The following is a 72,089-nucleotide window of genomic DNA, read 5'->3' as shown; positions in this document are numbered from 1 at the left end:
GTAAACTGTGGAATGTTCCTGACTGTACCCTTGTCCGTACCCTTCGAGGTAAGAACAGTCTCTTATTTTCCCCTTTCTTATCCCTTTGCAATTACTCTTTGCTTGGGCTACTGTAGTCATAATAATTGTAAGTATTTCCAACCCCAATACTTCCTTATCATTCTCTTTCCCTTCTCACAGGCCACAATACCCACGTCGGGGCCATCTGTTTTCATCCTCAGGCCACTCTGACTCTGGAGGACTCTGATGTTAACATGGCCTCCTGTGCTGCCGACGGCTCCGTCAAACTCTGGAGTCTGGACAGGTCTGCTCCGATTGCTGTGTTTCTGTCTTTATTCCCGTCTGTCAAATAAGGGAGGCTACCAAATATTATTCAGGCAAAAATGGGTGAGGGGTCGACCAAGAGCAGTGTAGCTTTTTCCCCCAAATGTTCCTCGGGTATCATCATAAACAGTAGCTGAGGTTGTGGAGTGCGCTGCTGAAATGTGGCCATTTAAAAAAAAAAGAAGGGGGGAAAGCATGTTGATGTGTTGTAACCGTGGTAACCCCTCTCTTTACAGTGATGTGCCTGTCGCTGACATCGAGGGCCACTCCATGAGGGTGGCGAGAGTAGCCTGGCATCCCTCTGGAAGGTTCCTGGGCACCACCTGGTGGGTGAATTTAATCCCTAGCATTATTTAACCCGGCAACGCCAGTTGAGAACTTCTATCGTTTTTAGAACGGCCCATCCAGGCAATACAATAAAAACAAACACTTGCCTCCACCATAGATAAATTGTACTAGTGCCAGACTGGCATTGTTCAAATGGAATCTAAAGTGAGGCTTAATCCTCTCTCCCTGGCAGCTATGATAATTCGTGGAGGCTGTGGGACCTGGAAGCCCAGGAGGAGATCCTGCACCAAGAGGGACACAGTAAAGGAGTCCATGACATGCAATTCCACCCTGATGGCTCTCTGGCAGCTACTGGGTAAGATCTCACGGGATATGCTATGAAAGTCAATGTCGGTTGTCAATATTTGTTCACACTACATCATTATTGGAGAGACCGTTGAAGATATCTCTGAAACTTTATTATTATTATTGTGTTCTCTTTTGCTTGTCTCTAAACATTCTGTTGCAATGTATGTTTCCAGTAAATCTAGCACTGTTGTAGAGTAATACCCCGTTATGTCTACAACAAATCTTGGCTTCAGATAACCGGGATCTCAGTGTCCTCCCCGAAACGAAAATACTATCTAGAAAACTGCCAAAAGAACCCGTAATTTAAGTGCTGTCATGTCAAAGAGCAGATCTAGATTAGCCTAATTAAAGGGGATGGTTGCTATAGTAAAACAATGGTTGGATTCAGCAGTCTGTTTTAATGAAGGCCAGTAGATGTCCACCCAGTTATCTCAATTAGAGGTTTGGCAGAACAAGAGCCTCTGCGGCTGGCTTGGTCTGAAACATACAGGGATGTTCCCTTCATGTCCCCTAATGATAACATGCTTCCTTACACCCACACACACACTACTCTTTCAGTGCATATTTTTTCTGAACAATTTGGAGGACTGAGAAGGTTTAGCAGCTTGTTATAACTGGTTATAACCTCCTAAATGAACATAAGTCAGATGCGACAAACCGGCTACATGTGACACATTAGAGCTGGCGTTGTGTTTGTGTACAGATCCATCTTATTGTTTGTTGTAAAGCATCTTGACTGGTGCAATTCAGCACAGAATAATTTACAGTAGAAAGAATTACAGATCTCTACTTACCCCTCATCAGCAGTGCTGTTGGCTGAATCCTAGTTTGCCACAGTACACAGTATTCATCTCTTTTCTCAGGGGTCTGGATTCATTTGGCCGTATTTGGGACCTTCGGACCGGGCGCTGTGTGATGTTCCTGGAGGGCCACCTCAAAGAGATCTACAGCATCGACTTCTCTCCCAACGGGTAAATGACATGGAAGATACTGTGTTATTCATATCTTATGGATCGGGCCAGATATTCCTCAACGTATGATCTAGAACTACAGCCTGAAAAACTCCTGGCCCTACTTATTGATGATGATAAGCCGGAGTGTGTTTATAGGTCCACTAATGAAACCATCTTCTCCGTTTAGCTACCACGCAGCAACAGGAAGTGGGGATAACACCTGTAAGGTGTGGGACCTGCGTCGCAGGAAGTGCATCTACACCATCCCCTCCCATCAGAACCTGGTGTCCTCTGTCAAATTCCAGCGTGAGTTTCTCCAGGCCCCAGAGACCTCCTTTTTAATATTTAATCAAGCAATTGAGTAATCACAGGGTTCACAGTTGTCAGTCACTGTGACAGATTTTCAGGTTTAAAACGCCTACAACTGGTTAGAAAGTATGAGGAAATGAGAATGGACCTAAATATTTTCAAATAGCTGCCGTTTTTCTGGCCCGCAAATCCAATTTTGTCCAATAAATCGGACATGAAAACATCTGTGCTGCCCTATGTTGAATTGTGAAATCCTAAATGTGGTCCTCAAGCCAAAAACTTTTGAAATGGACTTTAGTTTGTCATGGGATTTTTTTTTGGGGGGGGGTTAACCCCTGTAATCAGCTCAGTCTATTTTATACACTTTTGGAGGACTGAGAAGGTTTAGCAGCTTGTTCTGTGTTGTTATAACTGGTTATAACCTCCTAAATGGAAAATAAGGCGAATGCAACAACCGGCTCTGAGACACTTAAGAACTGATGTTGTGTTTGTGAACATAATTTTGGAGTAGTAATACCACTGTTTTGAACCTTTAAAAAAAAGTCTAACTGGATTTATAAAAATAAATGGTTTGTTGCAATATTTCTGTGCTTACATTTCCCTCCATCAATCTCCCTCTCTTAGCCAATAACGGTCACTTCCTCCTGACTGGGGCCTATGACAACACAGCCAAGGTGTGGACCCACCCGGGCTGGTCCCCCCTGAAGACCCTGGCGGGCCACGAGGGAAAGGTGATGGGCGTGGACATGTCCCCTGACGGACAGCTCATCGCCACCTGCTCCTACGACCGCACCTTCAAGCTCTGGATGTCAGAATGAGGAGGGGAGGGAGGACAACCCGTAGAAATAGAATGACATTCTATGTTACATTCTATTTCTATGGCAATACCTGACTGTCATTCCATTCAAGTAGAAGAATGTGGAAACATTTTGCAGATCTTGGTAACTTCTCGATTGATGGATTAATCTGAACATCCTAAATATTTGGAATTTGTCTTATTGACACTTAGTAGATTGTTTGATTTATTATTGAACAACATTTGAGGCTATTAATGTCTACAACTTTGAAGCTGTGGGTATACTTTGTCCTTTCTCCCAGATATTTTTTGTCTGTTAATAACATTGTTTTAGGTGATTTTAAACACGAGTCATTTGGTGTCAGAAGTTGATCCAATTGCTTTTTTTTTTTTTTTTAATAAAAACCAAACTCCATAATATCTTTCATTATTTTACACTTGCACATTACAAAATGGTTATATATATTCATTAAACACACTTACAAATGGTACTATAACTCAACAAGGTGTGCATATAATGATTAAACAGTTGACTGTCCCACAAGGTACCAATAGCCCATATGTCCTGTTGCCTATTTGAAAAGAGGCAGCAGAGGATTTTTGGGGGTTGTAGGCAAGCTCAAAACTGAGGTCCTTATCAAGCATCCCTTTTTGAGCTCTGAAACATTTTTCTATGAGTCTTCAAATCAAAGTATCTTTGTAAAACGATAGACTCGATGTTGTCCCCCGCACAACTTTGTCTCCTGACCACTGTTTTTCTCAGTGTAATCACACACACAACTAGGGCCTGGTGTCTGTCCTGGTCAGGTCAAGGCAGACAGGCGTTAGGTATTTTCCACTTTGTAGTATTGGAAGCCCAGGTGTTTCTATAATCAGCTGCAGGAGGTACTGTAATGGGAATTCTTGGCCAGATGCTTTAACCAACTCCTGTCATTCATACATGCCTGAGCAACCTAGCAGCACCACCAGCAGCAGAAGGAGCACCTACAGCAGGGGCTCCTATGGAAGCGGGGCTCAGCCAATCCACCATGGTTCCAGGTGGCCTGAGGCTGCTCTATGATGGACTGCTTCCCAAAAGAGGGCTTGTGCTCCAGCTGGGTGCCTAGCTCTCTTCTTTCCTGCCGTGAGCAAGACCTCTGGTTTTCCATCTCTGCCTTGACCCCTAAGAAGGCTACTAGGTCCAGGTCCAGGGCTGTAGCGCCCCCGCGTGGGAGGGGGGTGTTCTGCCGACACTGTGGACAGGGGATCCACATCTGCTAAGAGTAGAAGAGAGGGCAGGGTAAGGGTTGTTACTTGGGATATGTCGGTGTCAAACTGAACATAACTCTTTGGTTTTCTAAGTGGTCTGACTGTTGTGCTCAATACAGTCTCTCTTTAGAAAAGTACAGTTGAAGTCGGAAGTTTACATACACCTTAGCTAAATATATTTAAACTCAGTTTTTCACAAATCCTGACATTTAATCCTAGTACAAAAATCCCTGTTTTAGGTCAGTTAGGATCACCACTTTATTTTAAGAATGTGAAATGTCAGAATAATAGTAGAGTGAGTTCAGCTTTTATTTCTTTCATCACATTCCAGGGGGGTCAGAAGTTTACATACACTCAATTAGTATTTGGAAGCATTGCCTTTATATTGTTCAACTTGGTTCAAATGATTCAGGTAGCCTTCCACAAGCTTCCCACAATAAGTTGGGTGAATTTTAGCCCATTCCTCCTGACAGAGCTGGTGTAACGGAGTCAGGTTTGTAGGCCTCCTTGCTCGCACACGCTTTTTCAGTTCTGCCAACACATTTTCTATAGGATTGAGGTCGGGGCTTTGTGATGGCCACTCCAATAGCTTGACTTTGTTGTCCTTAAGCCATTTTGCCACAACATTGGAAGTATGCTTGGGGTCATTGACCATTTGGAAGACTCATTTGAAACCAAGCTTTAACTTCCTGACTGTCTTGAGATGTTGCTTCAATATATCCACAATTTTCCTCCTTATGAAGCCATCTATTTTCGCCAGTCCCTCCTGCAGCAAAGAACCCCCACAACATGATGCTGCCACCCCCATGCTTCACGGTTGGGATGGTGTTCTTCGGCTTGCAAGCCTCCCCCTTTTTCCTCCAAACATAATGGTCATTATGGCTAAACAGTTCTATTTTTGTTTTATCAGACCAGAGAACATTTCTCCAAAAAGTACAATCTTTGTTCCCATGTGCAGTTGCAAACCGTAGTCTGGCCTTTTTATGGCGGTTTTGGAGCAATGGCTTCTTCCTTGCTGAGCAGCCTTTCAGGTTATGTCGATATAGGACTTGTTTTACTGTGGATATAGATACTTTTGTACCTCTTCCTCCAGCATCTTCACAAAGTCCTTTGCTGTTGTTCTGGGATTGAATTGCACTGTCGCACTAAAGTACGTTCATCTCTCAGAGACAGAACGAGTCTCCTTCCTGAGATGTATGACGGCTGTGTGGTCCCATGGTGTTTATACTTGCGTACTATTGTTTATACAGATGAACGTGGTAGATTCATGTGTTTGGAAATTGCTCCCAAGGATGAACCAGACATGTGGAGGTCTCCTATTTTTTTCTGAGGTCTTGGCTGATTTCTATTGATTTTCCCATGATGTCAAGCAAAGAGGCACTGAGTTTGAAGGTAGGCCTTGAAATACATCCACAGGTACACCTCCAATTGACTCAAATTATGTCAATTAGCCTATCAGAAGCTTCTAAAGCCATGACATCATTTTCTGGAATTTTCCAAGCTGTTTAAGGCACAGTCAATTTAGTGACCCACTGGAATTGTGATAAGTGAAATAATCTGTCTGTAAACCGATCGCTTTGGAAAACTTACTTGTGTCATACAAAAAGTAGATGTCCTAACCGACTTGCCAAAACTATAGTTTGTTAACAAGAACTTTGTGGAGGGGTTGAAAAATGAGTTTTAATGACTCCAACCTAAGTGTATGTAAACTTCCGACTTCAACTGTATCTTGATGCAATCCATTGCTCTGCAGCTTTGGTCATCTTCAAATTAGTTTGAGATGATGCGTATTGGCTGATCTTCAACAAATTAGTGTTCCTTTTCATGAAGAGAACAGGTGAGCTATAGTTTGACAAATTACTGCACGTTTTGGGGTAAAGGCCCAGTCTGTTTGAACTAGTCTGGAACTGGTCCAAAAATAGTGAATATCTATCAAACATCTTTTACAGTTTAACTAGCGTAGCCTAGTCCATTGAGATAGACTCACACAGAGGCAGGATCTATGGTGGGACCGGTGTCGTGACAGTCAGTCAGACCCACCTGTTCATTGAGGATGGTGTCGAGGCGTCTCAGGCAGGCCTGGCAGAAGGTGTGGCTGCAGTAGAGCTTGCGTGGCAGCCTCTCAGTCAGGTTGAAGGCACAGTAGCAGATGATACAGTCCAGTTTACGGCTGTCTCTGGATGGCTGAACTCCTCCGGCCTCCACACCACCCTCTACTGGGGGATCTTCTCGGGCCCCTAGGTCAGGGGCCTCTGCTGGGTCCTCTGGGGCAGGAAAGTCTGGGGCATCAGGAACTGGGGCTTCCTCCCCGTCCATCCTGTACAGGAGAACAGATTATGAATGGGTGCTTATTGCTATGGCCCAGAGTTTTTCCTGGTTAGGTTGGATTCTCAAGAAAAACTCAGGGCCCTTTAGTGACACTACTACTACTACTACTTTACAGTTAACATTTCAGATAATCAAACACACACGCAACCAAATTACTGAAGTAAACGGTTACAGTTGATCAATACAAAAACAGAGGAATTGAATTGCTAGTAAATTTAGACTCAAGGAAAGGATTTGAGACCCAAATGTTTGCTGTTAGCTGTGAACTTCCCATTACGATCTCTGCCCGTTCAGCCAGTTGTGGGACGATACAACAGGCTGGTTGTAAGCAGAGACACAGATATCCATTCACTGGCTGGAACTACGTCACCGAATAGGGGAGATGGTTATCCTGATGTGCTCGGTGGTTCTCCCTTTCTGCCGTGTCTGCATCGAATACTCCATTGAAATGGTCCCTACTATTTAAAGTATTTTTTAAACTCCTAGCTAACAATCTGTTGGAAATGTATTCAATACATTTGGACATCGACTCGGTGAGGGGAAAAAAAATGTGTCAGGAACATCGAATGTGTCAGTCTCACTCAGATCTTCTTCACTACCCGCTGATAGAAAACTGGCCTCAACCCAAAAGCATGGGTAACAGAACTGAAAAAAAGGGGGAAAAAACATTACATACCTTCTAGTTTGTCCTCCAAACCCCCTGAAGGTCCTTGGTAGTTCTCTGGAGTCCTGCCATGGCTTCTGTTTTCAAAGCAACCTTCCCAGGACTAGTCCAGTATAGTATTCCTTTACTCTTTCCCACTATGACAAACTAATGCTGCACTACTGATGTACATTATAGGATCAGATAGTAGAGAGAGAACCTTTATTACCTAGTCCCCGTGGATCCCGAGCACAGCCCACTGGGGGGTACGTCCTCCCTTCATCTCCCCCTGCTGCTCTGCTCTTCCACAGAAACTGCTCTCCTCTCTAATGAAGGGCAAACAATGTGAGCCTGCAGCAGGTCATCAGGCCCTTTAATATTTCAGGCCGCCCTTCCATGTGAACACCCACTCGTAGGCCTGTCAATGGAGCGTGTTACATATTAAAGAGGCCACAGAGAACAGTGGGGTTCTCCAGGGGGAGAGCGGCTCCGATGGGACGGCCCCTCTGCTTCTCTGCCCTAGCATGTATGCAATCAAGCGCACATTGGCACAGGTGTGCATGAGAACACGTGTGTGTGCTAACAACACATACTGCACTGCGAGCAAACAGGCGTAAATGTGCACACAACACACACACACACACACACACACACACACACACACACACACACACACACACACACACACACACACACACACACACACACACACACACACACACACACACACACACACACACACACACACACACACACACACACACACACACACACACACACACACACACACACACACACACACACACACACACACACACACACACACACACACACACACACACACACACACACACACACACACACACACACACACACACACACACACACACACACACACACACACACACACACACACACACACACACACACACACACACACACACACACACACACACACACACACACACACACACACACACACACACACACACACACACACACACACACACACACACACACACACACACACACACACACACACACACACACACACACACACACACACACACACACACACACACACACACACACACACACACACACACACACACACACACACACACACACACACACACACACACACACACACACACACACACACACACACACACACACACACACACACACACACACACACACACACACACACACACACACACACACACACACACACACACACACACACACACACACACACACACACACACACACACACACACACACACACACACACACACACACACACACACACACACACACACACACACACACACACACACACACACACACACACACACACACACACACACACACACACACACACACACACACACACACACACACACACACACACACACACACACACACACACACACACACACACACACACACGGTTGTGTCATTCCCCCCTTTTCCACCTCCTACTTCTTGTTGTGAGTATCCCAACAGTCTGACCAGCTGAAAGGCGAGCCAGGCTCACATTCCTGTATGGAGGGAGCAGGCAGCCGATCAGCTTACACTGGCAACAATAGACCAGCAGGAACCCTACACTCTCGATCCACCAGCACTCACAGGAGCCAGTTGCCAGCACAGTGGGTTGGCCAGCTGAGTCCATAAGAACTAGTCACCCAGGGCCATAAAGCAAAAATACTGCAGGTATCCTAAAGTAACCTTTACAATGTGACATTGCCTTGTCCAGGCTGAAAATGACCCTAGTCTCTTCTCCCAGCAAGCCACATTCAGTTCTGAAGAGACTGGATAAGCGAAAGCAATTATATGGCGATGGGCTTCATAGAACTTACACCTATCCAGTTCCTAGGGATCTGAAAACACCAGTGTCACGAACAAGGTTACCCTTCCTTAGGTTACCCTCTTGTCTATGCTGTAAACTCCCTTGTCTATGTTGTAAACTCTAGGTTTGTTCATAAACATGTACAATATAGACATGTATGTTAGTACAAAGCATTGTTTACTTGCAGGCTTGAGGAACGTTTTAAATGGTCTGTCATGAAGAAAAGAAAACGGTGCTTGATATGTTGGTGTTCAGACACTAGATGGTAGCAGAGATTAGCTAGACAGCCAGAGATATACATTTCAAGCCAACTCCACAGCATGTTCAGGGTTGTCGGCGATGAGTAAAGGATGAAATCAGCTGATTCTTATCTTAATAACCTTCAGAAGATTCCCCTGTCCCTCTGAACTTCTGTAAAGTTGCAGTTCTCACCAAGTTATCCCAGAGAGTAAATTGTAGGTAGTTTACTGTAGGTTATTGTAGTAGATTCAATTGGGATTTGTATTTATTTATAGCAGAACAGTCTTTCATACAACAGAGATATTATTAATTTCCACCATATACTGTCTCCTATGTGATGGAAATACATTGTGCTTGATTTTTAATAGATATGTTCAATTAAGCCTCTGTTCAATCCTACAAAGTAATAGCCTGATAGCACTGTTAATGTTTGATAGACAGTCACCTCCAAAATGATTGGCACCCTTGATAAAGATGAGCAAAACTGTATAAATAAATAATACAAATACTGAGCTATATTTTATGCTGAATTTTATTTTATACTAATACAATTGATAGGTGTAAAAAGTAGGTGTAAAAAGTATTGGCACCCCTGTTTTCAATACTCTAGCATCCTCCCCTTTCAAGGATAAAGGCAATGAACCTTTTTCTAAACTGTATTTTTTTCTAGATTGGAGAGGGATCTTAGTCAAGTCGTTCGTACAGAATCTTCCCAGATCCTTGATATCCTTCAGTCTGCGTTCATGGACTGCCCTCTTCAATTCAAACTACTGGTTTTCATCGTGTTACTGTTGTTTGTGAGATAGCGTTGCAAAATGTTGATTTTGTGGTCAATTAACCATTTATTTGTGGATTTTGATGTGTGTTTGGGGTTATTGTCTTGTTGAAAGAGCCACTTGGGCCAAGTTTCAGCCTCTTAGTTTCAGGAAATATTCTAAACGTGTGCAAAGCAGCTTTTGTGCTACCATTCTTGATAATTATTGACGCATTTCCAGGCTCCCTTGTCTTGCGAAAATACTATAATCATTGGTTAACAAACAGCTACGTTATTTTCTATCTGTAAATTGTAGATTTACTGTTAATCCATCCGGATTCAGACCTTAACATAGTACGGCTACGGCGCTTGTTGTAAATCACGCGTCAAACTCATTCCACTGAGGGTCGAGTGGGCGGGTTTTCGCATAATTTACTAATTAAGGTCACTAATTAGTAAGGAACTACCCTCACCTGGTCATCTAGGTCTTAATTGAAAGGAAAAACTAAAACCAGCAGACACTAGGCCCTCAATGGAATGAGTTTGACACTTGCCTTAGACGATTGAAATAATTGTGCTGCCATGTTTGTAGACTTGTCAAACGCTTCTGAAACTGTACACCATGTTATTCTGCTGAATAAACTGTCCTCGACAGGGTTGGTTACTGTTTCTTGCCAATGGTTTCATAATTATGTCAATGACAAAAATCAGGCCGTCAAGGTAGCTGTGGTCAAATCTGAGGTCATTGAGTTACATAAAGGGCTGCTCCAAGGTTCGATACTTGGCCAACTACTGTTTGCAATCTATATAAATAACATTGGTAATGCTGTAAAAATATATATCTATATTCATTTGTATGCAGATGATGCAGTGTTGTAGTCCATTGCGCCATCGTTAATCTGATCCCAGATCAATGGTTGGTTGGGCACAACTTCTCCCTCGGTCCACGTCAAACCTTACCCGTCACGATCTCCTGTACTGCACAGCTGAGGGAATGAACGGCAAACAGTCCTCACAAACGTTATTAGGAAAGAACCGACCACGGGTATTTCCAGTGCAGAATGTGTGCTAGTGTCATGGGGAGGAGTGTTTCAGTAGCTGGTGGATTGTATATTGAAACTCGTGTAGATACCAACATTTAAACAGGCTTTACATGAGCACACAAAGGACAAAATGTGAGCTAGTGCTGATTCCCTAATGTAAAACACGTTCATGTATAAATAAAAAAATCCCTATACTGAGAGATTTATACCAACATTGGGTCAGCAAAGAGGAAATGTTCAACTATCTCATTTGTTAATCATTTACCCTTACAAGACCACCCAATTCATTTATTTGCTTATTTGGATCCCAGTTAGCTTTTGCAGAAGCAGCAGCTACTCTTCCTGGGTTCCACAAAACAAAAACATACGCAAGTAAGTGACTTCTTGGTCTCAATAGCTAATAAGGCAGCAAGAGCTTCTGTTTCTGTGAATTGCCAAAAATAAAAACCCAGACTACCATTTCCCCTCTCACGTGAGGTTACTGGAGGCCGTATGTGGGAAGAACAGTCAACTGACTGGCCAAGACCAGTATGACCACCATTTTTGACCACCATTTCTTTCAAATAGGAAACCAGTTGAAATAAAAATGCAGATTTGAAGCATCACAAGTCTTAGCTGATCAGGGTGACCTATGCTGAATCGAATGCAAATGTGAATCGTGACGTCATCTTGAGTCTTACTCCTGCCACAGAATTTGACTGTTCAATCGAGCCACTGCCGATTGGCTTCGGCATCACAGAGATTCATAACATATCCTAGAGGCTGTGTGTGGGTTGCTCTACCAATTTGGTGCCTTTTGAGAAGTGTAACTTGGTAAAAAAAAAAAAAAAAACGTTTGATGTCACCTAATTTAAACCATCTGTCATAAAGAGCACATGGTCAACTTCATAAAAAACTAGTTTTCCCATTTCAAGAGGTAACATTTAAAAAATGACTTGAATAAGTGCCAATTAAGTGCCAAATAAAGTAACAGGTTGCCCATAACAGGGTTGCGATTTCATCTTAAATTAGCCATAAATCCTCTTGTGACAGAGGAAATGGAAGCGTCTTGTGTGCAACAAGGAGGGGCAATTGAATGCAAGCTTCAATTGTTTTTATTTTATTGTTAAAGGTCCAGTGCAGTCAAAACTTTATTTCCACAATATGAGGTTGGAATAATACTGTGAAGTTGTAAAATGCTGCTAATGCCCTTTTAAGTCCATGGTGACATCACAATGAGGTAAAATAGTTAATAGACCAATAAGAAATAGAGTTCCAAACCCATAGAGACCCTATATACAATTATATCTAAACCTCTCTGCCAATAACAGCAAATCTTCATTTTTTTTTCTTTGCTTACCTAGACCTCTCCCTGACAGTCCTAGCAAAATTCTTGCTTGAGAAATTGTCCTAAAAAAATGTTTTTTTTAAACGATTTTAATTGAAAACGCACACAGAAAAGTATTTCATGGTTACCCAGAAGTGATTTGATATTGACCTTGTGAAGATACCATTGGACCTTTACAGCATTTCTAGCCTGTGTATCTATGGGTAAGAGGGTTGACTTGTTATGCTGGACCCGGTCGGTTTTCTACCACAAAACAACAGCAAAAAGCCCAACAAAAAAAAGAGTAGAATCAGCTCACCTGCTTTTACACCAGTTGACTATTACATTTTCAATGTTCGTTTTGAAAATAATATTTAAAAATGAATAGTTTCACCATATTAAAATTAGAGTTCAGTTTGCGTAACTGGGTTGACTCTAAAATGAGGGACAGACATAAATGAAACACTAATCACAAATAATACTCTTCAGAAATGACTTTGTCAAAGCAACAAAATAACTCGAGCTTTACAATGATGTTGAAAATGTAAAACATTTGGGGGTTAAGTGGGTTAAAATCTTCCTAGAAGTCACAGATGGTGCACGGAGAGACATGTCTAAATGCTGAATTTTGGCACTTTAGCAAGTCTTTATTCATATTGAAAATCAGATTTATTGAATTCTCCATGTGGTCTATATTAATATAACAGATTTCAAAAATTCAATATTGGTGCACAATTTCTACTTAAAATATCAAAGGGACGCAAAAGGCACTCATTTCGTGGAACTACCCAGTTACATTGACAGACCTATCCTCTGCACTTTTACATTAAATGTTGGCAAATGTTATCTTTCTGGGTTGTTGTATGTGTACAAGCAAAACAGACTTCCCTTACAGGGACAATAACATTGTATATTATTGTCTTGTTGTGTGATTACTGTGAAATGAAGAGATCTATAATGTATGAGGTTGTGCAAGTCATGAGAAGTACATTGCATTTGGTGGATGTTTTCTGGTGTGTTATTATTTTCTAGCTTTGACCAAACTCTGTTTATACTGTCAACCATCTGTGGGAAGTAGAACAAATACACTTGCCTAACCCTTTTTTTCTCTCTCTCTCTCTGTGTTGCCATGGATACAAATGGTTTTCACTAGCACTTAAAGAACCTATTAATCTTGGTGCCACTGGTAGCTACAGTGCCTGATCTAACAGCATGTACACATAAACATAGAGGACACTGTGAGAGAAATGACATCTTATTATGCAAATGTATATATCTTATTTACACATTGTCAGGACAGCTCTAGGTGGCCCGCAACCGACCAATGATTGGTGTCTTTGAGTCGACTAACTCTCAGATCATCCTTCACTGACTGGGCCCTGTTTACGCCTCCAAGGTGCTCCCTCACACAGGAATACGCACTCAGAGCCTACGTAACAGAGGTTTTTCTTAAAAACTCCACTTTGCGTGTTTCACTCACCTCTTTCTTTGAAAAAGAAAAACTACGTTTGAGATGTGGCATCCACTCGCCTCTCTGCCTCTCAGAACATGGGTGGGTCCATCTGCTCCGTTCCCTGTGATCCCAAGTTTGAAGGATCCCTCGTCTACGATTTACCCAGGTCATCAGGAGTGTTCACCAAGTGAAGATTCACATCAAATTAAATCAAACTTTATTTGCCACATGCACCGAATACAACAAGTCTAGACTTTACCTTGAAATGCTTACTTACAAGCCCTTAACCAACAGTGCAGTTCAAGAAGAAGAAACTATTTACCAAGTAGGCTAAAATAAAAAAGTTATAATAAAAAGTAACACAATAAGAACAACGAGGCTATATACAGGGGGCACCGGTACCAATATCCCCGTCGCCAAATGTGGTGGCTAATTTCTTTATTATCAAATGAGGAGAGACAAACTTATCACACAAGTCAGTTATACTTAAACTAAATATTTATTCACTTGTTAATAAGGGAGCAGGTCAATACAACACATAAAGTGAATCGATTGAGCGCTCTACGTTAATGATGGCTGGTCGACGAATTGAGAGGCCCGAGACAAAGGTACAAAGGTCTTTTATAGCCAAGATGCACCCCCTTCAGGCTACATGACAAACAACAGATGTATGGAGTGGGTCACAAGGTTAAGATTAGTATGAAAGATACTGTCTGCTGTGAATTATAAGTATCTCATTGTGTAGAGACCAGGGTCTGGCCCTGGGGTCATCTCTCCCTGGTACCTTATAGAAAAGAAACATTAACTCATGCTCTGGAATGCGGTATCACCCAAAGACATCGTAAATCTTCCAAAGGCCCATCCTCAGTAGAACACACACAGATGAGCGTTTTAACAACCCCTTATTCCATAAAACAACCATTTGATGCAATAACAGCATTGTAACATCATCTTGTAATTTCTCACACAACACTGGCGTAGCTAGCTCGTTGCAGCTGCAACATTTTCTCTCAGCCTCATGGCAAAATGTGTAGTTAGATTAGCAGGAAATGAGCTCTAAAACAGCAACATTTTCTCTCAGATGAATGGCGAAATAGGTTTCGCCTTGCGAAACTGTGCTACGCCACTGATAGAGAACAGAACATTCAATGTTGACCAGACTGAGGGCAGGGGCCTATGGGCAAAGAGCAGGTAGGGCCAGTTATTCCAGTAAGTATCTTGGTGGAGAGACTTGTAAGGCATGCATGTCATAGAAAACAGACACACCAGTGGCCTATCCGGTTCCACTAGCCGGGACCGGGATGTAGATACAGCCATATATAGTATATCCTACTCCAGAACACTTACGTATTAGTCAGGAATCACAACCTCTGATGGAATGTTTGAGCCGGATCAGGTGCATTAATTGTTCTGACACAAGCTTCCGAGCAATGCACTCAAACCTGTTATTGGTACTCTGACAGCTCACTGAAATGAGTTGAGGACCATTAAGGACAGGAATGCATTCTTGTACTCCCACAGACACAGTAGTAAAATGGTCTGTGGCTAACAAGTGGCATAGTTACTGGGTGAACGAAAATGGGGTAGTAAAACTTCATGAATTCAACAAGTCGTGTATTTCAGTCTCCACATAAGTGCAGCATGACATAATGATCATAATTATAATCACCAATAGTGTGAATGAATGGCAGTGGAAGTGCTAGATTCATCTGTAGCTTATTTTGTCTGAGGAGCTGAAAAAAGTCAACGTTTACCCACTGCCTTTATTTACAAGTGTCTACATGCACAAGTGTCTACCTGCTATTTTGAAAACACGAAGCCTCAACTTCCTGCTCTGAGAAGCACAGCAAGTTCAACCTAGACTGGTTCTGTCGCTGCCGTCACCATCCTGTGACTGTTACACCTCAACCTCGTCATGGGTAGAAAGAAGACCGGGGTAACCTTTAACCTATCGGTGTTTGACTGCATCACACACCGGCATGAAAAAGGCCAATATTTGGGTCAAACAATAATTCTATTGGGTCACCTGACCAGGAAAAGCTCTAAAAACTCCTATTAACAACAACACTAATGCAGTTATGTACACTGAACAAATATAGAAACACACCATGCAACAATTCCAAAGATGTTCCTGAGTTACATTTCATATGAGGAAATCAGTCAAATTAAATTCATTAATTAGGCCCTAATCTATGGATTTCACATGACTGGGAATACAGATATACATACATCTGTTGGTCAGAGATACCTTAAAAAAAAAAAGAGGGGCTTGGATCAGAAAACAAGTCCGTATCTGGTGTGACCACCATTTGCCTAATGCTGCAAGACACACCTCCTTCGCATAAAGTTGATCAGACTGTTGACTGTGGCCTGTGGAATGTTGTCCCACTCCTCAACGGCTGCAAAGCTGCCGGATATTGGCGGAAACTGGACCACGCTGTTGAGCACACCGATTCAGAGCATCCCAAACATTTTCAAATGGGTGACAGGCCATGGAAGAATGAGGACATTTTCAGCTTCCTGGAATTGTGTACAGGTCCTTGCGACATGGCCGTGCATTATCATGCTGAAACATGAGGTGATGACGGTAGATGATTGGCACAACAATGGGCCTCAGGATATCGTCATAGTTTCATCAGCTGTCCGGTTGGCTGGTCTCAGACCATCCCGCAGGTGAACAAGCCGGATGTGGAGGTCCTGAGCTGGAGTGGTTACATGCGGTCTGCGGTTGCGAGACCGGGTGGATGTACTGTCAAATTCTCTAAAACTACTTATGGTAGAGAAATTAACATGGCAACAGCTCTGGTGGATATTCCTGCAGTCAGCATGCCAATTGCATGCTCTATCAAAATGTGAGATATCTGTGGCATCTATGTTGTGTGACAAAACTGCACATTTTAGAGTGACCTTTTACTGTTCCCAGCACAAGGTGCTCCTGTGTAATGATCATGCTGTTTAAATCAGCTTCTTGATATGCCACACCTGTCAAGTGGATGCATTATCTTGGCAAGGAGAGATGCTCACTAACAGGGATGTAAACATATTTGTGCACATTTTAGAGCAATGAGGAGCTTTTTGTGCATATGGAACATTTCTGTGATCTTTTATTTCAGCTCATGGAACATGGGACCAATACTTTACATGTTGTGTTTATGTTTCTGTTCAGTGTAGTTTATACCACAGTCCCAATTATCATTCGCATATGCTTTATTTAAAACATTTTATTCCACTTTATCATTATACAAACTCAATCATACATAGTGTCAAACTTTTCTATACATTCCTTTAACCCTGGGTCCTAGTAACCTTTGCTGAGTAGTTGTAGTCCACTGCTGACTGGATAACAAACAAAAAAACAGTTCATGCATTGAAGTTCTAACTCCTACACATGTCATGTAATCCTGTTGGGGGATTAGGGGCTTGAACTAAGAGGGGCTTTTATACATGAGACCAGTTCATGAGGTGACCCTAATAAGCTGTACAAGTTCACCCTCCCAAAAAAATTCGATCAAATTTCTAAAAACGAACAATGCAGAGTAGAGTTTCAGTAATAGTTTCACAAAGCTAAACTATGGGACGTACAGTGGTTGTGTGACTCATACAAACAAGACAGCATGAGCATGGCCATATCGCATTTCAATTCTCATCCAGTCAGGCCTCGCTTTCAACTCTTTATGGTCAGGGGGGACAGTGAGGTACTGTTTACCACACACACAGAGCAAAATTACTGGGGTTTGAGCTGCGGCTGCGGGGGCCTGTGGCCTGGTTTCCTGGGACCCAGTTGCACAAAGGCAGCATTGTAAACCAGCCCAGCAGATGGATCAGCAGGACGGAGTGGTGTGTTATGGTGTGGTATGGGAAGACTGGACTCAGTAAGGCCCATAGAAACGAACCCAGCCTCTGAGCTAGCTGCCCCTCCTCTAGATCCACCTCTCTGGTTCGGTCAGGTCTGTCCATGACAAATCAAAAAAGGCCTAGCATGTCATATTTTGTGACGGGTTGGTTTGACAGAGGAAGTAAAAGGTTGTTGCATATTAATTCCTTGACATGTGTACTGTAGCATTTGACTTACTCTCTACCACTCCCTGAACACTGGCTAGTTGCATCATCCACCCAAGTGGCCTTTTTTGACGTCATTTCAAACACTGACAGATAAACAAATCTAATAAGGCATGAAGACATTAGGGTATAAATATTTAACAAAAAAACCCATAGCTAAATATAGCACAGTCTTGTCGACTAGAAGAAAAACAAGCAAGCATACAAAGTTGTAAGTGAAAGGCTTATGTAAAACACTTCTGTTTCAAAGGAAGATTCTGCCATAGTGGCTGAGTGCATCTTGCATCCAATCTCAATAAGAATCCCTTTGGAAATTGCATAACATTTAAATGATACCACTGATGAATCCTTCAAAACTATACGTTTCACCAGTAATGGCTTTGGCTTTTAATCCAGCTGGTAACACCAGGTTCGACAGTGTCTTCCGACAGTGTCCCTTGATTGTCTTAGTTCATATACCCTGAACCTTTGTAGCCGGGTGTTGTTTGACAGTTTCCTGATCTGGGTGGAAGTTGCCAGTTCACTTCCTTCGGCAGCGCAGGCAGCAGGCCCGAGAGCGACCCACCTCCTCTTCCTTGTCTTCCTGCACTGTGTAGGAGGACTGGCCGTTGTAGCGCGAGGGGTTTGAGGCGTCACCATCCCCATCCTTGGTAACGTCTGAGGGGGCTTGCGACTCCTCATTGGGTTTGAAGGCACCGTACGGGTTGAGGGAAGAGTTGCGGTTGCTGTAGGTACTTTCCAGGGCCATGGGGTTGATGATGATCGTGCTGTCCTCTGCAGAACGTAGCTTGGCCCGAGGGATGGTCACTTCTCCATAAGAGCTGCCCAGAGACAGATTCATGATGGCTGGTTAAAGGCGGCTGAGAGGACGAAACACAGGTAGATAGGGTCTGTGACTGTCAATGTCAGATCTCAGACACGGTATATTGAGGCTCTTTTCTGAACATTAAGCTTTGCTGTCACCAGTTGTTCTGGTTTCCTCTGGTGACTTGAACTGGCCTTCCAAGAATAGTCCTGTAAAAGACAGATTGAAAAAACAACTGTATAGTTATAAAGAGAATTCTGAAACTACAAAAGCTCTGGTTTTGTTCTGCTTGACATTTGAGAAATTTGGGGAAGAGGAGTATCACAGAATAAAATAAAAAACATTTTCAGTCCCTCTGCTTCATAATGTTCCTGTATATTCCTGATCCAAACAAAGCTCACTGTAGGATCATTCTCACGTGAGGGTTTATCCATTAACTCATCTTACTGCTAGAATTGTTCTTTCCCATTCCCAAATCATTTTCATGATCCTATGTCACGTTGACACTGAAACGTCTTTTATACAGAACTTTTAACAAGCACCGATTGTAACAAGCACCGATTGTTCACGCTTACCTCTTCAACTTGTGTAGTTCCGCAGTAGTCAAGTGTTGTATTACATCCAATGTCAATTCCCCAGGTCTTTAGATGGGTCATACAATCCAGTCAGCACTTAAAAGTTTTAATGGTTGTCTCTTGAAGACCCTTCTAGGTGCACTTCCTCTGTGTCTCTATACAGGAAAAGGGAGCCACACCTGTAGCGGTGTGTGTCAGAGTGAAGACTGAGATGGCCCACACACGTGCTCCGGTGAGGTAGAGTGCTGTTGGTGTACCTGGGAACCACCTGACCCCACCCCTATGAGAACAGAGCAGACGCCTGAAACCCTGAGAGGGTGTGGTGACGACTGGCAAGCCGCAGTCCTGGAATGTCATTCCTCTCGCTGCTCAACACAGGTGCATTTGTCACGGTGACCAGGTCACTCCTCTCCCTTTGTCTCTCACAGTATCTGTAGCCTGCTGCTAAGTTACACCGCCCATTGAAATGTAACTGGTAAATGAAGTGTGACCACTCACAGCTATAGTCACACAGGCACAGTGTGTCATATTGACATGACCGTCTTGTTTGTTGTATTTGATACTTTTTGAGTTGCAGAAAGTGGTCTACAGAGACCACTCTAATTTAAACCATGATACTACAGGATTACTGACATAGCTACAGTACCTGTATGGGTTTTGTTGAATTTAGGTTCAGTCCAGTGTTACATTTACCTGGTTCCATATGAAACACAATTCAAGTGGCTATTTATTCTGCTTTCACCCAGAGACTTTACATTTGTATGCTCAGCATGTTTGTGAAATGAGTCAAAGTGAACAAGCGCATGCAGACAAATGGACACACAAATGCAAACAAACACACACACACAGTCTTGTATAACTAACCTTGTGGGGACACACAAATGCAAACAAACAAACACACGCACACACAAAGTCTTGTATAACTAACCTTGTGGGGACACACAATTCAGTCCCATTCAAAATCCTATTTTCCCCTAACCCTAGCTCCTGACCCTAATTTTAACCTTAAATCTCCTAGAAATAGTATTTGACCTTGTGGGGACTGACAAAATGTCCCCAGTTGGTTCTTATAGTTAAACACAACCGCAGTCATTCTCTCTCACACACATACGTTCAAGCACACACACACACGTACAAGCATGCACACACACACACATACGTACGTACAAGCATGCACACACACACACACGTCATGATTTTGTAAGATAACAATTCTATGGCCCTTTGTTTCCCTCAAGTGGTTTTACTGGTCAATGCGTTTCACTTTACAGCAACTAAGGTTTGGGTACTTTTTTTGTACATTTATGCTATTGAGTATATTAGTCTACATACAGTTGAAGTCAGAAGTTTCCACACACTTAGGTTGGAGTCATTAAAACTAGTTTTTCAACCACTCCACAAATGTATTGTTAACAAACTATAGTTTTGGCAAGTCAGTTAGGACATCTACTTTGTGCATGACAAGTATTTTTTCCAACAATTGTTTACAGACAAGATTGTTCCAGTGGGTCAGAAGTTTACATACACTGAATTGACTGTGCTTTTAAACAACTTGGAAAATTCTAGAACATGATGTCACGGCTTTAGAAGCTTCTGATAGACATAATTTGAGTCAATTGGAGGCGAGTATAAACACCATGGGACCACGCAGCCGTCATACCGCTCAGGAAGGAGACGCGTTCTGTCTCCTAGAAATGAACGTACTTTGGTGCGAAAAGTGTAAATCAATCCCAGAACAGCAAAGGACCTTGGGAAGATGCTGGAAGAAACAGGTACAAAAGTATCTATATCCACAGTAAAACAAGTCCTATATCGACATGACCTGAATGTCCGCTCAGCAAGGAAGAAGCCACTGCTCCAAAACCACCATAAAAAAGCCAGACTATGGTTGGCAACTGCACATGGGGACAAAGATCATACTTTTTTTGGGAGAAATGCCCTCTGGTCTGATGAAACAAAAATAGAACTGTTTGGCCATAACGACCATCATTATGTTTGGAGGAAAAAGGGAGAGGCTTGCAACTCCATCCCAACCGTGAAGCACGGGGTGGCAGCATCATGTTGTGGGGTGCTTTGCTGCAGGAGGGACTGGTGCACTTCACAAAATAGATAGCATCATGAGGATGGATTATGTGGATATATTGAAGCAACATCTCAAGACCTCAGTCAGAAAGTTTAAGCTTGGTCGCAAATGGGTCTTCCAAATGAACAATGACCCCAAGCATACTTCCAAAGTTGTGGCAAAATTGCTTAAGGACAACAAAGTCAAGGTATTGGAGTGGCCATCACAAAGACCTGACCTCAATCCTATAGAAAGTGTGGGCAGAACTGAAAAAGCGTGTGCGAGCGAGGAGGCCTACAAACCTGACTCAGTCACACCAGCTCTGTCAGGAGGAATGGGCCAAAATTCACCCAACTTATTGTGGGAAGCTTCTGGAAGGCTAGCCGTTTGACCCAAGTTGAACAATTTAAAAGGTAAGGCTAGCAAATACTAATTGAGTGTAAACTTCTGACCCACTGGGAATGTGATGAAAGAAATAAAAGCTGAAATAAATCTCTACTATTATTCTGACATTTCACATTCTTAAAATAAAGTGGTGATCCTAACTGACCTAAGACAGGGAATTTTTACTAGGATTAATTGTCAGGAATTGTGAAAAACTGAGTTGAAATGTATTTGGTTAAGGTGTATGTAAACTTCTGACTTCAACTCTATATTTCAGTTTTTCACTTTCAGAATTAGCCTCAATTCTGGGAGTTACACTACAAGTATGTGGACACCTGCTCGTTGAACATCTCATTCCAAAATCATAGGCATTAATATGGAGTTGGTCTCCCCCTTTGCTGCTATAACAGTCTCCAATTTTCTGGGACGGCTTTCCAGTAGATGTTGGAACATGGCTGCGGGGACTTGCTTCCATTCAGCCACAAGAGCATTAGTGAGGTAGGGCACTGATTTTCGGCGATTAGGCTTGGCTCTCAGTAGGCGTTCCAATTCATCCAAAAGGTGTTCAATGGGGTTGAGGTCAGGGATCTGTGCAGGCCAGTCAAGTTCTTCCACACCAATCTTGACAAACCATTTCTGTAAGGACCTCGCTTTGTGCACAGGGGCAAAGTCATGCTGAAACAGGAAATGGCCTTCCCCAAACTTTTTCCACAAAGTTGGAAGCACAATCGTATAGAATGTAATTGTCTGCTGTTAGCATTACGATTTCCCTTCACTGGAACTAAGGGGCCTAACCTGAAACATGAAAAACCTGCCCCAGACCATTATTCCTCCTCCACCAAACTTTACAGTTGGCCCTATGAATTTGTGCAGGTAGCGTTCTCCTGGAATCCGCCAAACCCAGATTTGTCTGTCGGAATGCCAGATGGTGATTGATCACTCCAGAGAACGCGTTTCCACTGCTCCAGCGGTGGCGAGCTTCACACCACTCCAGCCGACACTTGATCTTAGGCTTATGCTCGGCCATGGAAACCCATTTCATGAAGATCCTGACAAACAGTTTCTTTACGTGCTACAGCACTTTGCGTTCCCGTTCTGTGAGCTTGTGTGGCCTACCACTTCACAGCTGAGCAGTTGTTGCTCCTAGATGTTTCCACTTCACAATAACAGCCCTTGCAGTTGACCGGGGCAGCTCTAGCAGGGCAGAAATTTGAAGAACAGACTTGTTGGAAAGGTGCGATCCTATGACGGTGCAATGTTGAAATTCACTGAACTCTTCAGTAAGGCCATTATACTGCCCAATGTGTGTCTATGGAAATTGCATGGCTGTGTGCTCGATTATGTGTGGCTGAAAATAGACGAAGCTACTCATTTGAAGGACTTGAACCGGGTGTTTTTACACTTGGTTACTTTTAGCAAGTTTGTGAATTTTTTTTGTGCAGTGTGTGTGACCACTCCAAAGGAACTCAGACCCCTCAAAAGAGCACCCGAAGGGAATCGAAATGAGACCATCTTGAGGTGATCGGAGTTCAGTTTGCTTGAATTCTGGTTCCCTTTATTAGCGCAATGTGAACAAAGCTCCCAATGTTCTCGTGATTATTCCCGCACCATACACTAGACTACTGCAACACCGTTTCCCCTGACATAAACCCTCACATTGGTGCCACAAGAGAGAAGATATGCAGGTTCGCGGAAAAAACGTGTGCCGCTTTGGGATATTGATTAGCAATTGATGCACAGAAATTAAAGTGTTTTTAATTCAGATTATTTTTTTGCAATATGTGATCTAAAGGCTAAGAGTGTCCTAGGCAGTTTATTCAATTGTGGGGTTTGAATAGTGTGAGAAGAAAACATTGGGTAAGAATCATATCGTAGAGCTAGAATTGACTTTGTAGCCTTAACGGGGAAGTAGCCTACACTGGGGTGTACAACGTTCAATTACATCACTTAATCTGCAGTTACTCTGCTATTTATTATTTTACCAATATTATTTACATGTTAACAGTATCTTATTACAATTATTATGTGTCTCACATTTTAGGTAAATGCAATCAATTAGCTTCCAAACTGTAAGTATCAAGTATCAAGCTGTCCAATAACGCAATCTGATGGAATGGCTCATCTTGCACTTTGTAAAAACCCAGAGTGCATTGAGTGAATATTGGAAAAATATCCATCAACATTAGGATAGGAGAATTTGATCCTAAATCTGTGGTTTAGGGTAACTTCTATCTCAAGCTAATTTACATAGCAGACCATTGCTCCCATGAACCAATTGCTGTCCTTTGGGACATGTTCCCTTGTGCTCCAATCAAATCACTCCTCTAACATTAAAATTGAGCAGGGGTTAGCTCCAGAGATCAACACCAATCCTATAATGTGTAAAGTACATATTTTCTTGCCAAACATTTTTTTTTTTTAAGAATACGGCAAAATTTATTAGACATGTTTTCCTGCATCTAAAAAAAACAATGTGAGATTAAAGTCTATGCAGTGTTGAATGAGTCACATGATTCAAGTATATTACAATGTACATATAAAAACAAGTGTGCAGCAGGCAGTGACCCTGGCGTTTGGTTTCTGTATGCGACACCATTTGTGGAACGACGACGTAGCTAAGGGGTTTGTCACCGGCATCTCCCCGGTCCATCACGTCTGACCACCGCTCGGCGTACGCTAGATGTCAGAATTCCTTGACATAAGGGTCAGAGTCAGAAGAGGCTGCGACCCCCCCCCAAAACAGAGTAATAGTTCAGCAGCAGAAACACAAAAAGCACCAGGAAGTCTACATTTGTTCAAAGCAATTTTTTTGTGTGTGAATACATCGAAAAACAACCCCCAAAAAACACTTAGTATTTTTGGCACTACTAGAAAATCTAAAACAAACACAGGAAAAAGATAGCTTTAAATAGCTCAGCCCTGGGTATCTGAAGGGTGTCACAATCGTTAGTATCGATATCAGCATAAGTTTTAGTCTTAAAAAAAGGTTTAGCCCAACTTATTTGAATATTATCACTGGCAGATAACTTCCAGTTTAACAACTTATTCCAATTCAACTGAACAGAAGACAAAAAGTAATAGTTGCCAGTACCAGCTTGCACATTCTCTCCCATGATCCTACCACCAGTGCTGCACTTCGGGTTTGTTTAGTAACGATAGTCAGAAGGCTGTATATCAGCATAGAATTAAAATGGCTCCATTCAGAGGAACACATCAGGATTTAGTCCATTGTTGAATTGGGTTAGATTAACACACGTCATCGTAAATCATCGCCACAGAAATCACTGAAGTCATCATCACATGTTAATGTCTACTCTAAAATGTGACACGCCCCTTCTTGCAGTCATTTACGGTTCGGGTTACAGGAGAAATAATTGGCAGCAGGCAGCGCTACTAGCTACCTCTAATGGTGATGAATAATGCATGGCTGTGATGGCAGAGGTCGTACACCATGGGCTTAATACAACAGGGAGTTTTCATTAGGGCACACCATAGCAAACATTTTTTTCTCTTCATCACACTGAAAATAAGAGGTTCCTATTGGACCAAGTCCAGGTACTCCTGGCTGGTTTCAGACAGTTTACTTCCTGCAGGTGCCTAATGAATACAACCCAGACACATTTGACTGGGAGGAATCGTGCCAGTCTTTACCTACATGACAGGAAGGGGGATGAGTCCACATAATCACCCCAACACAAGCACCTTCTCTGGGGATGACAGAAGAGGGAGAGCCAGCAGCGCGGACGGAGAGTGTATGAGAGACAGAAGGAGAGGAGGAAGGCGTTCAGTATCAGAGTGAAGGAGGGAGGGAAAGAGAAGGAGGGTAGCTCTGTATATAGTCTCTGGTACATTCCTTCTTCGTGGTGTGTTTACTGTAGGTGTGTATACTATATAGGGAAGCCTGCCCACATGATAGTGGCTTAGTGTGGCAGGGGTTACCTGTGTGTGTGGATGTGTCTCGCTGCTCGCTAGCCTAGTCCCAGATCTGTTTGTGACGTATGGCCAACGGACAAAGGGAGTTGGGCTACACGGCACTAAGCAGATGTTTAAAATCAGTGCTGCTCGTGTCTGAAACCTCAGAGGAACTCCCCATTGACGAGGAGACCCCTGACAAAAGGCAATATGGGTCAAATGTATCAAAATAAAATAAAAGATGCTAATAAAATTTAAAAGCTATGTTATTCTTATGGAACTAAAAAGTAACTAATTGCTGTAAACTATCTTGCTTTTGCTGGTTGTAATCAATGGTCAAAATAAGTAAATAGTTATTTGAAACTAGTCGATGGAACAGATCCTCTTGTTAGTAAAGCAAGAGTGGTGGCTTGTGAGTTTTTGCTGTGAGTCAGTCAGTGCATCGTATGGTAGCTGAACATCTCTCAATTTCAATGTACAGTACATGTACTGAATGTCAGTGTATGAATGAGTGTGTGCGCACGCAAGTCCTCTTGGATCTGTACAAGCACGTTAGCGTGTCCATCAGTTTCTTATAGTTTAGTCCGTCTCCCCCAGAAAGCGTCTGTCTCGGTTCAGCCATCTTGGCTCACATAGTCCCCAGGGGTTCTCCGTAGCGGATCTTCTGGCCGGCCTTCAGGTTGAAGGTGAAGTCGTGCGGAGCCTCGAAGAGCAGGACGATGGTGGAGCCCAGGTTGAACTCTCCCAGGTGCTCCCCTTTCCTCATGCTCACGCCCTCCTGGTTGTTGTTAGACAAGTAGCTGAAGTCGTTGTATGAGCCTTTGCTGTAGCGCGGGCTGTTGGTCCGAAGCTCCTGGGGGGGAAAAGTGGGGCCAGTTTAGTAAATATATAATAATGATCATATATTGGTTATAGAGCATAGCTTTATACCCCCACATAAACTCAGTGTCCATCCATGTGATATGGACAAAAAACAAAAAAATGGGGAATTGGAGGACAATAGCTGAATTGGACTAATTCCCATTAGACAATAAGCAGCGCAGCTGAATGAGGTCATGTCCTCCTGTTGTGTTGACTACGCCCAGGTGGAAACAGCTTGTATCGCTGGCCCCCTCACTCATCTCCCCAGTCTTTCTCGCCTCCTTTATCCTCCCTTCCCACCTGTTGAATTGACAAGGAAAACTGTAGGGCCTAATCTCATGACAACTGAATCTGGAATCCTATGACTGGGACCCAAAAACAAAGGAGTTTTTCCTGGTCAGGTCACAATGTCACATGGTGAGGAGAAACTCCTGTATCCATCTACTTCAGATGAAAACAGGAGACGGCAGGCTGCGCCAGCGAGCAGAACATCCCCTTATTGGTCTGCTCTCTGTTGACTGACCCAGGGAGGCAGCCCAGTGGCAAGCGTTGATCCAGAGGACCAAACACATTAGCCTGTCTGCCCCCGAAGCCGAGATCCTATTGACCTACAGTAAGGAAGTGAGAGATGGTGGGCTTTTAAAACGTCCACGTCATCCTAAGCCTCTGCTCTAATCAATGGGAGATCAGTCAGTTTGAACACAGTGAGTGTGGAGATTAAATAGGCCTACCAGTGTGTGTGTGTGTGTGTGTCAGCAGCTTAGGGAAATGGCCTGACGTACAGGTAAGTGAGACAGGAAGCAGAGGGAGCTTAATGGAGTGATAATAAGTGTAACATGGCTCAGAGAGACAAGGGGTCAGAAACCCCGAGTCAGGCTGGTCCACTTTCAGCTTCGTCACACTGACTTTGTACTGTTACGTCCTAATAGGTTAAGCAGGTGACCCTTATCTGTCCTCACAATATCAGAGAAAGAGATCGCCATCAGTAACACATCGAACGCCAGTTTAAAAATGTGTACGTCAACAGTATAGAATTGCGGTGTAAATACATGTTTAAGGAACAATAGTGGGAACACTAACTTTGATCCTCCCATTCAGAACCTCCTCCATGTATGGACAATGCCACGGTCCCTAAATACTATGACGTGGAGTGACATCGATGCTGCACTATGCACCAGCCCGAACAAAATGGATGAATGAGTGGTTATATACTATGACAGCACCAGAACAGGTTCAGACTGGTGAAACATCCAACTTAAGTGGGTTTTATCTCCATCCAACCTTGTCAAAGTAGATGCGTATGGAGCCCACATTGGTGGCTCCTACAGCGGTGAGGGAGAAGAAGCCGTGTGTCCACTCTCCGCTCAGCACCACTCTCTCGTTATGGCAGAACAGTTCTTTGATCCAGCGAGCCACGCCAGGGTTCACTGACATCAGAGAGCCTGGGAGGGACACAGACGGAGCAGGAAGTAAATACACAGGTACACCGACAGATACAAAACCTAATACAAACACTGCAAGCAGCACTATACACCAGTTTATTAGGTACACCCTGTTTACGAAAATGGTTTGCGCCTACAGGCCGTGAATCACGTGGTTGTGGTTTGCTATATAAAGCAGGCAGTCAGGCATCGAGGCATTCAGTTACTGTTCGATTGAACATTATAAAACGTCAAAATTAGTGACCTAAGCGACTCAGGGCGGTATGGTTGTTGGTGTCAGGCGCGCCGGTTCCAGTATCTCGGAAATGGCCAGCCTCCTGGGCTTTTCACTCAACACAGTGTTTAGGGTTTACCGAGAATGGTGAGACAAACAAAACATCCTGTCAGCGGCAGTCCTGTGGGCGAAAACGGCTCGTTGATGAGAGGTCGAAGGAGAAGGCCAAAAATCGTGCCAGCTAACAGATAAATAAATACATTTGATTTGATTTAACAGATGGGCCACAAAGAGGCAAATAACAGCGCAGTACAACAGTTGTTTGCAGAATGGCATCTCTTATTCCAGTAGATGACCACACCGGGTTCCACTCCTATCAGCTAAAAACACAAAGAAGCGGCTCCAGTGGGCACGCCATCACAAACAGGAGGAGTGGAAAAACATTGCCTGGTCTTTCAACTCATGAGTCGCATCTTTCCACAGGGGGCAAACCATTTGGATGCTACAGAAGTTTTTCGAGAAGACCGATTTTCAGGATGCCTCATGATCTGACAAAACACCACTCTAGCTCGCATCTGCAGGAGGGCGATATTGGCAGATTGAGACACAGCCCATGCAAAAAACTACATCTTAAAACCTCCTCAGGATCGGTGTCCCCCCCGCGGGACGGTTGAGCTAACATAGGCTAATGCATGAGGTTGTAAGAAACAAAAAATTATTCCCCAGGACAGAAAGATTAACAAGCTAACTACACTGTCCAATTTACAGTAGCTATTACAGTGAAATAATACATTGCTATTATTTGAGGAGAGTGCACAATTATGAACTTAAAAATGTATGAATTAACCAATTATGCACATTTGGGCAGTCTTGATACAACATTTTGAACGGATACGCAATGGTTCATTGGATCAGTCTTACACTTTGCACATACAAAGCTGTCATTTAGTGGCCAAAGTCTAATTGCGCCTGGGCTGGAATAATACATTATGGCCTCTGCTGCATTTCAAAGATGGTACAAAAAAAATTACAAAAATCTTTTACCAGATCTAATGTGTTATATTCTCCAACATTCATTTTACATTTCCACAAACTTCAAAGTGTTTCCTTTCAAATGGTATCAGAATATGCATATCCTCACTTCAGGTCCTGAGCTGCAGGCAGTTAGATTTGGGTGTCATTTTAGGCAAAAATCCAAAAAAGGGGCAGATCCTTAGAGGTTTTAAATAGACGGATTTTTATGTTTTTTATTATTATGTTAGATTTATGCGTGGCCACGGAAATTGTAGGAGAAGAGCTAAAAAAATAACCACCAGTCAGGAGGATACAGAGGTATGATTAGATATGCAGAAAAACCTACATATATAATTTTTTAAACATAGAATGAAGCGTAATGATTATTGCTCTAGATTGCAGGAAGCCGTTTCGGGTTTTCGAAAAAAGAAGAAAAAAATAAATCCAATTAACCAGCCCCAGCCATCCTCACATACTTTGTGCCTCCACATGTTTTGGGGTGTATGACGCCCCTGATTATGATGTGTGTGTCCTGAACGTCCTGGGATTGTCCTAGCATAGCGGAGTAATTCTGGGGTTTATATAGGGGAATTTCAATGTCAAATGTATGAGCTGGACAGTCCTAACAGCGCACTGACCAGGGAAGTGTCTTCTGTGGGCCACCCTCCAGTCTGTGGGGGAGTGGAAGCAGTGGTAGTCTCCTGGAGCCAGGTACACCACACAGTGGAACAGCTCATTCCCCTCTTTAGTCACCAGCAGGTCCTGGAATGAGCTGGGGTCCTCTTCATCTGGGGAACCCGCACATAATTATGGTCAGCAGACAGGGTGGTAAGGTGCGTCATACAAACCAATCCTAAATCCCTAGCTTCTAAACAAAACAGGATGAGATGTATCTAATTCTGATAGGATGTATAAAAATTATTAGTGGGTATATCAGGTCTACAACACCAGTTATACTGTATTTACCCGCCCAACCCTTTGGGATCAACAAGTCTGAAGGGGATGAAGGTTTAAATTAGGATTAGGTATTACATCCCATTAGACCGGGGTGGGGGTGAAGGGAAGAGCTTCTCACTTGATGGCTTGATGGTGCAGTTGATGGCCTCAGCCCAGGTGTGGGGTCCCAGGAAGGTCTCCAAAGAGTAGGTGACACCTTTGACTTGCTCCACCTCACAGTTCCGCACACGCCCAAAGTGCAGGATCTTCCCATCTGCTGGGCTGATCTGGAAGAAAAAAGAAAAAAAAAGACTGACATTTACGGCTTAAGCCAGGGATCTACTCCTCTATGTCTAGAATATACAGTACCTTCCTCTGTGTCTAGAATATACAGTACCTTCCTCTGTGTCTAGAATATACAGTACCTTCCTCTGTGTCTAGAATCTTCCTCTGTGTCTAGAATAGAATATACAGTACCTTCCTCTGTGTCTAGAATATACAGTACCTTCCTCTGTGTCTAGAATATACAGTACCTTCCTCTGTGTCTAGAATATACAGTACCTTCCTCTGTGTCTAGAATATACAGTACCTTCCTCTGTGTCTAGAATATACAGTACCTTCCTCTGTGTCTAGAATATACAGTACCTTCCTCTGTGTCTAGAATATACAGTACCTTCCTCTGTGTCTAGAATATACAGTACCTTCCTCTGTGTCTAGAATATACAGTACCTTCCTCTGTGTCTAGAATATACAGTACCTTCCTCTGTGTCTAGAATATACAGTACCTTCCTCTATGTCTAGAATATACAGTACCTTCCTCTATGTCTAGAATATACAGTACCTTCCTCTATGTCTAGAATATACAGTACCTTCCTCTATGTCTAGAATATACAGTACCTTCCTCTATGTCTAGAATATACAGTACCTTCCTCTAAGTCTAGAATATACAGTACCTGTCTAGAATATACAGTACCTTCCTCTGTGTCTAGAATATACAGTACTAGAATATACAGTACCTTCCTCTGTGTCTAGAATATACAGTACCTTCCTCTGTGTCTAGAATATACAGTACCTTCCTCTGTGTCTAGAATATACAGTACCTTCCTCTATGTGTGTCTAGAATATACAGTACCTTCCTCTGTGTCTAGAATATACAGTACCTTCCTCTGTGTCTAAAATATACAGTACCTTCCTCTATGTCTAGAATATACAGTACCTTCCTCTATGTCTAGAATATACAGTACCTTCCTCTATGTCTAGAATATACAGTACCTTCCTCTATGTCTAGAATATACAGTACCTTCCTCTATGTCTAGAATATACAGTACCTTCCTCTATGTCTAGAATATACAGTACCTTCCTCTATGTCTAGAATTCAGTACCTTCCTCTATGTCTAGAATATACAGTACCTTCCTCTATGTCTAGAATATACAGTACCTTCCTCTATGTCTAGAATATACAGTACCTTCCTCTATGTCTAGAATATACAGTACCTTCCTCTGTGTCTAGAATATACAGTACCTTCCTCTGTGTCTAGAATATACAGTACCTTCCTCTGTGTCTAGAATATACAGTACCTTCCTCTGTGTCTAGAATATACAGTACCTTCCTCTGTGTCTAGAATATACAGTACCTTCCTCTGTGTCTAGAATATACAGTACCTTCCTCTGTGTCTAGAATATACAGTACCTTCCTCTGTGTCTAGAATATACAGTACCTTCCTCTGTGTCTAGAATATACAGTACCTTCCTCTATGTCTAGAATATACAGTACCTTCCTCTGTGTCTAGAATATACAGTACCTTCCTCTGTGTCTAGAATATACAGTACCTTCCTCTGTGTCTAGAATATACAGTACCTTCCTCTATGTCTAGAATATACAGTACCTTCCTCTATGTCTAGAATATACAGTACCTTCAGAAAGTACTCCTACCCCTGGACTTATTTCACATTTTGTTGAGTAACCGCTTGAATTCAAAATGGATTAAATATCGCTTCTCACTCATCTACACACACACCTCATAATGACAAAGTGGAAACATGTTTTGAGAAATGTTCGCAAATGTATTGAAAATGAAATACAGAGATCTCATTTACATAAGTATTCACACCCTGGCATCAATACATATTAGAATCACCTTTGGCAGCAATTAATTAAAGCTGTGCACATTTCTGGGTAAGTCTCTAAAAACATTGCTCAAATGGAGTGTACAATATTAGCACATTTTAAATTCTTCAACCTCGGTCAAGTTGGTTGTTGATTATTGCGAGACAGCCATTTAAGTCTTGGCATAGATTCTCAAGCCGATTTAAGTCAAAACTGTAACTAAGCCACTCAGGAACATTCAACGTCATCTTGATAAGCTCGTCAGCTGTATATTTGGCCTTGTGTTTTAGGTTATAATCCTGCTGAAAGGTGAATGGGTCTACCAGTGTCTGTTGGAAAACAGACAACCAGGTTTTCCTCTATGACTGTGCCTGAGCTTAGCTCTATTCCATTTATTTTTATAAAAATACAAACAGCTTTGTCCTTGGACAAGCATACCTATAACATGATGCAGCCACCACCATACTTGAAAATATGAAGAACGGTACTCAGTGATGTGTTGGATTTGCCCCAAACATAAAGCTTTGTATTCAGGACATGAAGTTAATTTCTTTACTACATTGTTTGCAGTTTTACTTTAGTACCTTATTGCAAAAAGGATGCATGTTTACACTCGGTCATTTAGGTTAGTATTGTGGAGTAACCACAATGTTGTTGTGCCATCAGTTTTCTATCATAGCCATTAAACTAACTGTTTTAAAACCACCATTGGCCTCATGGTGAAATCCCTAAACAGTTTCCTTCCTCTCCGGCAACTGAGTTAGGAAGGACGCCTGTATCTTTGTAGTGACTGGTTGTATTGATACACTATCCAAAGTGTAATGAATAACTTCACCATACTCAAAGGGATATTGAATGTCTGTTGATTTTTTTTACCAATCTACAAAATAGGTGTCCTCCATTGGAAAAACTCCCTGTAAAACGCCATGTAGACAAATCTGTGTTTGAAATGTACTGCTCAAGTGAGGGACCTTACAGATTACCTCATCTCTGTACCCCACATATCGGTTATCATAAAAAAATGATACTTATTGCACATACGGAGTCCATGCAACTTGTGACCTAAGCACATTTTTTACTCCTGAACTTAGACTTTCCATAACAAAGTTGAATATTACTGACAAGACCATTCAGCTTTTAATTTTTTATTAATTTGTTAACATTTCTAAAAACCTAATTCCACTTCCACATTATGGGGTATTGTGTGTAGGCCAGTAACACAAAATAAAAATTAAATCCATTTTAAATTCAGGCTGTAATACCATTTTTTGGGGAGAAAGTCAGGGGGTGTGAATACGCCACCTTTACGCCACCTTTCACACCAAGACGTTTGTCAGTCAACTTTACCGCCAAATGTTTCCGCATTTTCTTTATACATCTGCCGGTAACAAAGCCTGTACTTTTACTTCCAGAAACCGACCTAGTCACGATTGCGGTAGCGTATTTAAAAGTCCTGTTGGGAGTTCGAAAAAGAAAGTGCGAGAATGTGATCACGTCCAACGTGGATCAGTAAAGAATCTCTGATATCATCCTACAGAGGTTAATCCAGGGCAGAACATTTCCTAACCTGGATATAGCAGATAATGCTTCTATAGCAAAAAATAAATGTGAAATAAAATGTTATGACAGCGGTTCCACACATTCTAAATATTTTCTATTTTATTCTGTTATATTCCATTATATTAAATCTTACTATAAAATATAGGCCCTGTGTGTTGACTGTGATCAGGGCAGGGGAAAGTAGGAAAAGTGTGTCCCTTGTCTGTTTAATTAACAAAATAAGAACTATTGATTTAATTTGCCTTGCACAGCTATGGGTTGAACAGACCACTAACATTACACTCAAAATATGCTATTCTATTGAAAATAACATGTTATTAGTCTCGTCTTAGGACCTGTATAAACACATTTCTACATTTGTCTATCCACCTCATAATTACCAGAACATCTGACAATGTTGTGAGTAGCCAACTTTTTATTCACCGTAAAAGTAAATTACAAATCATTATTTACAACTATAAACTGGGTGGTTCGAGCCCTGAATGCTGATTGGCTGACAGCCGTGGTATATCAGACCGTATACCACAGGTATGACGAAACGTATTTTTACTGCTCTAATTACATTGGTAACCAGTTTGTAACAGCAATAAAGCACCTCGGGGTTTGTGGTATATGGCCAATACGCCACGGCTAAGGGTTGTATATAAACACTCATTTTGTACAGCGTCACATCCATAACGGCCAATTTTCCTCTAAAGTACGACAATTTTTATATTTTCATCATTGTTGTTGTTTTTGTGTGTAGCCATGCCTTACTATCAAAGTGGCTATTAATATTTAACCCTAAGACTGAGATTCAGACCTCCGAAAAATGCCTGTCCAAGTCTACACGATGTGTTTACAATACTGCGTCGCTAATAAGGCATTATTTGTTCCACCGAATGGGAGCATTTGAAATAAGATCAAGCTCAAACGAGAAGGATAATTTTTTTTTTTTTTTTTTAAATATGCATTCATTATCAATATTCTTAGCAATGATTTAGAAATCCATGTAAGTATTAGCTAGGTAGCCACTTGTTCTCAAATTGAAATCCAACTTCAGTTCATAGAAATAAAGCTAGATAACAAACCCCAGGCTAACGTAATAAGCAGCTAGCTAGCTTCATCTGGCTAGTGCGGCTTGACCGGACCGGGTTATGTGTTGTGGAGCTAGCCACAATAAGGAATAGCCACAATAAGGAATAGCCACAATAGTGGAATTCGTGGTTCGCCTTCAAACAATCCGCAAAAAAAGTCCCTCTATGAGTGGTGCAAATGGTTACAATTAGCGAAACCATGCCATATTTAGACTAGATAATGTTAAAAACAACATTGGAGTGTAGAGCAATGAAATTAGGTATCAGTCTACTTGGTGACACCCACAGAACATAACTGAAGAGTTCACACAAATATTAGCATCTTAGCTCCTATTGCGGGAGTTTGACTGTGGGAAGTGAAATGGGGTATCAGTCTCCTCAGTACCCAAGTCCTCCACGGAGTTCAGACTCCAAAACATCCACGTTGTATTGTTTTTCTTCTGGAATAGTGTTCAAACCAAATAGCAGGTTGACTGGTATAATAGACGTTGCTTATTTCACAGTGGTTTTAGAGTCACGCACTAAGAGCTACGATGCTAATGTTCTGGATGTCACGGAGCACACTGATACCCCATTGATCCACAATCCATAGGCTGTACAGTGAAATAAGTACGCGCCCCCAATGCAATTCTCAAGTCAAACAATGTGATTTTGGTCAAATTAACAAAGTCTCTGATGAATTTATACAACATTCGAACATCGTTGAGCCTGATCTATTACATTATGGCATGATTACACTATTTGTATCACTTTCAATTAGAGACATATTTTGAAGGTGAACCGCAAATTCCACTGTTGTCTCTACTCCTTATTGTGGCCAGCTTCACATAGGTGGGTCTAAAACCTACACTGGAGTTGCTTACCAAGAAGTCAGGGAAAGTTCCTGAGTGGCTGAGTTACAGTTTTGACTTAAATCTACTTGAAAATCAAATGGCAAGACCTGAAAATGGTTTTCTAGCAATGATCAACAACGACGACATAGCTTGAAGAATTCTGAACGTGCAAATGTTGCACAATCCAGGTGTGGTAAAGCTCTTAGAGACTCACCCAGCAAGACATGCAGCTGTAGTCGCTGCCAAAGGTGCTTCTACAAAGTACTTATTCAGGGGTTGAATACTTATGTAAATTAGACATCTCTGCATTTAATTTTCAATACATTTGCTAACATGTTTTCACACTGTCATTATGGGGTAGTGTGTGTAGATGAGTGAGAGAATTTAGTTAAAAATCCATTTTGAATTCAGGCTGTAACACAAAATGTGGAATACGTCAAGAGGTATGAATACTTTGAAGGCACAGTACACACGGACGCATATACACACACACTCACCACGCAGTGCGAGTTGCACACGGGCCGGACAGCCGGTTTGAGTTTCCGTCTAAAGAACTCTCCCAGGTTCCTGTACTGAATTAGGTCTTCCACAGCCGCCTCCTGCATGTTGACGCCAAACGTCCAGATATACAGACTGTAGACTGGCTTTCTCAGCCAGGTGGGTAGTTCCACCTGGTTCAGGCGACCCCAGGCCCGAGACAGCAGCCGTGTTGGGATGGTCTTGTACAGAGCAACCTGGGCCAGGGAGGGAGAGATTGGGTTAGCCTACACATAGTTAAACGGCATGCTCTCACATTGGCTGCACCCTGGCTTATCCCAGATCGGTTTGTGCTGTCTGGCCAACTCTCTATGCTCATTGTTACACCAAACAACCATAGGAGTTGGCAAGACTACACAAACAGATGAGACAGGGCTACTACTTCTCTACTGGGTGAACTGTAACGGGAGAAGCTAGAACCATGGCAGACGAGGCTATAACGTTGACTAGATCACTAAGCTTAAGGCAAGGCGCCATCTCAACTCTGAAAAGAGCATTTAAAGTCAACTGCATCAAGGCCATATGCAGGATAGGTAGCAAGCGAGAGTTGACCGTGTTTTAACACGGCTGAATAGATTGACATTTTGCACTCCTGAAGTACGGTCTTCGTTTACAGGTGCATTGTAGAAGCCAAACGTGAACAATCAGAACTAAACTTGGGTAACTTTAAGAAGAATACTTTAAGGACAGCTTTTTTCCATCTTCATAACATTGCAAAAATCAGAAACTTTCTGTCCAAAAATGATACATTTTTCTGCATCTATGCTTTTGTCACTTCTAGATTAGACTACTGCAATGCTCTACTTTCCGGCTAAAGCACTAAATTAACTTCAGTTAGTGTTAAACACAGTTGCTAGAATCTTGACAAGAACCCAAAAAATGTGATCATATTACTCCAGTGCTAGTCTCTCCACACTGGCTTCCTGTTAAGGCTAGGGCTGATTAAGGTTTTACTGCTAACCTACAAAGCGTTACATGGGCTTGCTCCTACCCATCTTTCCGATTGGGTCCTGTAGTACATACCTACACGTACGCGACGGTCACAAGACGCAGGCCTCCTTACTGTCCCTAGAATTTCTAAGGAAACAGCTGGAGGCAGGGCTTTCTCCTATAGAGCTCATTTTTTATGGAATGGTCTGCCTATCCATGTGAGAGATCAACCTTTATGTCTTTATTGAAGACTCATCTCTTCAGTAGGGCCTATGATTGAGGGTAGTCTGGCCCAGGGGTGTGAAGGTGAACGGAAAGGCACCGGAGCGACGAACCGCCCATGCCATCTCTGCCTGGCCGGTTCCCCTCTCCACTGTGATTATCTGCCTCTAACCCTATTAAGGGGGCTGAGTCACTGGCTTACTGGTGCCCTCCCATGCCGTCCCTAGGAGTGGTGCGTCACTTGAGTGGGTTGAGTCACTGATGTGATCTTCCTGTCCAGGTTGGCACCCCCTCGGGTTCGTGCCGCGGGGGAGGTCTTCGTGGGCTTACTCAACCTTGTCTCAGGGTATTAGGTTGGTGGTTCAAGATATCCCTCTGGTGGTGTGGGGGCTGTGCCTTGGCAAAGTGGTTGGGGTTATATCCGGCCTCTTTGGCCCTGTCCAGGGGTATCGTCGGACAGGGACACAGTGTCTCCCGACCCCTCCTGTCTCAGCCTATTTATGCTGCAATAGTTTGTGTGTCGGGGGGCTATAGTCAGTCTGTTATATCTGGAGTATTTCTCATGATTTATCCTGTGACCTTTGTGAATTTAAGTATGCTCCCTCTCACTCTTTCCTCCCTATCACTCTCTTTCCTCCCTCTCAGAGGACCACGCCTCAGGACTAACTGGCCTAATGACTCCTTGCTGTCCCCAGTCCACCTGGTCATGCTTCTGCTCCAGTTTCAACTGTTCTGGAAGTGGCTATGGAACCCTGACCTACTCACGTCCAGTGCTACCTTGTCCTTGACCTGCTGTTTTGGACTCTCTACCACACCTGCGGTCTCTAACTCTGAATGATCGGCTATGAAAAGCCAACTGACATTTACACCTGTTGCACCCTCTACAACCACTGTGATTACCATTATTATCTGACCCTGATGGTCATCTGTGAAGGTTTGAACATCTTGGCCATGTTCTGTTATAATCTCCACCGGGCACAGGCAGAAGAGGACTGGCCACCCCTCATAGCCTGGTTCCTCTAAGGTTTCTTCCTACGTTTCAGCCTTTCTAGGGAGTTTTTCCTAACCACCGTGCTTCTACATCCTGCATTGCTTGGTGTTTGGGGTTTTAGGCTGGGTTTCTGTACAGCACTTTGTGACATCGGCTGATGTAAAAAGGGCTTCATAAATAAATTATTGAATTCTAATTGGTTAACTGTGCACTTTAGGGATCAGCCGCCTGGGGATCTTCCCCACCCCTTATCCCTGCCGAACAGCTGAAGCCCTTAATGATATTCCATCTCAAATCCAGCGCGGCTACGAATGGACCGTCGGCACAGTAAAAAAATACATTGAAATAGCCATTTCTTTACGTGGTCTCAGATGTGAGGTCAGGGTAATACACGTAGAAATCAGATTTAAAATAGACCTGCAATAGAATAGGAGTTTAACAGGTAGGTAGGAGGGTCTCAAAAAGCCATGTGACCCCAGGATTACAAACCTTAAAGCTGATCAGAGTTCAGACTGTAAAACAGAAATACAGTGGAGAAATACTGGAGCTTATTTTGGTGCTTAACATTGCCAATAGAAATATAATGTATAGATCAAACTGACAAACCGATTCAATGTGCACAATAGAGAGAAGCATGTCTGTCTACAACATTTCAATGCAAATTCTCTGGAACTTTGCGCACCCTCCTGAATTTAAGCCAAACCGGTGCTGCATGCGGAGTCTGGAACCGCCCACATAACTCACTAGGCAGTAAGGTCCTGTAGCTCCAGAGATGATCACAGAGCTTGTCCAAACTGCAGGAAATAGATCAGCTGAGGATATGGGTGGCAGATAAGTTCTCTCCCCATGATTAAGTATCCACTTTGATTAATAGGTCAAGGGAGGCGGAATAGATCAACATTTCATTAATAACATTCAATGCTTATTGGCTGATGGTCAGGTGGGAAACAGCATCCATTGAAACTTAGGCCACTCACTCGCCCCTTTGCCGCGACAGTGTGACCGAGCACAGCAGGAGAAGAAAACAAAGCATTCCTCCCGTTATTGTGTGGATCCCACAAAGGGCCTTTGATAGGCGTTACTATAGAGCCTGGGCCGAGATCAGAGCTCTGCAGGTCCATATGGGTCCGGCCATCTGTGACGGGGGGCACCTCACACATCAGTGGCTCTCTAACAGAGCACTTCTAGCCAAGAAAACCTGGTGCCACGACGCAGGGGAATCAAACTGTTTGGTAGGAACTGTAATGAACACAGGGGTTTATTAAAGTGGATTTAAAGTGCTTTTTCAAGTGTTCCAGCTGCGATTTACTTTGTTTGGGAGGAACTGGTGTCCTAACTCAACTAGTATTATAGGACTTGGTACCTCTGGATGCTGAGATTGACACTCTCTCACACACACACACAGGAGAAAAACGCTGTAGTAGCGCGTTAGTAGGGAAGTACTCACCCTGCTTGTTGGTCTCCAGCCGACCTTGGCCAGGGGCTTGAGTGCACCGAAGGTCAGGAAGTAGTAGAGGAAGCTGAGCGGCCATGAGCGCAGCCGCAAGACGGGCCGGGACATGCAGCTCAACTGGCCAAGACGACGCCGCAAGGCCAACTGAGGGAACTGCAACCTGCGCAACCATACAAAGCCCTGGGTTGACACAGGTATGGCAGTGTACACACAAACAGAGTCTCCGACTCACAAAACACAGGCAGGGCAGAGACTCACATTCACAGACGCCCACAAAGTCTCTCACCCACACACACCCACAAAGCACATGAAAAATGACAGAATGCAATGAAAAATGACAGAATGCACACGCGTGTCCACGCAAAGACGTGGGTAAATACACGTATAACGGAAACTAAAACGACAACAAAGCACAAACAGAAATAGTTGACAGATGATGCCCTCTTACGTTACACTGTTCAAACACAGCACATTCCTATCGGCAAATAGGCTACTGAGACGTCACACGTTCTGACTGCACAACCTACCCCAAATCTCCTCAACCACGCAGATGATAGTCTTCCACGGTCTCTCATCTAAACCCCCACGTGGTTAGTTTCCAAAAAAATTAATATTTCATACAGAATCCACTCTACTCTTCAGGCTGCTTTTAGTCAAGTCAAATGTCTCTCCTTAAAATATCCTCATTCTAACTCCCATCCATCCAGATCTCTCAATATGCCATGTAAAAATATGCATCACTTTATTCGCTTAGCCTTAAGCGATAAACGCGGAGAGGGATTTTAAATGACAAACTCTGTGCTCGAAGTGTGTGGGTGGTAAACACACAGCTAAAAATGCATAGAAAACAGCATATCCACCCAACAGTCAAATCCATAATCTGTCCATGACCATGCCTGGCCGCACTGCATACGTCTATTAAAATAGGCTTCAGTGGTGCTCGTGTTGTCCTGACTCTGTACAATGGGAACAACTAGGGCAGCAGTGGTGCAGCGGTGGACTGGACTCTAAGGGGGAGACCAATGTTCTCAACAAGGGACATCCAACACACACAAAATGTACAACACCAAAGGCTTTTAGATGGGATATGGGGGGGGGGGGGGTATAGCTAGTTCTCAGCCAAGTGACACATGGGGGTGCTGCAGCCGTAGCTCTGCAAAATCCAGACTTGTGAAAAGAAAGTGAGCGAGTCCAGAGAGAAGAGGTGGTATAACACAGGCTAGCTGTATAGCCTCAGTGGGGCTATCTATAGGCCTAAAGAGGACCCGTCTCCACTAATCAGGATCAAGGCAAAGTGTGAGGCCATGCCATGCATGGTTTAGCCACTGACACCCTAACGGTCAGTCAGCAGCACCTTAACGCCACAATCACTGGCATACAGTAGGTTGCATGGGTCGTCTCCTGTGGCGTCTATATTAATCCCTGTGTTATTATAGACCCGTTTGGCCTCTGCGTTGAATCGGATCAATTGAATGGTGCTTCACAGGCTGGTGTTGATGCCCCCTTTGTGAAACTGCTGCTAGTGCTGAGTGATCGTCTCCCAGCCGTTCAGACAACACTGCCCATATTGTTCCACTATCTGAATACACATGTATCGGAGGATGGCCTATAGACCTGGAGCAGCATGTGGAGCTGTGAGGTTCAGTGGGTCCGCACAGAGAAGCCGCACACCCCACCACATTTTACTGTGTAATTTCTCAAGGGTTTGATGACCACAGCACGGCAGTCATGAAAGAAAAGGCTATCGTTAAACACATCTGAATGATCCACAGCGATTTAAGATCGCCCCATTCTGGAAAACTGGAATGAAATTCCTGATTCATCAGGGAAAATCTCATCTCTGATTACTTTGGCTCCATGGTAGCTGGATACGGGGTTACTTCCACTGAGGCACACTGCTGTATGGTGCCTAGTGTACTGGAGATAGCGACTGCTCTCCTCATAGTCACCGCTGGCTGGCCTAGTTTGGACTGCAGAGCGTTAGACTGGGCCACTCATCCTCTCTAAGCTCTAAAAACAGGAAAGCAAGGTTTACTACAGAGCCTGGCTGGGTACACAGCCTATAATTAGGTTCTAGCTAATGGCGCCAATATAGATTTAGGGCAATTCCACAATAACGGAATTGCACGGAGACTCAGATTTCTCACTTTAAAAAAATGTATGCCAAACAAATACCATTGATTTTTAAAAAGTTTCACAAAACCATACAACTCTATGCACAATGACTACTTTTAACAATTTATACAACATTTTACAAAAACATTTTTAAAAAACTTAAAAAATTATATGTCCACGGTTTCCAATAACTGCTCCAAATTAACATTCAAAAGATAAAATGACAAAAGAATGGGGTGTCAGCTATGACATGACACATTGAATTCAATGAACTACAGTTGATTTTACCTTTGTTTAACTAGGCAAGTCAGTTAAGAACAAATTCTTATTTTGAACTACAGTGAACTACAGTAAGTGAAGAGGATTTACACCCGGCAACAGAAATGGCTCCCTGATCTGTACTACACAGAAATGCATAATTATGGATAGGAATTTAACTCTTTATAGAGATGTATACTAAATAGGGACAAAAGAAAGGTAGAAATGTGCAATATCCATTGCATATTAAGATATTATTCCACACACTGGCTTTTATTTTAATGAGCCCCCCCCCCCCCCCCCCCCAGACACCGACCTACATGTTTCACAAGTTAAACATCTAAGTACATCAGAGTATAGTTCAGTACAACTCTAGTGTGCTCTACTGAACTTTTAAATACAGTATTGTACTCTACGCTGCTTTTCCTTACTGTATTGTACTGTCCAAACTTGTGAACCAAACTGTGGTGTGACTATGATTTTCCATTGTAGCCAATTCAATTCAATTGCAAATCCGTTACCGTTTTTTCTGAAATTCCTTGAAGATTTGGTCATGGAATTTAGAGTTCACTTAATTCATCAACAAAATTGATATCAGTAAAAACACCAAGTAATTGACAGAACTTCCTTCACTTGTTACTTCTGTATACTTCTGGAAACGTTCATTATCCTCCCACATGAGGAAGAGAAATTAGAAAATATCTTAAAGACACACTACACACACAAACGTATGTGGACACCCCTTAAAATGTGTGGATTCAGCTACACTCGTTGCTGACAGGTGTATAAAAATTGAGCACACCGCCATGCAATCTCCATAAACAAACATTGTCAGTAGAACAGCCTTACTGAAAAGCTCACTGACATTAAAGCGTGGCACTGTAACAGTTCTGCCCTGGTCAACTGTAACTGTTGTTATTGTGAAGTGGAAATGTCTAGGAGTAACAACGGCTCAGCAACGAGGTGGTAGGCCACACAAGTTCACAGAACGGGGCTGCCGAATGCTGAAGCGTGTAGAAAAAGTCTGTCCTCGGTTGCAAGACACTACCGAATTCCAAACTGCCTCTGGAAGCACTGTTCGTCGGGAGCTTCATGAAATGGGTTTCCATGGCCGAGCAGCCGAACAAAAGCCTAAGATCCCCATGCGCAATGCCAAGCGTCCGCTGGGGTGGTGTAAAACTCGCCGCCATTGAACTCTTGAACAGTGGAAACACGTTCTCTGGAGTTATGAATCACGCTTCACCATCAGCCGTATTCATTGATCTGGCCAAGGCTTTCGACTCTGTCAATCACCACATCCTCATCGGCAGACTCGACAGCCTTGGTTTCTCAAATGATTGCCTCGCCTGGTTCACCAACTACTTCTCTGATAGAGTTCAGTGTGTCAAATCGGAGGGTCTGCTGTCTGGACCTCTGGCAGTCTCTATGGGGGTGCCACAGGGTTCAATTCTTGGACCGAATCTCTTCTCTGTATACATCAATGAGGTCGCTCTTGCTGCTGGTGAGTCTCTGATCCACCTCTACGCAGACACCATTCTGTATACTTCCGGCCCTTCTTTGGACACTGTGTTAACAACCCTCCAGGCAAGCTTCAATGCCATACAACTCTCCTTCCGTGGCCTCCAATTGCTCTTAAATACAAGTAAAACTAAATGCATGCTCTTCAACCGATCGCTACCTGCACCTACCCGCCTGTCCAACATCACTACTCTGGACGGCTCTGACTTAGAATACGTGGACAACTACAAATACTTAGGTGTCTGGTTAGACTGTAAACTCTCCTTCCAGACCCATATCAAACATCTCCAATCCAAAGTTAAATCTAGAATTGGCTTCCTATTTCGCAACAAAGCATCCTCACTCATGCTGCCAAACATACCCTTGTAAAACTGACCATCCTACCAATCCTCGACTTTGGCAATGTCATTTACAAAATAGCCTCCAATACCCTACTCAACAAATTGGATGCAGTCTATCACAGTGCAATCCGTTTTGTCACCAAAGCCCCATATACTACCCACCATTGCGACCTGTATGCTCTCGTTGGCTGGCCCTCGCTTCATACTCGTCGCCAAACCCACTGGCTCCATGTCATCTACAAGACCCTGCTAGGTAAAGTCCCCCCTTATCTCAGCTCGCTGGTCACCATAGCATCTCCCACCTGTAGCACACGCTCCAGCAGGTATATCTCTCTAGTCACCCCCAAAACCAATTCTTTCTTTGGCCGCCTCTCCTTCCAGTTCTCTGCTGCCAATGACTGGAACGAACTACAAAAATCTCTGAAACTGGAAACACTTATCTCCCTCACTAGCTTTAAGCACCAACTGTCAGAGCAGCTCACAGATTACTGCACCTGTACATAGCCCACCTATAATTTAGCCCAAACAACTACCTCTTTCCCAACTGTATTTAATTAATTAATTTATTTTGCTCCTTTGCACCCCATTATTTTTATTTCTACTTTGCACATTCTTCCATTGCAAAACTACCATTCCAGTGTTTTACTTGCTATATTGTATTTACTTTGCCACCATGGCCTTTTTTGCCTTTACCTCCCTTCTCACCTCATTTGCTCACATTGTATATAGACTTGTTTATACTGTATTATTGACTGTATGTTTGTTTTTACTCCATGTGTAACTCTGTGTCGTTGTATGTGTCGAACTGCTTTGCTTTATCTTGGCCAGGTCGCAATTGTAAATGAGAACTTGTTCTCAACTTGCCTACCTGGTTAAATAAAGGTAAAATAAAAATAAAATAAATCGGGCTGTCAGACGGACGAATCTGGGTTTGGCGAATGCCAGGTGAACGCTACCTGCCCGAATGCACAGTGCCAACTGTAAAGTTTGGTGGATGAGGAATAATGGTCTGGGGCTGTTTTTCCACAGTTAGGGTTAGGGCCCTTAGTTCCAGTGAAGGGAAATCTTAATGCTACAGCATACAATGACATTCTGGACAATTCTGTGCTTCCAACTTTGTGGCAACAGTTTGGGGAAGGCCTTTTCTGTTTCAGCATGACAATGCCCTTGTGAACAAAGCGAGGACAAAAATATAAATGGTTTGATGAGATCGGTGTGGAAGAACTAGACTGGCCTACACAAAGCCCTTACCTCAATCCCATTGAACACCTTTGGGATGAATTGGAACGCCAACTGCGAACCAGGCCTAATCCCTAACATCAGTGCCTGACCTCACTAATGCTCGTGGCTGAATGGAAGCAAGTCCCTGCAACAGTGCTCCATCATCTAGTGGAAAACCTTCCCAGAAGAGTGGAGGCTGTTCTAGGAGCAAAGGGGGGACCGACTCCATATTAAATGCCCATGATTAACATCTACTAAAAAGTCTTAAGGTTTCTAAAGACACTTTTCCATCTGTTTGACCAGAAATCAAAGCCTTTACTTAATCCTAATATTTATGATGGAAAATAGTTTTAAAATAAATAAATAATAATAATAATAATAACTAAAAAAATCTTACATTTGACACCTAATCTGACATGCTCCTATGAACTTTAAGTTGGTACTCGTGGGTCCTTTTCCATGGAAATTACCCTGAAAGTCGTTAATTTGATGTAATTTAATCTAAATTCTCATACAAGTCAACCAGTGCAGTATCATTTAATTATTATTTACCGTAGCCTGTCATGCACCTTGGTTTCAGCAATCGCAAAGTATAGCTTAAATATCCCAGCCAACCACATAAACGCAACAAAAGTAACAAAAAGCCAACACATAAAGAATACACTTCTGTAATTGTTTTATTTCCTGGCTATCCAGTCTCCTTCCACCACACAAAACGCAGGCTCCAACAGCACCCCCCCCCCCTCTTCAATGCAGGCACATATTAGCCAATCACTGGCTGCATAGCATTCTCTCTCTCCTGCTTCGCTCTATCTACATCAACAGAGTCTCTCAGCCGCCACACAGATCTCTAAAACTCCATCTATCCCTCACTTCTTTCAGACCCACTTCAGAGGTTGGCTGGGTAAGGCTGGCCTTGGCCTGGCCCAGATACATTGTTCCTCCTTAGACTGGCCTGCCTGGATGGGGCTTAAGGGCATTACGCTGCAATTAGGCCAAACAGAGGCTTTGTGCTGCCTGGAACAGAGAGAGCGAAAGAGAAAGAGAGAGAGAAAGAGAGCGAGAGAAAGATCGAGAAAGACGGGGCTTTGGGAGAGCGGACCGACTGTGGCCACTCAATATTCAGGCCCTCGGCTCATGGTCGTCGCTCTTCTCATGTAGCAGCTCAACACGCGAAGTGCACACAACCCCCCACTGACAAACCATAACTGCTAGAGCTTCAATCTCACAGCAGAACATTACATTAATCATCCCCTCTATGCTCGCTCTGGTCATCCCTCTCACTCGCCTTTAATCCATCTTTCACATACTGTAAACAATCACTTTATAGGCTGAAAACCATTCGTTCCCTCTCCGTGTCAGTCCTGTCTTTGTCATGTCGTGTCTAACAAGCATATTATACACATGCTAAGGCATCCTGTGGTCATTCATCTCTTGTTCTCGCTCTCATTCTCTCCCGCTCTCAGCATACCTGAATCGGTTCCTGTGGCTGAGTGCTTGGGCCCCGTGGCCTGAGACGTTGCCGTCGTTGCCTCCCCCCTGCTCCCCGGCAGCTCCTGTGGAGCTGATCGTCCGGAGCCGGCGCACATCAACCCTAACTCTGTGGAGATTGTAGCAAGACGGAGGGCTATGCAAAGACCTGCAGCATCTCACCATTTCCCTGAGCTCTGCGCTGCCGCCCGCTGAAGGCTCCTATTCTGACACATGATCACTGAAGGCGTGGGGGGTGGATTACAGACGCTTCTCTCTCGCGCTCACTGGGGCTGCCGCTCTAGCTCGGTGTGCGCACTTCTGTTCTCTTGCTGGAGCTCGTTCAATCGCTCTGCTACTCTCAAGCCCAGCCCCCTTCTCTGGTAGGACGGATGTGACGTGGTGGAGGGGGGTAATCCGTTCGCTCCTCTTCTCTCTCAGGGATCCAAGGGCCTCTAGAAGTGATTTTGTACTACAGACATCTTCTGGGTGGGCTGACTGTTTCACGGCTGACCTGAGAGGAACTGCAGCAGACTGGTGACGGTGGGAGACTGGAGGAGGACTGGTCTGCCTGGGGGAGGGGCAGCTTGATGATAGGAGGGAAATGCGACAAGTTTGGTTTGCGATTCCTATGGTTGTTAATGTAAAGAATATTTGCTGGTCCGTGGTGTGTAATGAGGAGCAACCAGACGCTGCACTTGACACATTCATGACATTGCTTATCCCAGTTACTAATAAGCATGCACCCTTTAAGAAAATGACTAGAAACTGTTAAATCCCCAAGGATTGATAAGGAATTGAAAAACTATGGTTGAGAGTAAAGGTCGACCGATTAATCGGAATGGCCGATTAATTAGGGCCGATTTCAAGTTTTCATAACAATCGGAAAATCGTTATTTTTGGACACCGGTTTGGCTGATTTAGAAAAAACATGTATTTTTAAATGTATTTTTTACACCTTTATTTAATCTTTATTTAACTAGGTAATTCAGTTAAGAACACATTCTTATTTTCAATGACGGCCTAGGAACGGTGGGTTAACTGCCTCGTTCAGGGGCAGAACGACAGATTTTCACCTTGTCAGCTCGAGGGATTCAAACGTGCAAACTTTACAGTTAACTAGTGCAAAGCTCTAACCACCTGCCTCTCATTGCACTCCATGAGGAGCCTGCCTGTTACACGAATGCAGTAGAAGCCAAGGTAAGTTGCTAGCTAGCATTAAACTTAAAAAACAATCAATCATAATCACTAGTTAACTACACATGGTTGATGATATTACTAGTTTATCTAGCGTGTCCTGCATTGCATATAATCGATGCGGTGCGTATCGTTGCTCCAATGTGTACCTAACCATAAACATCAATGCCTTTAAAATCAATACACAGAATTATATATTTTTAAACCTGCATATTTAGCTAAAAGAAATCCAGGTTAGCAGGCAATATTAACCAAGTGAAATTGTGACTTTTCTTGCGTTCATTGCACGCAGAGTCAGTGTATATGCAATAGTTTGGGCCGCCTAATTTGCCAGAATTTTACATAATTATGACATAACATTGAAGGTTGTGCAATGTAACAGGAATATTTAGACTTATGGATGCCACCCGTTAGATAAAATACGGAACGGTTCCGTAATACAGTTTCCGGATTCTACCATATTAATGACGCAAGGCTCATATTTCTGTGTGTTATCATGTTATAACTAAGTATGATTTGATAGAGCAGTCTGACTGAGCGATGGTAGGCACCAGCAGGCTCGTAAGCATTCATTCAAACAGCACTTTTGTGCATTTGCCAGCAGCTGTTTATGACTTCAAGCCTATCAACTCCCGAGATTAGGCTTGTGTAACCGATGTGAAATGGCTAGCTAGTTAGCGGACGTAACTCGCTTCAAACGTAACTCGCTTTGAAGACTTGGAATGGTTGTTCCCCTTGCTCTGCAAGGGTAACGCTGCTTCTAGGCAGGCAGTTGTCGTTGTGTTCCTGGTTCGAGCCCAGGTAGGAGCGAGGAGAGGGACGGAAGCTACACTGTTACACTGTCAATACTAAAGTGCCTATAAGAACATCCAATAGTCAAAGGTTAATGAAATACAAATGGTATAGAGATAAATAGTCCTATAATTCCTATAATAACTACAACCTAAAACTTCTTACCTGGGAATATTGAAGACTCATGTTAAAAGGAACCACCAGTTTTCATATGTTCTCATGTTCTGAGCAAGGAACTTTAGCTTTCTTACATGGCACATATTGCACTTTTACCTTCTTCTCCAACACTTTGTTTTGCATTATTTAAACCAAATTGAACATGCTTCATTATTTATTTGAGGCTAAATTGACTTTATTGATGTATTATATTAAGTTAAAATAAGTGTTCATTCAGTATTGTTTTAATTGTCATTATTACAAATACATTTTCATAAATCGGTCGACCTCTAGTTGAGAGGAATGTGGCAAAAGAGATGGCAAATAGGTCTGGATGTACAACCGATTGGCAAACGTCACATGATTTCTCAATTTGCAGTATTAAACTGAATTTAAAAAAGTAGTTAATACACTATTAAAGACAGATGCATGCCTAAGAACAATATTAAAAAGATTTGGAGCACCCCCCAAAAAAACGTTGTCTATCAACAATGACAAGCCACCGGGGTCTGACAACTTGGATGGAAAATTTGTGAGAATGTAAGCGGACAATATTGCCACTCCTTTTTGCCAAATCTTCAATTTAAGCCTACTGGAGAGTGTGCATCCTCAGGTCTGGAAGGAAGCAAAAGTCATTAACTTACCTAGTAAAGGATAGTAAAGTCCCCTTCACCGGCTCAAATAGCCGACCAATCAGCCTGTTACCAACCCTTAGGAAAGTTTTGGAAAAAATTGTGTTTGACCAGATACAATGCTATTTTACTGTAAACAAATTGACAACAGACTTTCAGCACGCTTATAGGGAAGGACATTCAACAAGCACAGCACTTACACAAATGACTGATGACTGGCTGAGAGAAATTGATAAAAAGATTGTGGGGGCTGTTTTGTAAGACTTCAGTGTCGCTATAGACATTATCGATCATAGTCTGCTGCTGGAAAAACTTGTGTTATGGCTTTACACCCCCTGCTATATTGTAGATAAAGAGTTACCTGCCTAACAGAACACAGAGGGTGTTCTTTAGTGGAAGACTCTCCAACATAATCCAGGTAGAATCAGGAATTCCCCAGGGCAGCTGTTTAGGTCCTTTACTTTGTTCAATCTTTACTAATGACATGCCACTGGCTTTGAGTAAAGCCAGAGTGTCTATGTATGCGGATGACTCAACACTATACACGTCAGCTACCACAGCAACTGAAATGACTGCAACACTTAACAAAGAGCTGCAGTTAGTTTCAGAATGGGTGGCAAGGAATACATTTGTCCTAAATATTTCAAAAACACAAAATGTGTATTTGGGACAAATCCTTCACTAAACTACAACTAAATCTTGTAATGAATAAGGTGGAAATTGAGCAAGTTGAGGAGACTAAATTGCTTGAAGTAACCCTGGATTGTAAACTGTCATGGTCAAAACATTGATAAAACCGCAGCTAGGATGGGGAGAAGTCTGTCCATAGTGCTACTCCAACTTCTGAACAACATTATGAACAGGGCAGGTCCTACAGGCTCTAGTTAACGCACCTGGACTACTGTTCAGTCGTTTGGTCAGGTGCCACAAAGAGGGACTTTGCCATTGGCTCAGAACAGGGCAGCACGGCTGGCCCTTGGATGTACACCGACAGCGAACATTAATATGCATGTCAATCTCTCCTGGCTCAAAGTGGAGGAGAGATTGACTTCATCACTACTTGTATTTGTGTGAGGTATTGACACGTTGAATGCACCGAGCTGTCTGTTTGAACTCCTGGCACACAGACACCCATGCATACCCCACGTCTCTTCACAGTCCCAAAGTCCAGAACAGACTACGGAAGGCGCACAGCACTACATAGAGCCATGACTACGTAAATCACGCAAGCAGTAAAATTAGATTTTAAAAAAATAATTCCACCTTATGGAACAGCGGGGAATGTGAAGCAACACAGACACATGCATAAAAACACAATAACATGCGTACTACACACACACACACACACACTAGTACACATGAATTTTGTGTTGTGAATAAGTGGTAGTAGATTAGGGGCCTGAGGGCACACAGTGTGTTGTGAAATCTGTTATACAATTTTTTTAAACCCATTACAATACATTCATAACTGCCTTAATTTTGCTGGACCACAGCAACAAGCTGTGGCATTAGCAGCAGCTAATGGGTTCCATAATAAATACAAACGAACCCATCAGCTATAGTGTTCACGGACCCCGTTATAGAATCCTGGCAGCTCCCCTATACTGCTGATCTATATGGTATTTGGCCTGATTTAGGGAGCCTGGAGTCCACTGCTTCCCACCTTATCCTATCATTAGCTCAGCAAAGCTCAGTGTGTGGGGGGGTAAATCTATTTACTATCTGCTGTTTTGTCAGTTAATCATTTCAGAAAGTTAAGCATCATAATTAGAGATTGTTGCCTGACTGGTCATTTTTTAAGTAAGATTTTAAAAGGCTACTCAAGATGCAGTTCCAGTGTTTCCCCTATATTCCTTTAGCAGCGGTAGCCCACCGCTGCCAAATTGTTGCCACTGCTGCAATTACTGCTGTAATTTAAATAAGATTCAGTACCAGTCAAAAGTTGACAGCTACTCATTCAAGGGTTTCTTTATTTACCATTTTCTACATTGTAGAATGAAAGTGAAGACATCAAAACTATGAAATAACACATAGAATCATGTAGTAACTGAAAGTGTTAAATCAAAATCTATTTTACATTCTTCAAAGTAGCCACCCTTTGCCTTGATGACAGCTTTGCACACTCTTGGCATTCTCTAAACCAGCTTCATGAGGTAGTCACCTGGAATGCATTTCAGTTAACAGTATTTCAACATCTGGACGAGAAGCTTGCCCAAAGTTAACTGCCTGTTACTCAGGCCCAGAAGCTAGGATATGCATATAATTGGTAGATTTGAATAGAAAACTAAAGTTTCCAAAATAGTTAAAATAATGTCTGACTATAACAGAACTGATATGGCATGCGAAAACCTGAGGAAAATCCATCCAGGAAGTGGGATTCTTTTGATGTGGGTACTTTTCAATTGAATGCCTATAGAGTTTCTAATGGGTTAGGACCCAGATTGCAGTTCCTATGGAATCCACTAGTCCGGTACTATTAGGATGTATTCGTCTGCATGTTGAGACAGCCTTTGAGCCTGTGGATTACTGAACGAAACACGCCAACAAAACATTTTTTGGGATATAAAGAGGGACTTTATCGAACGAAACCAACATTTATTGTGTAGCTGGTACTCTTTGTGACTGCAACCATATGAAGATCTAAGGTAAGTGATTAATTTTATCACTATTTCTGACTTTTATAATTCCTTTACTTGGTTGTAAAATGTTCGTATGCGGGGCGCTGTCCTCAGATAATCGCATGGTATGCTTTCGCCGTAAAGCCTTTTTGAAATCTGACAAAGCGGCTGGATTAACAAGAAGTTCATCTTTAAAATCGATGAAAAACACTGGTATTTTTTAATGAATGTATATGACAATTTCTGTATTTTAAATTTCTTTCCTTAATGTGTTTGAGTCAATCAGTTGCGTTTACAGAAGATAACAAATATGGCTAAAATACCATATTATGGCAAGAGCAAATCAAATAAGCAGAGAGAATGACAGTCCATCATTACTTTAAGACATGAAGGTCAGTCAATGCTGAACATTTCAAGAACTTTGAAAGTTATTTCAAGTGCAGTCGCAAAAGCCATCAAGCTCTATGGTGAAGCTGGCTCTCATGAGAACCGCCACAGGAAAGGAAGACCGAGAGTTACCTCTGCTGCAGCTCAAATAAATGCTTCAGAGTTCAAGTAACAGACAACTGTTCAGAGAAGACTGGTGAAATAGCAAAGAAACCACTACTAAAGGACACCAATAAGAAGAGACTTGCTTGGGCCAAGAAACACGAGCAATGGACATTAGAACGGTGGAAATCTATCCTTTGGCCTGAGTCGTCCAAATTTGAGATTTTTGGTTGCAACGGCAGTGTCTTTGTGAGACGCAGAGTAGGTAAACGGATGATCTCCGCATGCGAGGTTCCCACCGTGAAGCATGGAGGAGGAGGTGTGATGTCTCTGTGAGACACAGAGTAGGTAAACGGATGATCTCCTCATGAGAGGTTCCCACCGTGAAGCATGGAGGTGGTGGTGTGATGTCTCTGAGACACAGAGTAGGTAAACGGATGATCTCCTCATGCGAGGTTCCCACCGTGAAGCATGGAGGTGTGATGTCTCTGTGAGACACAGAGTAGGTAAACGGATGATCTCCTCATGCGAGGTTCCCACCGTGAAGCATGGAGGTGGTGGTGTGATGGTGTGAGGGGGGGGGTTGCTGGGGACACTAAGTGATTTATTTAGAATTCAATGCACACTTAACCAGCATAGCTACCACATCAATCTGCAGCGATACACCATGCCATTTGGTTTGCGCTTAGTAGGACAATAATTTGTTTTTCAACAGGACAACGACTCAACATACCTCCAGGCTGTGTAAGGGCTATTTGACCAAGAATGAGAGTAATGGAGTGTTGCATCAGATGACCTGGCCTCCTCAATCACCGGACCTCAACCCAATTGAGATGGTTTGGGATGAGTTGGACTTTTAGCGTGAAGGAAAAGCAGCCAACAAGTGCTTAGCATATGTGGGAACCCCAAGAATGCTGGAAAAGCATTTCTCATGAAGCCGTTTGAGAGAATGCAAAGAGTGTGCAAAGCTGTCAAGGCAAAGGGCGGATACGTGGAAGAATCTTTCATATATTCTGATTTGTTTAACACTTGGTTACTACATGATTCCATATGTGCCATTTCATAGTTGAGGTCTTCACTATTATTCTACAACGTAGAAAAACCCTTGAATAGGTGTCCAAACGCGTGTATACAGTTGAAGTCGGAAGTTTCCATACACTTAGGTTGGAGTCATTAAAACTCGTTTTTCAACCACGCCACAAATTTCTTGTTCACAAACTATAGTTTTGGCAAGTCAGTTAGGACATCTACTTTGTGCATGACAAGTAATTTTTCCAACAATTGTTTACAGACAGATTATTTCACTGCATCACAATTCCACAATTCTAGGCCGTCATTGAAAATAAGAATTTGTTCTTAACTGACTTGCCTAGTTAAATAAAGGTAAAATAAAATCAATTTAAAAAATCAGTCAAAGCTTGGTCACAAATGGGTCTTCCAGATGGTCAATGACCCCAAGCATACATCAAAGTTGTGGCAAAATGGCTTAAGGACAACAAAGTCAAGGTATTGGAGTGGCCATCACAAAGCCCTGACCTCAATCCTATAGAACATTTGTGGGCAGAAATGAAAAAGCGTGTGCGAGCGAGGAGGCCTACAAACCTGACTCAGTTACACCAGCTCTGTCAGGAGGAATGGGCCAAAATTCACCCAACTTATTGTGGGAAGCTTGTGGAAGGCTACCCGAAATGTTTGACCCAAGTTAAACCATTTAAAAGCAATGCTACCAAACACTAATTGAGTGCATGTAAACTTCTGACCCACTGGGAATATGAAATAAATAAAAGCTGAAATAAAAATCACTATTATTCTGACATTTCACATTCTAAAAATAAAAAGTGGTGATCCAAACTGACCTAAGACAGGGAATTTTTACTAGGATTAAATGTCAGGAATTGTGAAAAGTTTAAACGTATGTAAACTTCTGACTTCAACTGTATGTATGTATGTATGTATGTATTCTTCCAAGACATGCTTTTAAATGGATAGTCATTGGCTCAATGACAGGAAGTCTATGGGAGCAGCTAGCATGTCATTGCGCTAACGCTAGTAGTCGCACACTATAGGCCTATTATACTCCCAACAGTGTGCAACTATTTTCTCACTATCGTTTATCTGGCAGTCTGATGTTGGACTTTAAGGGTCGAGTTCCTACTCTATTAGTCTCTCAACAAACCTGTCTCGGCCAAACAGAAAGGCGGTCCCTAAAAGCCACAAAAAGCAGGAAACAGGACCCACTTCCTTATCTGAAACACTGATGCTACAGACGACCGACGTACCCTGTGAGATGACTCATCTAAAACAGTTACCGTAAACACAGGAACTGTGCAGATAAAAACTTAAGTACAGATTGTTTATCCCTAAATCCACTTAGGTTTTTACTGTAACCGTTCCATATTAAAACACTGTTCGGTTTAACTAGAATACATTGAACAATTTCCATAAACAGTTATACGTATTTCAGCTAATGCATTATACCAAGTTCATCAAACAGTATTGAGCTTATTTAAAAAAAGAAGAAACTCAGAGCCTTACCTTCTCTTGGTGTTTTGTCTGAAATGTGAATAAAATTGACAAAGGCGAAGTTAGGTCTCTCACTGCGTGCTAGTTAAAAGTGAAGGCTCTACTCTCACAACAAAGTGCTGCATGCTGACTAGACAAGCCCTTTAAGAGACTAGGGTGGGTGGGCAGATATCACATTCAAGAGTGTCATTGGTGGATGACGTCATCAGAAAAAGTAGCCCGATGGGCCAGACACACAAATCTACTGTAGCTGTACAATATCTCATCATACATCAAGTTTACAGCAGAGCTAACTTAAAAGCTAGAATCCTTAATTGATACAATAAAGTGTTCTGCTATGGGTACAAGGACTGACCATCCATGATATAAAATGTATAGTTTTAAACCATGTTTGTTAACATATGTTGTTTCCAAACATTGACCTAAAACAAGCTTATATTTTGAGTTCTGATGGGGTATGACAATTGAACTAAGCTCATGAAGCATTTATAAAAGTTATATTCTTCTAGAATCAATGGGTATATCGTTAAATTTATAAGTAAAAAAAATGTAGCAACTAAGGATTCTTTAACGATTTGGGGTGATGAACTGTATTCAACTAGGTCGACATGCATCCATGAGCAGAGATAGAAAGCGCCACAATTAGCCCATTTAAATATTTGGTCATTTTATTTGGAGTAGTCTGGACTTTCCATCGGTAGATGGTTTACAGATTGTTAGTACAAACTACAACCATCTGTTGATAAGCAACTGCTTGCTAAGTTTACGGTAAAGGTTACCGATGTTGCTAGGGATGCACGATATAAACAGTGAAAATATCTGGAATCGGACGATATTAGCTAGAATGACAACATCGGTATCTACCCAATGTCTAGTTTAACGCCGATGTTAAAGCTGACGTGCATACTAGAGGTTGACCGATTAATCGGAATGGCCGATTAATTAGGGCCGATTTCAAGTTTTCATAACAATCGGAAAATCAGTATTTATGGACACCGATTTGCACATTTTATTATTATATATATATTTTTTTACACCTTAATTTAATCTTTATTTAACTAGGTAAGTCAGTTAAGAACACATTCTTATTTTCAATGACGGCCTAGGAACGGTGGGTTAACTGCCTCGTTCAGGGGCAGAAAGACAGATTTTCACATTGTCAGCTCGGGGGATCCAATCTTGCAACCTTACAGTTAACTAGTCCAACGCAATAACGACCTGCCTCTCTCTCGTTGCACTCCACAAGGAGACTGCCTGTTACGCAAATGCAGTAAGCCAAGGTAAGTTGCTAGCTAGCATTAAACTTATCTTATAAAAAACAATCAATCATAATCACTAGTTAAATACACATGGTTGATGATATGACTAGATATTATCTAGCGTGTCCTGTGTTGCATATAATCTGACTGAGCATACAAGCATACAAGTATCTAAGTATCTGACTGAGCGGTGGTAGGCAGAAGCAGGCGCGTAAACATTTATTCAAACAGCAGTTTTGTGCGTTTTGCCAGCAGCTCTTCATGTGTATAAAGCATTGCGCTGTTTATGACTTCAAATCTATCAACTCCCAAGATGAGGCTGGTGTGACCGAAGTGAAATGGCTGGCTAAGCGCTAATAGCGTTTCAAACTTCACTCGCTCTGAGCCTTGGGGTGGTTGTTTCCCTTGCTCTGCATGGGTAACGCTGCTTCGATGTGGTGGCTGTTGTTGTTGCGTTGCTGGTTCGAGCCCAGGGAGGAGCGAGGAGAGGGACGGAAGCTATACTGTTACACTGGCAATACTAAAGTGCCTATAAGAACATCCAATAGTCAAAGGTTAATGAAGTACAAATGGTATAGAGGGAAATAGTCCTATAATTCCTATAATAACTACAACCTAAAACTTCTTACCTGGGAATATTGAAGACTCATGTTAAAAGGAACCACCAGCTTTCATATGTTCTCATGTTCTGAGCAAGGAACTGAAACGTTAGCTTTCTTACATAGCACATATTGCACTTTTACATTCTTCTCCAACACTTTGTTTTTGCATTATTTAAACCAAATTGAACATGTTTCATTATTTATTTGAGGCTAAATTGATTTTATTGATGTATTATATTAAGTTAAAATAAGTGTTAATTCAGTATTGTTGTAATTGTCATTATTACAAATACATTTTTTATTTAAAAAAATATATATATATTTTTAAAAATAAAAAAATAAAATAAAAAAATCGGCTGATTAATTGGTATCGGCTTTTTTGGCCCTCCAATAATCGGTATCGGCGTTGAAAAATCATAATCGGTCGACCTCTAGTGCATACCTATATCTGGTAGGTACGTGACGTAATGACTCCATGTAAAATGTTGCGGTACACGTGCAACACAGCATTTCTAACCTAACCCACAATGTCTGCTGTGTGTATCGAGCAATCAACAAGTCGAGCAGTCATTTGAAAGAGTAACAACATTTCAGCAAGACAACTCAACGCCAAGATAACAGAATTCATTGCCCTTGAAAATCAACCGTTCTCTGTCGTGGGTGATGTTGGCTTTCGCCGACTGGTCGAGCACCGGTACACGTTGCCCTACCAGAGTTACACAGTAATAGCATCACGACATATTATGAAACGCCGTTTGGGTCTTTACGTGTCAAAAGATACATGTCAAATAACAGTTCTATTATAGAATGTTGTGTGTTCTGAATTTGCACGTGCAAGCCAAGCACCACCACTTCTATCAGTAGCACGATCAAAGCTGTACAAAAAAAAGTCTGCAAACAAGCAAACACCGACCACGAACGATGTGTTTACAATACGACCTTGGAAATAACTCATTATTTGTTCGACCGCAACTTCTGTGGTAGCTAGCTTTAGCTTGGTACCTAGCTAGCACCAATAGCCTGAAATCAATGACCAGTAGAAACGGCAGTCATTTCATTATTCTTAGTTATGAACGAGGAATCCTTGTAAGTATTAGCTAGTTAGCCACTTGTTGTTCGCCTATTGAAATTGAACTTCAGTTCATGAAAATAAATAGCTAGCCAGGTACTTAGCTTTGGCTAACAGGGTTATCGTTATAAGCAGCCAGCTAGCTTCAGCTGGCTAGTGAGGCTCGGCCAGACCGGGTTGTGTTGTGAAGCTAGTCACAATAAGGATTAGGCACAATAGTGGAATTTGCAGTTGGCCTTCAAAATAAAAGTACCTCTTTGAAAGCGATGAAGGTTACAATTGATGGAATCATGCCATATTTAGACTAGATAATGTTAAACAAAGTTGGAATGTGAACCAATGAAATGGGGTATTAGTCTACTCGGTGACACGCACAGAGCACAACTGAAGAGTTTACACAAATATTAGCATTGTAGCTATTGCGGGACTGTGAAATCAGGCAGGCTATTGTGTGTATTGACATTCATATTGCAGTGTACAGGTTTACCTAAGGATTGGGGATCAATGCAATGGGTTATCAATCTACTCAATACCCAAGATATTTTCTCCCAAAGTCATCCTCAAGAGTTATCAGACTCCAAAACATCCATGCAGTATTGTTTTCCCTCTGGAAGTGTTCAATACACAAAGGTTGACAATACATGTGGCTCAACGCAGTGGTTCCAGAGTCCAGCAATAAGAGCTACGATGCTAATATTCTCTGGGTGTCACCGAATAGACTGATACACCATGTCATTGATCCACAATCATAGTTAAGGATGTACAGTGAAATAAGTACGCCCCCAATGCAATTCTAAAGTATAATACATCCAGTGTGATTGCAGATTGTCGTCAAATTATTGTCTTATTGATTTTATAAGACATTCCAACCTCGTTTAGCATGATCTATTCAATTATGGCATAATTCTACTATTTGTATTAATTTGCATCACTGTCAATGAGGTACTTTTATTTTGAAAGCTATCCGCAAAGTCCACTATTGTGGCTAGATTCACATAGATGGACTCGCAATCACAGCCGGATGTGATACAGCCTGGATTCAAACCAGGGAGATTAGTGACACCTCTTGCACGGAGATGCAGTGCCTTAGACCACTGCGTCCATGTGTGTGTGTAACTATTTAACAGTACCAGAATGCTTAAAAGGCAACAAAAATGTTAAATATCGGTAATGACCAAAAATGCCGTATTGGTGCATCACTAGTTAGAGCTACGGATAGTAGATATAGTTGAAATCTTAGTCCATCTGTAGATGCTCTACAGACTCAGTATCAAAATAAAGGTGTTATGAAATATTTAAACGTATCCATCCACACAAATGTAAAATATGTTGCACCAATACCTCAGTGGCACTCTTTGCAGACAGATTTAGCAGTTCCTATTTGGGTAGAGACTAGAGAGTGAGACAAACAGTGAATGCTCCTATCCCTGTAACTGGCTCTGAATTGTGCATGAGTCTTTGGCTTGTCCGAGGGAAAAGTGAGGGCCCCTCTCCAGTCTGCTCATTACCATTCCAGTCACGTCTCAGCCCAAATTCACCCGGAGAAAAACTCAGGCCATTGTTAGGAGGGCATGTGCATTTGGTTCTTTGAGAAGCGTGGGCCAAACTATGTACAGTGCCTTGCGAAAGTATTCGGCCCCCTTGAACTTTGCGACCTTTTGCCACATTTCAGGCTTCAAACATAGAGATATAAAACTGTATTTTTTTTGTGAAGAATCAACAACAAGTGGGACACAATCATGAAGTGGAACGACATTTATTGATTATTTCAAACTTTTTTAACAAATCAAAAACTGAAAAATTGGGCGTGCAAAATTATTCAGCCCCTTTACTTTCAGTGCAGCAAACTCTCTCCAGAAGTTCAGTGAGGATCTCTGAATGATCCAATGTTGACCTAAATGACTAATGATGATAAATACAATACACCTGTGTGTAATCAAGTCTCCGTATAAATGCACCTGCACTGTGATAGTCTCAGAGGTCCGTTAAAAGCGCAGAGAGCATCATGAAGAACAAGGAACACCTCAGGCAGGTCCGAGATACTGTTGTGAAGAAGTTTAAAGCCGGATTTGGATACAAAAAGATTTCCCAAGCTTTAAACATCCCAAGGAGCACTGTGCAAGCGATAATATTGAAATGGAAGGAGTATCAGACCACTGCAAATCTACCAAGACCTGGCTGTCCCTCTAAACTTTCAGCTCATACAAGGAGAAGACTGATCAGAGATGCAGCCAAGAGGCCCATGATCACTCTGGATGAACTGCAGAGATCTACAGCTGAGGTGGGAGACTCTGTCCATAGGACAACAATCAGTCAGTATATTGCACAAATCTGGCCTTTATGGAAGAGTGGCGAGAAGAAAGCCATTTCTTAAAGATATCCATAAAAAGTGTCGTTTAAAGTTTGCCACAAGCCACCTGGGAGACACACCAAACATGTGGAAGAAGGTGCTCTGGTCAGATGAAACCAAAATTGAACTTTTTGGCAACAATGCAAAGCGTTATGTTTGGCGTAAAAGCAACACAGCCATCACCCTGAACACACCATCCCCACTGTCAAACATGGTGGTGGCAGCATCATGGTTTGGGCCTGCTTTTCTTCAGCAGGGACAATGTTTTAAATTGATGGGAAGATGGATGGAGCCAAATACAGGACCATTCTGGAAGAAAACCTGATGGAGTCTGCAAAAGACCTGAGACTGGGACGGAGATTTGTCTTCCAACAAGACAATGATCCAAAACATAAAGCAAAATCTACAATGGAATGGTTCAAAAATAAACATATCCAGGTGTTAGAATGGCCAAGTCAAAGTCCAGACCTGAATCCAATCGAGAATCTGTGGAAAGAACTGAAAACTACTGTTCACAAATGCTCTCCATCCAACCTCACTGAGCTCAAGCTGTTTTGCAAGGAGGAACGGGAAAAATTTTCAGTCTCTCGATGTGCAAAACTGATAGAGACATACCCGAAGCGACTTACAGCTGTAATCGCAGCAAAAGGTGGCGCTACAAAGTATTAACTTAAGGGGGCTGAATAATTTTGCACGCCCAATTTTTCAGTTTTTGATTTGTTAAAAAAGTTTGAAATATCCAATAAATGTCGTTCCACTTCATGATTGTGTCCCACTTGTTGTTGATTCTTCACAAAAAAAATACAGTTTTATATCTTTATGTTTGAAGCCTGAAATGTGGCAAAAGGTCGCAAAGTTCAAGGGGGCCGAATACTTTCGCAAGGCACTGTATTTGTTCCAATGGGTTGTGTGTGTTGACTAGGGCTGAGCGATAAACTAAAAACTACAACGGTATTCATTCACGGACCAGTTTGGATTTTTACATTACCTTAAAACGGTATTTTAAAGTTTTATTTGTCACATTAAATATTTCAGAGCTGGGCCAAATATACATCAAAATGTATCTTGTTACAAATACAAGACACCAAAGACCAACATATCAAACCAAAACACTTTTTCAAAGTATTGTATTACGATTAAATACAGATATATTGGAGGTAGTCAGTCATTTCGAAATACATTTGCAACATCAACAGTAACAAAAAAACATTTCACTTGCTATGTCGGTGATTGTTTATCTACCTTAGTCGAATGCACCGACTCAGTCGCTCTGGTTAAGTGAGTCTGATAAAATGACCATAACGTAAACAATTCCAAAGCACACTGGTTATTATTTTAGGCCTTGTTTCAGGGGTGGAGCTCATTCAAATAATACCCAGCGTGCTTTGCAAGTGTTCATTTAGCAGACACTTATCACACCATAGTGCCATGAGACTTCTGATACGAATGCAGGGTGAAATGGGGCCAGAAAATTGTGAATCGCACAAAAAAAAATTATATAGAAAACAATTTTGAAAACAAATTACAGTTATCAGAAATATCTTGTTACAAAATACATTGGATTGTAGTTCAGGCCGTAAAAATGTACATTAAAATACTAAAGTAATTTAAATACACATTTCAAAATACAAATACAGTATGAAACTGCCAACAGCTAAGGCCTGCTAGCAAACTTGCCAGCACAACAAGTCAACAACTTCAGGAAGGTACGCTTGCCAAATAGAGACCCCTGGAATTCCCTCGTGGCATGTTGTACTGAACAGTTCACAGGGGGTGGAACCGAAAGTCCATCATGTTTGCTGTTCCATGTTTATTTACAATATAGCGAGAACTTCAAATCCCCAAAACAATCGCCCATACCAGTCAATGAGCTTGCATTTCCACTGGGAACCTCACCCCACACTCTATTCATTGCAAATTCCTATTGAGCAAGTCTGCTGGCCGGGCCCCCTAAAGAGTACATTTCACAATAAGCAAAAATGTATTACAGTTTTGGTGAATAAATAATCACCCTTTTGTATCTACAGCAAATAAGACCACCAAACTGTCAGTTTACATATCACTTTTAAAAACGGCATGTTTTGTCGGGTTGAATTTTGTCAAAAGCAACTCTCTCGCTTAACAGTACAGTAGTAGGAAAGTATAAGAGACGTAAGTCCATAAATAGTGTGAACAAAGGCACTGAATCTACGGAGTGGGAAAGAGAATAGAAAATGTCCTCATACTAAAGAAATAGCATTTTATTTGGTGTATTAGGCATGTCTTGGGGTTATGATATTTGTGTGTGGACCCCAGGAAGAGTAGGTGCAGCTTTTGCAACAGCTAATGGGGATCCTAATAAAATACCAAATCTGACAGAGCTTGAGAGGATCTGCAGAGGAGGAAAGAGGGGGGGGACTCCCCAAATATAGGCGTGTCAAGCTTGTAGCGTCAAACCCGAGAAGACTTGAGGCTGTAATCGCTGCCAAAGGTGCTTCAACAAAGTACAGAGTAAAGGGTCTGAATACTTACGGAAATGTGATACATTTTTCTATATATTTTTTTTTTAAGTCTAAAAACCTGTTTATGCTTTGTCATTATGGGGTAATGTGTGTAGATTGATGAGGAAAAAAAGTAATACATTTTTTAGAAAAGGCTGTAACGTAACAACGTGGAAAAAGTCTAGGGGTCTGAACACATTGTGTGGAATCGTGACAAATCGCAATACGTATCGGCACCCAAGAGGTTCCTGGCAATTCCCAAACCTACCTTTCAGGCTATCACTTGACCTCAACTGTACACATTGCTTTATGCCTACACACACACACTTGCAAATACAATACTGCAACCTGGGCTTTACCCGTGATTATTTGTGCAAGAAGTGGCATCTATATTGCTTCATGTATAGGCTACATTATTGCTGCATCTTGTCTCTACAGCGCTGTGATCCTCTTGACATTCATGTTGGTAAATGCCCTGAAGGCTTTAAAAATGGACCGTTATAGAAATAGATAGGTGATTTTCAAGTCTGACTTGTACAGTATCTAACGCACTCATGGTAAGATGATAACACTACAGAAAGAGGGAAAAGGTCCCTGAAACGGCATGAAAAACAGGCTTATAACCATTGATTAGCCCATCCGATGTTACGGAAGTTATCTGCAATGACATCACCTATGGTGCCACTTGGCGCTCTCCCATGTTAAATAGCCTAAGCAAACAAACAATAAGCTTTGTGAAGCCTGTTGTGATTATTCCTATGGCACACAGACAAAGGGCCTGTTTTGATTACTCCTATATGACATCAACACTATGGACACTAAGAAAACGGTGACCCTCCTCACTCGTCACTAATCTAACAGTAAAATCTCACAGAATGAGCCTCAGTATCACTTCTGGATCAGGTTCGCTAATCCAGCTGTTCCAAACCAACTTGATTAAGTCAAAAACGTGTAGGGCATTAGAGGCCCGAAGTGAGGAACAAATAGGCCTAGTTCTGCACTCAGAAAAACAGAACTAATACAGAATTTAAACTGATGAAGCCAACATAACTGGCATAATTCAAAGCAATGTTGTGATCTCAGAAAACAACATTTTGCCTACATTGGCTAGAGCATAGGTGCAACAGAACTGAAAATGTCTTCATGTGAAAGCAATGCATTTCGCAACAGCTGCTCATCTTGAACATGAGGGTAGGTACTTTCCAACTATTGGGGAAGGAACAGCGTTATGGCAACACAAACATATTCCCTGTGGATCCACAAAACACAGACAACGCAAAACAGAGAAACAGAACACAGACAATGCCAGCAAGCAGGAAGAAAAGAAAGAGCAGCATCGAGGAAGATCACAAATGGACAGCATCCGACAGACAAACACGTAGGAGCTCAATCACACATAACGCACACATCCTTTGAGTCTTAGCAATGTACACACTTCTCAGCATCCAGAGGTGTCAACTTGAGGTTGAGCGTTGGTCTTACACGGAGGGACTGAAAAACCACGGTGCTCAATCATACCGGGTGTGGATTTTCCTGGCTGGCGAGTTGTAATTCAAGTGAGCTACTCAATTCCAACCAGTAAACAGTGCGCTGAATTAGTGTTGACAGCAAGCATAAGACAAGTGATATTTTTCTGCACAATATCCATACCTGGGACCATGAGCAGGTCCAAAGATACAGTACAATAGATTGACACTTGAATTTACCCTACCTGGGTGTCATTGGCGATGCGTGGAGGCACCTCCACGCCAATCTTCGTTAACTGGCGGTCCTTGTAGCGACTGTACTGGTCGTATCCCATGTAGCCTCCGCCGGTGGCGATGAGGAGGGGAAAGGGCCTGACGCGAGCCTGAAGGCCTAGAGAGGCTGCATTGAACTGCCCTCGCCCTGAATATACACAGAGGTTTATATTAGGAACAGTTTAAGCATTTCCCCATAACAAGTATTGCATATAAAGTACCAGTCAAAAGTTTGTACCCCTACTCATTACAGGTTCATTATTTTTACTATTTTGCACACTGTAGAATAATAGACGACATCAAAACTATGCAATAACACATATAGAATCATGTAGTAACCAAAAAAGTGGTAAACAAATACAAAATATATTGTATATTAAAGATTCTTCAAAGTAGCCACCCTTTGCCTTCATGAAAGCTTTGCACACTCTTGGCATTCTCTCAACCAGCTTCATGAGGTAGTCACCTGGCATGCATTTCAATGAACTTCTTATGGCTTGGGGGCGCTATTGTCATGTCCGGATGAAAAGTGTGCCCAAAGTAAACTGCCTGCTACTCAGGCCCAGAAGCTAAGATATGGATTACTCAAATCGATGGCACCAACTATACAGACTTTTTGGGATATAAAAAAGGATTTTACCTAACAAAACTACACTAAATGTTATCTCTGGGACTCTGGATGACAAATCAGAGGAAGATTATCAAAAAGTAAGTGAATATTTAATCTTTGTGTGAATGTATGAAACCTGTGCAGGTGGAAAAAATATTTTTATGTGGGACGCCATCCTCAAACAATCGCATGGCATGTTTTTGCTGTAACAGCTACTGTAAATTGTACAGTGCAGTTAGATGAACTTCTTACGGCTGAAATCCCGTTAACGGGATCGATTTGACAACAGCCAGTGAAAGTACAGGGCGCCAAATTCAAACAGAAATCTCATAATTAAAATTCCTCAAACATACAAGTATTATGCACCATTTTAAAGATAAACTTGTTGTTAAACCCCCCCACAGTGTCCGATTTCAAAAAGGCTTTACAGCGAAAGCACACCATATGATTATGTTAGGTCAGCACCTAGTCACAGAAAAACACAGCCATTTTTCCAGCCAAAGAGAGGAGTCACAAAATGCAGAAAGAGATAAAATGAATCACTAACCTTTGATGTTCTTCATCAGATGACACTCATAGAACTTCATGTTACACAATACATGTATGTTTTGTTCGATAAAGTTCCTATTTATATCCACAAATCTCAGTTTACATTGGCACGTTATGTTCAGTAGTGTTTTGCTTCCAAAACATCCAGTGATTTTGCAGAGAGCCACATCAATTTACAGAAATACTCATCATAAATGTTAATGACAATACAAGTGTTATACATGGAATTAAAGACATACTTTTCCTTAATGCAACTGCTGTGTCAGATTTAAAAAAGCTTTACGGGAAAAGCACAGCATGCAATAATGTCAGTTACAGCGCTCAGAGACCAAAACAAGCCATACAGATACCCGCCATGTTGGAGTCAACAGAATTCAGAAATAGCATTATAAATATTCACTTACCTTTGATGATCTTCATCGGAATGCACTCCCAGGAATCCCAGTTCCACAATAAATGTTTGTTTTGTTCGATAAAGTCCACCATTTATGTCCAAATACCTCCTTTTTGTTCACACGTTTAGTTCACAAATCCAAATTGATGAGGCACAGGCAATTATTTCAGATGACAGTTCCATTACAGTTCGTAGAAACATGTCAAACGATGTATAGAATCAATCTTTAGGATGTTTTTATCATAAATCTTCAATAATATTCCAACCGGACAATTCCTTTGTCTTTAGAAAGGAAAAGGAACGCAGCTAACTCACGGGTGTGCGTGAGACTGAGCTCATGGCATTCTGCCAGACACCTGACTCAAACAGCTCTTATTCTCTCCCCCTTCACAGTAGAAGCCTGAAACAAGGTTCTAAAGACTGTTGACATCTAATGGAAGTCTTAGGAAGTGCAATCGGACCAAATTTGACACTGTATATTGGATAGGCAAAGACTTGAAAACTACAAACCTCAGATTTCCCACTTTCTGGTTTGATTTATTTCTCAGGTTTTTGCCTGCCATATGAGTTATGTTATACTCACAGATATAATTCAAACAGTTTTAGAAAATTCAGAGTGTTTTCTATCCAAATCTACTATAATATGCATATATTAGCTTCTGGGCCTGAGTAGCAGGCAGTTTACTCTGAGCACCTTATTCATCCAAGCTACTCAATACTGCCCCCCAGCCATAAGAAGTTAACAGGATTTTAAGCTTTCAGCCAATATAAGACATTTATATGTACCTAAATGTTTAACCACTATAATAACTATTCAAATGTTTGAATTATGCACCCTCCAATTTGACAGGAAATTGTACCGCCAGCGGTACACTGATTCCCAAACAGGTTAAAAGAACGTTTGTAAGCGATACAGCAGGGTAGAGGGTAGTAAAGCTAGTGTTTTCACCTAGTGTGCTCATCTTATTAGCACAGAGACTAATGCGAAGGTAGCCTAAGAGTGTGTCAACAGCCTCAGTCATCAATATGTGGGTTGTAAAAACCTGGGTCTGGTCTGGGACTGAGGATGTTATTGTGAAACTCACCACTGGATAATGAACACCATGGCCACTGCTGAAACTGCCGGGCTCTTTGTGCTCTGAGGAGGAGCCAGTCACTGCACAGACAGACAGAGAAGCAGCACATATTGTAAATGTACCCAATGAGATTTACTCAAATGTAGTTTTCTCCTACTTGTCTGCGTCAAACTTATTGGCATTATGATACAATACACAAACCATTGCAAACTATACCAATAACTGAGGAGTGGCTGTTTGACAGCCAGATGAAGTCAAAAAGGAACTCACAAAAACAGCAACCCTCCTGTTCGGGTTGGACATGTCTGTAAGGCTATTAATACTAAGGCATGTTCCAGAAACTGTCACTGACAATTTGACAGACAATGCAGAATCATAAAGTAGGTCGGTGTGGTATACTTAAGCAATAAGGCACGAGGGGGTGTGCCCGGATACAGCCCTTAGCTGTGGTATACTGGCTATATACTACAAACCTGAGGTGCCCCATTGGCGTTATAAAACGGGTTACTAACGTAATTATAACATTTGTTTTAATGTTTGTCATACCAGTGGTATACGACACATTTTAGCCAATCAGCATTCAGGGCTCGAACCACCTAGCTTATATAAAAGTCTATAATATACTATATTGCTGAAAAGTAGATTTGTTGACACGAGTAACAAGATATTGGCATCATACGGTAAGCGCTTGCTAGTTAGCTTACACTAGCTGGCTAGCTAATGTTAGCTGCAAGAATTTATGAAATTAGCAAACCAGAATTCATTTTTCTCCCACCAAGACAGCTACGGTGTCTTTGCGACTCTTCCAATAGTGTGTAGCTAGCACACATTGAAATAGCAATTGACCTATTACCTGCCAAATCTCCCTGCATTCAGTGGCAGCTGACAAGAACACACCTTTCCTAAGGACGCTGCCATCTTGTGAGTGTGTAGAACGCTAGAGTTCTTCTTTAAAGTGTTAAGGCAGACATTATGGTGTATTGCCGCCACCTACTGTACGGAGTCTTTAAATGTTATTATTTTTAAATATGACTCCCCAAACGAACGCTATGTGTGCATGCTGCCACCTACTGTTTTGGTTGTATATCATCCCAAATAATTAAAATAAAACTAAACAAAATAAACTCAATGTACTCCTTTATTCAGATTCAACTGTGGACGCCCATCCCTACAGGAAGAGCATCTTCGGACATGCTTTGCAATGCTTCAACAGTGAAGTCCTGGTCCTTGTGTAATGTGATATTGTACCCCCTAGCCCAATTGTCCTTTGTATATTATTTATATATACACACACACACTTGTGTTCCCACATGTACTTCCTGTATTGATTTGTTGTTAATTATAAAACGGGAGAAAAAAAAGTGAAGTCCTGGAATCTCCAACTTTTCAGCCGCAGATACTGTATCGTTACAATGTCCAGTTTCTTTGACTTTTTGTTCAGTACAATTTATCATATGTGCAATAAACACCATTTTTAAAAAATCCACATTCACCATCAGCTCCCCTCAACTGTTGAACAACACTGAATCTACGGTCTAGACAGATGGGTATACAGAGAAGATTTACTTGGGTCCTAACTGTTGAACACTGAATCTACGGTCTACCGCGCATCCACCGCCATATTTTCAGCTCCCTTCGCTCCTTCAACTATTTCACGTGCGTCAGTGTAGGAGCCCTGCTGTGTAGCCCTGGCCACTTTACACGCGTTTACCCCAAACGGGCACTCCGGGGAATTGGGAATGTGTTTTCCGTCACAATTACACCATCGAACACCCTCAGATTCTTCAACATTCCTCCGGCACACACTTGATACATGTCCATACCTTTCACAATTCCGGCAAAACAACGGATTGGACACAAAAGCTCTCGCCGCATATCTAACACATCCCATCTTCACATGTGAATGGGGATACTCTTCGTCAAACATCAATAATATCGACGGGCTTTTTAATTTCTTCAAATCCACTTCAAAATTCCAGCGTGCTTCAACTACTCCTGGTATGCTCTTTATAAACCACGAGGCCTCCACATCCAACGCGTCGCCTAGAAGGCTAGCGTTAACAACCAATCACAACTCGGTTTTGAGGTACGCTGCTGCTTCTTCTTCTTCGGGATTTATCGGCGGTTGGCATCCACGTATGGTGCTTTACCGAGACATACTGTACTGGAGTGTGGGCCAGAGACAGGGAGAAACTAAATCCTACCTACCAGCCCATTGCTCTTAAACAAAGATAACATATTTGAGACTATATCTAATGATGTTCTACTCAGTATACTCACATACTAGATATCAGCCTCTCTCTTTCCCTCTGATAATGCCCTCCACACTGTAGTAATACATGCTCCATGGTCTCTGTTTCCTGGCAATAGTCAGATTTTCCTGTTGGATGCTTTCCCATCACAATTAAAGTCTTATTCAACCGGCCGTGTCCCACCCTTAATCTTGTAAAAAATATCCTCTTCTCTTCTGTCCCTTCCTGCTGTCCTCCCCTCCCTGACGTTCCTCTGTACTTGAAATAAATGCCTGTCCTTATGTAACAGTATAACTTTAGACCGTCCCCTCGCCCATACCCGGGCGCGAACCAGGGACTCTCTGCACACATCAACAACAGTCACCCACGAAGCATCGTTACCCATCACTCCACAAAAGCTGCAGCCCTTGCAGAGCAAGGGGAACTACTACTTCAAGGTCTCAGAGCAAGTGACGTCACCGATTGAAACGCTATTTAGCACGCACCACCGCTAACTAAGCTAGCCGCTTCACATCCGCTACACTTAGTATCTCTATTCCACTGCTCCTGCCATCTCTGCACCATCACTGTCCATATCAGGCTTTTAGCCTCTGCCTTGCTTATCACTTCCACATGGGGTAGGACCCAAGTAAATCTTCTCTGTATACCCATCTGTCTAATCCTGCCATGGATTTGTTGCACCTCAAAGCAGGTTGTGGCTGCTATGTGAGCTAAAGGACTGGAGACTCAACATTACACATGAATCAGAGCAAATAACTACTCTGTCTGGCTTGACTTCCTCCACCCACTGCAAGGCCAACAGTAGCTCCACCTGACTGCCACTCCACATTCTTGCACTACAAATGATGACCCAGTACGTCCTGTCCTTGGATCTTTTGAACCATCTGTGTAAATGGCCACAAAATCCTGGTACACATTATCCAGACATCTCTTAAACAAGTCAGATGGATCAACACCATCCCTATCTTTTTGTAGTCTCTCCAACACTTCTAGATCAACTACTAGGCGAGAGTAGCCATAGCTACTGTTGGACTAAACTCCCTTTCATACAGTCCCATCTCCTTCGCCTGGGTATTACCCACCCACCAAAAGCTTGTGTTCTGTCTTCGCTCATGTTAACCAGCATGCCTGTAGAATACCTTTTGCCGGATGACACACCCCATGTCCCTGTAGGTTGACCCAATAATTCATTTCCAGCTACTGTCTCCTAATCTGCAATGGCATATCCCCCATCTCCACCAATCGTGCAGCCACTGGGGACGTCCAAAATGCCCCACTACATATTCTGAGTCCTTTTAGCCTTTCCAATGATGTCTGGGCTGCTGAACCATACGCTATACTACCATAGTCTATTACAGATGAGGTCCGGGCTGCCGAACCATACTCTATACTGCTATAGTCTATTACAGATCAGATCAATGCAACATACATGGTCCTCAATGAGGAACACCCAGCACCCAACTCCTTCCCCGTCAGACCAGATCAATGCAACATACATGGTCCTCAATGAGGAACACCCAGCCCCCCACTCCTTCCCCGTCAGACCAGATCAATGCAACATACATGGTCCTCAATGAGGAACACCCAGCACCCCACTCCTTCCCCATCAGACAGCACATCACATTTAGCACCTTCTTACACTTTCCCAGCCCTCTCTCAATGTGTTCTGCTCAGGTCAGCCTAGTGTCAAAGTACACCCCAAGGAACCTGAAGGCCCCCACCCTCTCCAAGTTACTCCCATATAACCTCATCTCCCACCTTCTTCCTGGTAAAGAACACTGTCTGAGTTTTCTCTACAGAGAACCTGAATCCCCACATTAATGCCCACCGCTCTTCCTCATCAATCGCTTCCTGTACCTTCCTGACTATGTATGGCACATGTCTTCCCCTCTTCCATGAGGCCCCATCTTCTGTAAATAACGACCTCCCAATATCCGGCCGTACCTGAGAGTAAACATCATTGATCATGATTGATCTTCCTCCTACCCTCATTATATCAGCATGAATAACGACCCTTCCTTCCACATCATATCATAGACCTTCTCCACGTCAAAAAAGACAGCTGCAACAGTTTCCTGGTTCACCTGAGCCTTCCTGACCTCTGCTTCTAAGCAGAGCACTGGGTCCATAGTTCCCCTACCATTCCTGAACGCACTCTGATGTGGCGATACTAGGCCCCTGCTCTTCAGGAAGTAAATTAGCCTCTCCGTAATCATACGTTCCATAATCTTACATTCATGCGATGTTAAAGCTATTGGCCGATAGCTTGTTGGCCCCGTTGGGTCCTTCCCTGGCTTCCGGATTGGTACCACTACTGCCTCCTTCCATCCAGTACCTCATCACTAAGACTGGCCAACATAACAAAGCACACCTCATCTTTCCCAGGTGAGGTTAACCCAGCCTTACCTATTGCCCTTTTCACCTCTGCCATGGTAAATGGTGCATTCAACACATCACTGACATCCTCCATCCTATCCAGCACTCCAGGATGCTCCTCTCTTGTTCTCTCTCTCCCCATCTG

The 72,089-nt window shown here is 42.4% G+C and overlaps 4 protein-coding genes and 2 non-coding genes across 11 annotated transcripts in view; 3 read left to right on the top strand and 3 right to left on the bottom strand.

Annotated features, from left to right (window-relative positions):
- prpf4 (pre-mRNA splicing tri-snRNP complex factor PRPF4) overlaps positions 1-3,407 on the top strand; it is a 5,907-nt gene extending 2,500 nt beyond the window's left edge. The window contains exons 8-14 of the mRNA XM_029689230.2: positions 1-48; positions 181-304; positions 561-650; positions 845-967; positions 1,824-1,931; positions 2,101-2,219; positions 2,847-3,407. The exon at positions 1-48 is cut by the window's left edge and continues 11 nt beyond it. Coding sequence (XP_029545090.1) covers positions 1-48; positions 181-304; positions 561-650; positions 845-967; positions 1,824-1,931; positions 2,101-2,219; positions 2,847-3,040 — 806 coding nt within the window. The 3' untranslated portion in view covers positions 3,041-3,407. The remainder of the gene's footprint in view (positions 49-180; positions 305-560; positions 651-844; positions 968-1,823; positions 1,932-2,100; positions 2,220-2,846) is intronic.
- Positions 1,541-1,666, top strand: LOC115101519 (small nucleolar RNA SNORA47). The gene has a single exon (XR_003859323.2). It is a non-coding gene; the product is annotated as a small nucleolar RNA SNORA47 (small nucleolar RNA).
- LOC115101518 (small nucleolar RNA SNORA47) lies at positions 2,590-2,723 on the top strand. The gene has a single exon (XR_003859322.2). It is a non-coding gene; the product is annotated as a small nucleolar RNA SNORA47 (small nucleolar RNA).
- rnf224 (ring finger protein 224) lies at positions 3,335-7,747 on the bottom strand. Of its 2 annotated transcripts, none has more exons than XM_029689231.2 (3): positions 7,271-7,747; positions 6,307-6,583; positions 3,335-4,274 (listed from the first exon to the last, which is right to left on the bottom strand). In XM_029689231.2, exons 2-3 carry the CDS (start codon positions 6,580-6,582, stop codon positions 3,972-3,974), a joined length of 579 nt encoding a protein of 192 aa, XP_029545091.1. In that variant the 5' UTR covers position 6,583; positions 7,271-7,747; the 3' UTR covers positions 3,335-3,971. The 2 variants fall into 2 exon arrangements, with proteins under 2 accessions (XP_029545091.1, XP_029545092.1); XM_029689232.2 differs by having other exon boundaries at positions 3,335-4,271.
- A 9,343-nt stretch (positions 7,748-17,090) lies between these two features.
- On the bottom strand, positions 17,091-19,672 carry si:ch211-202f5.3 (uncharacterized). The gene is made up of 2 exons (XM_065004567.1): positions 19,325-19,672; positions 17,091-18,958 (listed from the first exon to the last, which is right to left on the bottom strand). Exon 2 carries the CDS (start codon positions 18,783-18,785, stop codon positions 18,465-18,467), a length of 321 nt encoding a protein of 106 aa, XP_064860639.1. The 5' UTR covers positions 18,786-18,958; positions 19,325-19,672; the 3' UTR covers positions 17,091-18,464.
- A 4,480-nt stretch (positions 19,673-24,152) lies between these two features.
- Positions 24,153-69,347, bottom strand: LOC115147163 (phosphatidylserine decarboxylase proenzyme, mitochondrial-like). Of its 5 annotated transcripts, none has more exons than XM_029689226.2 (8): positions 69,140-69,347; positions 67,326-67,396; positions 64,660-64,835; positions 36,223-36,459; positions 30,289-30,436; positions 29,852-30,001; positions 27,825-27,985; positions 24,153-26,535 (listed from the first exon to the last, which is right to left on the bottom strand). In XM_029689226.2, exons 1-8 carry the CDS (start codon positions 69,241-69,243, stop codon positions 26,311-26,313), a joined length of 1,272 nt encoding a protein of 423 aa, XP_029545086.1. In that variant the 5' UTR covers positions 69,244-69,347; the 3' UTR covers positions 24,153-26,310. The 5 variants fall into 5 exon arrangements, with proteins under 5 accessions (XP_029545086.1, XP_029545087.1, XP_029545088.1 ...); XM_029689227.2 differs by lacking the exon at positions 69,140-69,347 and adding an exon at positions 68,170-68,253; XM_029689228.2 differs by lacking the exons at positions 67,326-67,396; positions 69,140-69,347 and adding an exon at positions 39,853-40,018 and having other exon boundaries at positions 64,660-64,752.
- Positions 69,348-72,089: the final 2,742 nt, after the last annotated feature.

This window comes from Oncorhynchus nerka, linkage group LG19 (assembly GCF_034236695.1).
Source record: "Oncorhynchus nerka isolate Pitt River linkage group LG19, Oner_Uvic_2.0, whole genome shotgun sequence".
Taxonomy (NCBI): Eukaryota; Metazoa; Chordata; class Actinopteri; order Salmoniformes; family Salmonidae; genus Oncorhynchus; species Oncorhynchus nerka.
Note: the sequence above shows the minus strand (reverse complement) of the source record. Positions and strands in the feature narration are given on the sequence as shown.

What these genes read in the sequence shown, in the direction of transcription:
- si:ch211-202f5.3 (XM_065004567.1), bottom strand. Translation starts at nt 18,785, where the DNA reads ATGAATCTGTCTCTGGGCAGCTCTTATGGAGAAGTGACCATCCCTCGG.
- LOC115147163 (XM_029689226.2), bottom strand. Translation starts at nt 69,243, where the DNA reads ATGTTTGACGAAGAGTATCCCCATTCACATGTGAAGATGGGATGTGTT. An exon ending in GCATCGCCAATGACACCCAG is followed by an intron (nt 36,460 to 64,659) that starts GTAGGGTAAATT and finishes TCCCTGGCCCAG; the next exon opens with GTTGCTCTGTACAAGACCAT. An exon ending in TGTGCAACTCGCACTGCGTG is followed by an intron (nt 30,437 to 36,222) that starts GTGAGTGTGTGT and finishes TTTTTCTTCCAG; the next exon opens with ATCAGCCCAGCAGATGGGAA.
- rnf224 (XM_029689231.2), bottom strand. Translation starts at nt 6,582, where the DNA reads ATGGACGGGGAGGAAGCCCCAGTTCCTGATGCCCCAGACTTTCCTGCC. An exon ending in ACACCATCCTCAATGAACAG is followed by an intron (nt 4,275 to 6,306) that starts GTGGGTCTGACT and finishes TTCTACTCTTAG; the next exon opens with CAGATGTGGATCCCCTGTCC.